General features: G+C 39.7%; 4 protein-coding genes across 4 annotated transcripts; 1 reads left to right on the forward strand and 3 right to left on the reverse strand.

Annotated features, from left to right (window-relative positions):
• Positions 1 to 577: 577 nt before the first annotated feature.
• Positions 578 to 5964, reverse strand: LOC118826097 (phospholipid phosphatase 6-like). The gene is made up of 2 exons (XM_036596985.1): positions 5422 to 5964; positions 578 to 1002 (listed from the first exon to the last, which is right to left on the reverse strand). The coding sequence occupies exons 1-2, from the start codon at positions 5780 to 5782 to the stop codon at positions 578 to 580; spliced, it is 786 nt and encodes a 261-aa protein (XP_036452878.1). The 5' UTR covers positions 5783 to 5964.
• Positions 5965 to 7226: 1262 nt separating this feature from the next.
• On the forward strand, positions 7227 to 20429 carry LOC118826540 (peroxiredoxin-6-like). Its single transcript, XM_036597531.1, is given in 6 exon segments — positions 7227 to 7318; positions 15410 to 15479; positions 15481 to 15567; positions 17106 to 17252; positions 18619 to 18765; positions 19908 to 20429. Coding segments are annotated over 6 exon segments (672 nt in total). The 3' UTR covers positions 20037 to 20429.
• Positions 20430 to 24512: 4083 nt separating this feature from the next.
• Positions 24513 to 50433, reverse strand: fggy (FGGY carbohydrate kinase domain containing). The gene is made up of 16 exons (XM_036597043.1): positions 50343 to 50433; positions 48643 to 48890; positions 47451 to 47562; positions 45916 to 46067; positions 45721 to 45809; positions 42847 to 42962; positions 41997 to 42125; positions 40850 to 40953; positions 40557 to 40664; positions 38831 to 38892; positions 38572 to 38722; positions 36686 to 36760; positions 36246 to 36366; positions 33591 to 33685; positions 29142 to 29203; positions 24513 to 24848 (listed from the first exon to the last, which is right to left on the reverse strand). Exons 2-16 carry the CDS (start codon positions 48838 to 48840, stop codon positions 24770 to 24772), a joined length of 1653 nt encoding a protein of 550 aa, XP_036452936.1. The 5' UTR covers positions 48841 to 48890; positions 50343 to 50433; the 3' UTR covers positions 24513 to 24769.
• Positions 50434 to 54168: 3735 nt separating this feature from the next.
• tada1 (transcriptional adaptor 1) lies at positions 54169 to 63426 on the reverse strand. The gene is given in 9 exon segments (XM_036597144.1): positions 54169 to 56580; positions 57468 to 57624; positions 58681 to 58832; positions 59464 to 59673; positions 59900 to 60000; positions 60552 to 60617; positions 61251 to 61290; positions 61292 to 61343; positions 63158 to 63426. Coding segments are annotated over 9 exon segments (1026 nt in total). The 5' UTR covers positions 63253 to 63426; the 3' UTR covers positions 54169 to 56427.
• Between the last annotated feature and the right edge of the window lie 8663 nt (positions 63427 to 72089).

Here is a 72089-nt window from a genome sequence, read left to right on the forward strand (position 1 = left end):
CTGCCGCCTGTCCCAGCCTGCGGTCGATCTCACGGTCCCTCTTCCCATCACTCGTGAACAAGACCCCGAGATACTCAAACTCCTCCACCTGGGGCAGGTCCTTTTCCCTTACCTGGAGTGGGCATGCCATCCTTTTGAAATTTTTGTTGTCCTTTTGTTGAAATATCAGAGGTTTTATTTTGAAGTATATTTTTCCATCAATTTGCTATTTATGAACACATTAAGTGCAGATTTAAATACAAAACCATACAAACATTTGCTCATAAAATGAAATTTGTTCTGTTCATAAAAGTGTCGGGAGCAGTGATTCAAAAAGAAAAGTCCAACATTTTTTGGGATTTCGACATTTGGGATCTTCTAGTACTATAGTGCCAGTGAGGACACACTTAAAGTGAAGGCACTGTTTTGCTTTAGGGCTCACATATCCATAAATATGACAAACTTCAGTCTCCTAATACCATATAATATATGTGCTAAGAAGCCTAAATTCACTTCAAAATCATATATCAATATGTTGTGCGTGGTGACAGTAACTAACAGTGCATGACATGCTGATTTGATTCAAAGTCTCAGTTCCTCAGTCATTCGGAGTGACCTGCCTCATCATCGTCTCAGTTTCTGAGTCTTTCAGAGTCACCTGGCTGCTCCCCAGCACGGTCAGCACGATGTCCTGCAGCCAGTCGATGGGCACCCAGCACCTTTCCACCAGCCTGTACTGGCAGTAGCCCATGGCCAGGGCCAGGGTCACCCCGCTGACGTTGTGCTGCCCGAGCAGGACCTGAGAGAGACCCATCAGAGCCGCCCAGACCAGCAGCAGAGCACGCACAGGAGCGTCCAGCAGCAGGCGAGCGTGCAGGAAACAGGCACACATGGCGGCCCGTGTAGCGTGGCCTGATGGGAAGGAGTAGCGAGGATGAGGAGGGAGGGTAGCAAACATCTCTGAGCTGTGATAACGGATGAAAGCCTTCACGACTCTTACCAGGATGTGGTCTAGTAATAATGCTAGAAAGAGAGAAAGAGAGAGAGAGAAAGGGTTTGGATAAGTTCATACATTCAGATATTGTTTGCTAATAGAAACTCACTCTGTAACCCAGAAAGATGAAAGTGGGCTGTGTCTCAGTTCTCTTACTCGTTCCATGCGTAGTGCATTAGTACACAGTGAATGTGTATTTGGGCACTGGCTATTGTGGAGGCTATTTTCAGCAGTGTTTCAAACACTTCTTCCTCACTGGCTATATATAAACATGTAAAAGAGAGACAGTTGGGAGACCGTTTTATGTTCTTTACTGTTTGTGGTAGGTGAGTTAGCTAAATTTGTCTGGCCCTTGTATACAGCTGAGTCCACTGACCAGATCTGGCCCACACACTGCAAGGCGAACAGTACCAATCTGGCCCAAGTCTGGCCTGACTTCATCGTTGGTTCACACCAATCATGCCAGAATTGGCCCACAAACATAGATATCTGTCCCTATTCAGTCCTCCATGCTTAACACCTACACGGGTCATATATGATGAAAGCCAGAATTGGCCCAGAATTGCCTGTTATCTGGGTACCTAGCTTGTAAACTGCTATGTTATGCATCTTTATATTGTGCTTGGTCATACTGTCATTTCTGAGCTGGCATACAGTCACACATTGCATTACATAGTCACATTTAATGTGATTATTTCACTTCCTAAGTAGCTTCTCTTCATTTAATTAACACCACTAGCATAACGCTAGAGCTGCTAAAGCGTTTCTGTTCTGTTAGCACCATGCTAACAGAGGCACATGTAGACATTTCATGACAGCTGTAGCTAAAACATGGCCAACTAATGCATGAAACCTGTTAGCCTACTGAATATTTCTGAAGAAGCCTTTTAGCCTGTTAGCCTCATAGTCTGCTGACCAGGATGGCCGTTTCTGTCATGTTTTGTTCATAAAAAATGGATAAAATGCAATATTTCTGAAATACTGCGTGTTGTAGATCAGTCTGTGAGGTAGCTATAGCTTTTAGGTAGGTGATTCCACAACTGGGGTACCATTTAGCTCTTATAACACTTAAATAAAAATGTATATATATTCAATTTCAGCACTGAATATAAGAACACTTGCATTTAACCACTCCAAAAAAAAGAAAAAAGATTACATTTCAAGCCAAGGCAAGTTTATTATACAGCATATCAACTTACATAAAATGAGATACATCAAATCAGAGAGATAAATGTAACTGCTTAGCTAAGTAGCTAGCAGGCTAATATGATAGCTATTTTTTTTTTTTACAATGAAACACTTTATACTGATTATTTCCCACTTGTAGCTCACTTGGAGAAATTCTGTAAATGCAGATTCTGATTATCTTTTCATATCATATTTGTGTTTCTAAGTAGAAGAGGAGATATTTTACTATAATTTTAAAGTGTTGAAAATTACCGTCTTGTTTTGTTGAAATATAAAAGCATTGGTACCACTTTAAAATAAGACTAGCCTTATAAAGCATTCACGAATGGTTTAAACTGAGTTTATTAATGGTTATTAATTAGGCCTTAAAGACCTTAAAATCATTAATAAGCAGTTCATAGGGCAGTGTGGGGAACAATGAACTAACACAGACTTTTTACATTGTTATAGAAGGTCAAGCAGCTCGTGCTTCTGGCCACATTACCACATCTCCTACTCACGGTCTGACGCAAAAACTCAGAGTGATTCGTCAGCGTTTCAAAGAGATCTGTGCCAAAGACTGTTTTCAGGGCATGTAAGTCATTTTTTTCAATGCACGTTTTTTTCTGATACTGAGCTGTTTGTGTAAATCACAAAACCCAGCCTTACATTATTTAATCATCATCTTGTTGCCGACAACACACCATCATTTTGAAATGTGACAAACTCAAAGCAAGTGCCAGCTAGGCTTAAGTACAGCCTCCGTACTGCGGGGTTAGTAACAACATGGTGTTACAACTAAGCTAACTTTAGTAAACAAAGACAAATAAAGTACATTTTCTCTTTTTGTTTCATATGTTTACACAGATTTTAAGATGTAAAAGAAAAAAAAACATCTGAAAAGAGGGATTTACTTCTACTTTATTAGTATCTTTCAGATGTCAGTATTTTGTTTTTACATAATTATATTAATGAAATTGACAGTAACAGCTGGTAAACCTGTAGTTATTCAGAAACAGTGTTCCATATTTTACTGATGTGTGATGTTTTTTATTTTCCCACACTGGACAAAAATAAACTGTCATTATTTGACACACAGTCTCATGTCAGTGTTCATATAAAATTTGATGTGTGTGTATCTATCAATTGATATGTCTGTCTGTGTTATAGATAAAACCCTGTATCTCCATTTTTTGTTGTTTTTCAGTTTTTGGCACATTTTGAAAATGCCTGTTGTCCTTTACATTGTGTGTAAATTTCATGATAAATGGACCAAAAGAAACGACCCAAAATTACTCTGAAAAAAATCTGGTTCCTTTGACTTACATTAAAAGTAAAGCATGTCTCTTCCTTCTCCTGTAAAGTTACGATTTTGGAGATACGAGGTTTTCTTCCGACAACAGCGATATACTGCAGTTTGGTTGGAAAATATATTTGTTTCTTACAACATAGAATTATATTGAATTAACTTTGCACTAATTCATCAGACTTTTCTATCAGGTGTTACAACGAACCCTCTGTCTGTTACAGTTATTGTAACACTGCACTTCCCGTCATTTTCGGTGGAATTGTACATGAACGGTAGGCATTAGAAACAATGTTTAAATGTTCATTTATAGCAGAGATGCATATGTTGCTTGTATAAAAATATAATTACTCCAGCTTAAATATTTTTAAAGTTATTCAACAAAAAAACAAAATGAGTTAGGCTGTGCCCCACCTGCCCTACATAAAAATGGCAACAATGACCTGCTGAATGCCTAAAAGTGAACCCTCTTTCATTTTTAAAGTGTTTATGTCTAACTGTCTAAGGGTTTATACCTAACTAATAACCATTGACAACCTAAGTTCAAACCATTCATACACGCTTTATAAAGGCAGTCTTATTTTAAATTGGTACCAAAGCATCAGCATTGGTACCAATTGACATTTTTGCCAAGTTTATGCCATTTTTTTTATAAAGAAACAAATGGGAAAATAAGAAGATTCAAACCTGCTGATACAGAATATAAAGCAAATTTAAATACAATTCATTCTGTAACTAACTATGTAATTAACTAGGTGATAATAACAATATTAATAACTCAATAAGGCAATTATAACAAAAGACTGCAAGAGTTAACACTGATTATAGTATCATATTCCAAAAGGTACAGTAATGAAATCTGGAGGCATTTTTAGGAGTCTGACACTGACTCTTCCCAGAGTAGTGACTCTACAATTCCCAAAGGTGACTGTGTATTTTGGGGTGAGCAGAGGAGGCATTTTTTCCATTGCCGTGTCCTCTGTTCTCCCTGCAGCTGCCTGGGGCTGCGCACGCACGGTGCTGTGATAAAAATGGACACTGGCCACCGGCCACAAGTCCACAGCTGAAGTTATCTAAATATTGCTGGTAATGGCCAAAGGCACTCTTGGACAGTTTAATGGAAACAGTTCATGTCAAAGTCTAGGCTTGAAAGGGTTCTTAACTGAGGAGCTTCATTCACTGAGTAGTGTATTCCTGGACTGGGTACAACTCATATATGCAAAACTGCCTCACTGTGTGCAAAGACAACCGGCATTGTCTACTGTACATCAGCACACCAACCAACGCTGCTTACATTTGACTTGCAAAGCATTACATATTTCAGACCTTTGTTCTAAATGATTACTGATGTCTAGAAACACTCAGGGAAATGTACTGTAACCAGACAATACATCAGAGAGAGAGAGAGAGAGAGAGAGAGAGAGAGAGAGAGACAGAAGGTCAAAACAAAAAAAAAGCTTCTCTTCCCAGATATATTTAAGTATAATGAGAAATAATATGCTTTGAAATTCTCAGAAAAGTCCAAATCCATTGAAACTGTATATAAGTAAGACAGACTGATAGATAGATAGATAGATAGATAGATAGATAGATAGATAGATAGATGGGCGGACGGATGGAGAGACATAGATTGATAAATACATAGAGAGATAGACGGATGGACGGATAGATGGACGGGTGGACAGACTGATAGATGGACAGACAGACAGATGAACAACATACAGATAGATAGATTCTAGATAGAAGGTTGGATGGATGGATGGATGGATGGATGGATAGATGGGCAGACGGATAGACAGACATATAGACAGATTGATAGATGGACAGACAGACGGATGTATGGACACACAGACAAAAACATAGATAGATAGACAGATAGATAGATAGATAGATAGATAGATAGATAGATAGACAGATAGACAGACATATGATGTCCTCAGTTTGTCCTGTACAGTGGGAATGGGACCAGTCTTACCCATCAGCAGGTTGATGATGAGCTCCTGCTCCTCGGCTGTCCGGCTGGTCAGTAACAGGTACACGGCGCTGCTGACCCACGGTGTCCGGTGAGCTGAGAGCTCCAGCAGCTTCACCAGCGGCCGGATGCCCCCCAGCAGCGAGTCCTCCGCGGCGCAGACCCCCAGGCGGCGGGACAGCCACAGATCCACAGCCATCAGAGAGCGCAGCGCCACGGCGGCGAAGGGCTGACTGAGGCGCCGGGAGCTCAGAGCTCCACCGGCCGGACACGAGCAGCTGGAGGCCCGCCTGCGCGAGGAGGAGCCCGGCTCACACCTGCTGCCGTTCGCCCAGCTGCTCCGTCTGGCTCCAGGAGACGGCATGAGGGACGGTGGAGGCAAAGCGAGACCGAGAGCGAAGTGTCCAGAGGGTTTGGGGTAATCCTGCTTCAAAACACAAACACAAAAGACCTTTGACGCGCTATGGTAACTTTCTGGCCTGCGCCATCCCCTCCACACCGGTCAGGAAAGTAGTGCTGCTCAGATGAAGAGAATGGAGGTGACTGGTTTCAGTCACGTGATCAGGGCACCTAAATGGACACACGAGCTCTAAAAAGTTGCACTGAACTTTAGCATTGCAGTGAGCTGGGCTTCAGTCAGAGGAGAGAGAGACAGATACACTATGAGTCCAGATGTATCCAGACACTCATTCTGATTAGTGAATTCTGCCACTCTAAAGGGAAACTCCACTGATTTTTCCAAATTTCTGAATATTTCAGTGGTTGAAATGTAAACAAAGGCATTCAGAGTGGTTTGTTGTGAAATTGTTCATTGTAGAGAAACTTACTGACTCAGATTTCTTTACAGTGGTAGTGATGGGAACCAGGGGGGGAATTTCCATGTTTTTGGGGGGGTAGCTTTTAGCAGCATTAACTTCAGTGATGGTTCCTGTTACCGTCACTGTGAACTGAGCATTTCACATCAAACCACGCTGAAGGTTCAACTGTGTACACACTAGTACAGTTTTTCATAAGAGAGAAAGCTTTATATCATACAGTTTCAGTGGAGAGAGGCTTTGACCAATAGATGATGCTCCAGAGCAGCTGCACATGAGCCTGAGGTTACTATGCCCAATGCCACGTGCTGGAACATTGCTATGAGGATTTGATTGCATCTAGAAGAGCATTAGTGAGGTCAGGTACTGATGTTGGATGATCAGTTCTGGACATTCCAACTCATCTCAGAGGTATTGGATGGAGCTCCATCACTCCAGTGAACGCAGCTCCACTGCTCCACAGCCCAGTGCTGGGGGCCTTTATACCCCTCTAGCTGACTCTTGGCATTGAGCGTGGTGACCTTAGGCTCATGTGCAGCTGCTCCAGAGCATCGCGTTCTATTGGTCACTGCCTTTCTATGGAGATTATACAAGCTGTGTGTGCGTTTGAACACCTGTAATTAATTAGTGTTAATTAGTGTCTTTCGGACACAGTGTACAATCCAAATCTGGACCAGCAACAAAATAAGCTGCAATCTGTCTGTCTATCTATCTGTCTGTCTATCAGTCTGTCTGTCTGTCTGTCTATCAGTCTGTCTGTCTGTCTGCCTATAATAATAATAATAATAATAACAATAATAATAACAATGAAGTTAAGCATTATTATTATTATTATTATTATTATTATTATTATTATTACTCTACTACATTCTATTTCTCTCTTTGTTGTAATTCGGACGCCACTGTTTTGATTGGACCGCGCATCCTCCACGTCAGGGGCGTGACGCGCCAATGAAGAGCTGCTGCGCGCGGCCCCAGCGCGTGCAGAGCGCCATGCCGGGCTTACTGCTGGGAGATGTGGTTCCCGACTTCGAGGCCGAGACGACCATCGGCCCCATCAGACTGCACGAGTTCCTGGGAGAGTCGTGAGTAGCTGCTTTACTCTGAGTGAGAGTCCGAGTCCAGTCCGCCGTCCGGACCCGCTCTGCGGCTCCTTCACAGCGCGCCTCTCGGGGTCCGCGGTGGTCTGCGGTGGCCTCTCGCTCTCTCTCTCTCTCCTCGCGCATCTCCGCGTGATGAGTCAGAAACCTTTAAATGACCGTGAGAGCTGAAGTTCACTGGGTAAATGTGTGAGTCGGTTTGTTGGCTCTTCGCTTCCTGCAGCTCAGCTGCTCTCGCTGCTTTGGCGCAATGCAAATTTAACCCCGTTCAGTTTAACTTATCTCCTCATAACCAGCACCCAGGAAATGCTGCATGGGCTTATACAGACCTGTCTGTCTGACTGTCTGTCTTTCTGTGTCTGTCTGTCCATCCATCTATCTATGTATGTATCAATCTATCTGTCCGCCCGTTCCCCTGTCTATCTATCTATCTATCTATCTATCTATCTATCTATCTGTGTATATATGTATCAGTCTATCTATCCTCCCATCCATCTGTCCACCCGTCCCTCCGTCTATATGTCTCTCTGTTTTTCAGTCTATCTGTGTGTCTGTCTGTTTTTCTGCCTATTTGTCTGTCTGCCCATTTGTCTGTCTGTCTATCTATCTATCTATCTATCTATCTGTCTGTCGATCTATCTGTCTCTCTCTGTCAGTCTATCTATCTATCTGTCTGTCTATCTATCTATCTATCTATCTATCTATCTATCTATCTATCTATCTCTCTCTGTCTGTCAGTCTATCTATCTATCTATCTGTCTGTCTGTCTGTCTGTCTGTCTTTCTGCCTGCTACTCAGACGTGTTTAGAGGGTCAGACATAATAAGTCTTTCACAGCTTTTCTCTCTTTTCTGAAGCTCACGTTCCTCTCTGTGAATGTTCTGAGCTCATACTCAACACGTGTCTGGACTCTGGATGGTTCTTTGAAGCTGTTTCTGCTGCGTTGTGATTTCTAACGATCTGGGTCATGAGGTCACGGAGGAAATCCAGACTCTGCTGTTTGTGTTGCTGGGCTACATAAACCTGCTGAGCAGGGAGAATAATGATGATGAGTGGATTTCACGTCTGCTGTGATATAAGCTTAGTTCAGGCCTCTCAGCGTGACTAATCCTGCGTGTAGTGTTGACTTACTGGCCCACACAGCCCACATTTAAAGGGTCCATATTATGGTTTTTTTCTGACATCTGAGTTTGATGTAGTACATACTGTTAAGGTTTTTAAATGATACGTTTCACTCCTCAGCTCAAACGCAGAAACTAAACTGAAAGAAGCAGCTTGCTTAAAAGTCCTTGTTTTTGTGATGTCACAAAAACACAGCATACTTACATCCATCCACCTATCCAGCCTACAGCATCTTAGCCCCGCCCATTCATACTGAAGTTATATGGGGTGTTTTAGCTCAAACTGATTTTTGAATGAGGCTCAATACAGGACAGCCAATCAGAACAGAGCTCATTTACATATATCAGTCTCACAGGCACAGTAACAAAAACAGCCAGTTAAAAAAGTGGAAATAGTCTTGTAGAAATGAATTATGGTACAAAAAGGCCTCAGAGGAGAAGAAAATTAAATGTGAGGAAAAATTAAATGTAAGGAAAAAATGAAGATATGGGTCCTTTAAAAAAGCCCATATTAAAAATGAACTTTTTTTTAGAGATTTTAATGTAGTATGTAAACACTGTTAAAGTTTCTGAACTGTTCACTCTCCAGTCCATATATGGTCAAGAACAGCCTGTTTTAAGCCTGTTTCAGCCTGGACCGCTTTTGAATGAGGAACAAGGCAGGGCAGCCAATCAGAACAGAGCTCATTTACGTACGCTTGTATTCAAAGGTTTGGAATCACTTTTCATATTTCTATTTTTGGTTATTATAGCTGCAGAAACAACTCAATAGTGCAGATATAATTGTTCTAAGCTGGATAATAAAAAGTCCTTTTAGATGTTTTAATCAGTATTTCCAGTGGGGCATTCATGGGTAAATGGTACTGTGGTAGAGTGGTTTGGTGTGAAATGGTTCGTTGTAGAGAAACTTAAGACTCAGATCTCTTTACAGTGGTGCTGATAGGAACCAGGGGTCACAATGACTACAACACAAATATAGACATTTTATTTACTATCAAAACCCACCAGTGAACATACACGTGGTTTAAAACGTATTTGTAGTTTATTTATGTAGCACCTTTCATACACGGCTGTCATTCATAGTGCTTTACAAATGAGAAAAAAGTGAAGGAGAATAGAAAAACATAAAATGAAGGAGAAAAGAAATTAAAAACATTATTAAAACAATAGATTTCAAAAGAGAAGAATCATTATCAAATAAATAAAATAATTAGGTTAATTAAAAATCAGATAAGAAATTACATTAGCATATTAAAGTGCTGTTACAGAGGAAAAGGGGCTAGAAACGCTAACAGTGTTTAAACTGAGCTGAAAGCTGCGTTTTGAGCCTGGATTTAGTGTCCAGTGTCGGGGCTCTTCTAATGCTGTCTGTCAACTGGGTCCATATAAGAGTAGCACAGTATCGAAACGCTGCTTCTCCATGTTTAGTCTTCCCCTTCGGCAGGACTGACTGACTAGCTCATATCGCTGCAGCAGATCAGATACATACACTGGCCCTACACCATTGAGGGATTTATAGACCAGTAACAGCATCTTATGGATTTAAAAAATATCTGTTTTAGGCAAAAACCTTCTTGAAACGATTGTAAAACAGTGTCTCAGATATCAGGCAGTGAATTCATAACCATTTCATGTAATAACTTACTGTGAGGGAGCTTTTAGAGGTGGACGTCTGGTTCCTATCACCACCACTGTGAACAACTCTGACTCTGCAAGTTTCTCTAGAACAAAGCATTTCACACCAAACCACTCTGAGTCCTATAAATAGATTACAGTGTATTATTTATCCATGAAATTCTTCTCATTGTTGCTATAAATAGTTAAAATATTGAATACAAATGTAAAAGCACTTCTTAACCATTTAACCATGCAGGAATTTTGAGAAATCAGGTTAAAGGTACAGAAACACACTGTATAATTGTAGAGGATAAAGAGAGATTGGAAAGTGGGCATAAATATTTATATATATATATGAAAGACATTTCAAATGTGTTGCAGTCCAAACAAAAATACACTCCAAACATTAAAATGTATTTCAGAATATATTGCCATATTAACCAAATATATTTCAAAGTGCATCTATTTTAAGATGTATGGAGAAATATTACATACAGAAATGTACCATAGAAAAATAAATGTATGTAAATTTAATTATCAAATACCTTTGAAAATATGTGACAATAGCCAGAATACTGTCTACTGCACTTTAGTGTTTAGAATATCTTTAGAAATGTATTTGTATTCCAGTATCTTTGAAACTCATTGTGTGTCTTAATACATCTGTACATGGTTAATGCAAAATACAATGCAAAACACAGATGTCAATACTGTTCATTCAGCTCATGTATATTTAGTTCTATCTGTAAACTTTGTTTAAACTACATACAATTAAAAGAAAATATATATATATATATATATATATATAATTTCTATTTTTTTTCTTTTTTTATCATTACAAATGATAAATAATATATATATAAAATAACAAATACAAATAAATGCATTTTAAAATATAACACATTCTTGGTCATTTTCATACATTGCAAAAATATATTTGAAATAAAAAAAAACATTTAAAATGCATTAATTCATTTAAAAAATATATTTAATAAATACATTTTTGCCCATTTTCATACACTGCAGAAATATATTTGATCAATAAGTTTGTAATATATATATATATATATATATATATATATATATATATATAAAATAATAATTTTATATATAATATAAATTTAAAATATTATATATTTATATATAATATAATTTTTTTTTTTTAATTTTTGGGTAAACCTTTGACATGCAGTTTGAGTGGCAGAATTATTGAGGACCTCAGAGACCATGAACATCAAGTTTGAAACCATGCAGTCAGTGAAAGAAGAGTCAGCAAATCATCACAGATCTTAATATCTCCAAAACAGTAAATGTTAATAACCTTTATTGGAAGTTACTGTAGCAAGATTTTATTCTAAAAAACTTTGGACCATTTCTATCGGTCCACTCATCAAGAAATTTTATACTTAAAAAGGCTTTTTGAAGCATAGCATTTCCAACACGATGATAAAAGTACAATAAATCACATCCTTTATCCATGAAAACCAGCTTTAATTGTGAAAAAAAATTCGTCGTGATACAGTTATGGAAAAGCTTGTGATCACTTAGAATAGTTATGTTTTACATTCAGAAAAATAAAGGTTTCTCAAAAGTTCTTGGCATAGACGAAGAAAACACGTTCTATATAGTACCAAAACATTTTCTATGACATAATACTAGCAGAACTTTCTTTGCTGGTATAGAGAACCATTTTGTAAAACCATATACAGCTTTAGTCATAGAGAAGAAGCATTTTACTATGCAAAGATTAATTTAAGCATTCAGATGGTTCTTTGAGTTATGATGGTTCCGGATATAACCATTGACTTCAATGAAGAACCCTTTTTAAGGGTGTGGAGGCTCTTTGAAAAGGTTCTTCATGCTCACATATCTCAGTTACAAACACAGTTAAAGAGGTTCCGAGACGGCATCACTCTAAAGACGTTTATTTTAAAGAGCTCAGTTTCCTCAGCGCCGCACTGCAGCGAAAGCATTGTAAGGTTGTAAGATCGGGACTTTCCCTTCAAAACCACAGCAGTCATTCAGTTCTGCTTACAGATCAAAAATCATAATATTTTTTCCTGTTTATACGGCAATGTGTTGAAAAGTGTGGAATGACTTGTCATATTAATAATTGTTATTTTATGCACTGATAGCTCATACAGTGTGAAATACCAGAAGTCAGACAACAGAAGGTGTTTTAAGATCCATCCATCCATCCATCATCTAAACCGCTTATCCTTCCGGGTCGCGGTGGTGTTTTAAGATGTTTTACTTAATATTTTATACTTTTGGGTACACCAAAAAGTTTTAAATGATAAAATAATATACTTTATTACATATTAATAGTAATGTATTGATAAGTTGGATAGGCAAATATTGAGGAAAAAAAATAGCATTAAATGTGGCCTGTATGATTATAACATATTTTATTTTTCTGTATTTTATGCTTCATTTTTCTTAGTTTGTTAAATTTGTAAAATAAATAGAAATCATGCACTAAAAATGGCAGTATGCATATGTAAATGTATATTTTGAGTATATTTGTATGATTATATATTAAATGTGTATTTCAGTGTGTTCTCTGTAGAGAATGTGTTCATGTATTTTCACTTAGAGAATCGAGAGAACATATAATTTGACTAAAATTACCCAAACTTTTGCATAAAACTGTACCTGAAAGACTCCAGCATGTGTATTTTAATGTTGCTGTACTTCTAGGGTTACTGAAAATGTTTGCATTGTAAAACGGATTTGTTCATTGTTCTTATTTGCTGTTGCTCACGTCAGAAAATTTGGTTAACAGGCTCTTGTGGTAATAATGCTGGGCAAGTAAACAACTGGGAATGTTCAGGGGTATTCAAATACAACATTTGAATGTCCAACAATGTTACTGGACAGACAAAGACAGAGTCTCTGTTAATCAGGCTGTCTGCAGATCCTTAGACACCTTATTTTTTTGTATTTTCTGAAAACACCATTTTCTAAATGAAAGGCCTTCAGTAAGAATCAGGCCATTTTAAGTTCTAATTAACCCCTTAAAAGGCCATACACTGCAGCAAGATATTTGATCAATAAGTTTGGAATATATATATATATATATATATATATATATATATATATTTTGCTCTCCATATGCATAAACCTGAGCTTTGAAATGCAGTTTGAGTGGCAGAATTCATGAGGACCTCAGAGACCGTGAACATCAAGTGTGAAACCATGCAGTCAGTGAAAGAAGAGTCAGCAAATCATCACAGATCTAATATCTCCAAAACAGTAAATGTTAAAATGTACAAGATTTTATTCTAAATAACTCTGGACCATTTCCATCGGTCCATTCATCAAGAAATTTTATACTTAAAAGGCCAGGACCCACCAGCAGGCCCAAAGTTTTATTACACAGTCTTATAACCTAAAAATACCTCAGGTAGTTTGCATGTAGAATAATAAGCCTTAGTATGTAATAAGCCTGGGATTTGAAGGGTTAATGTGGGTACAAGGTAGGTGTACATTAAAAAGTGTCAACAAAGGGTGTTTTTCCACTGCCAAAGGTCAGGAACCTTTGCCACCAGAAAAGTGGAACTGTGCCTTTTCCATTGGCCATCAGTTCAGGACTGAAAGTTCCAGTTTGATGGTTTTTGGTACCTGCTGAAGTATGGTCCCAATAGGACCTAATGGTACTCGAGTGTTCTCCTCGTGTCTTTGGTAACACTGCAGCTAAAGCCAATGATAATTTATCAAATCCTTGACGTTGAGGTGAGAATGAAGTCACCAAGCACTATTATATGACCGGTAATGTGCACCAGAACTTGACCTGGAATGGTAAATTACTATTTTATAAAGAGTTCGCTAGTTAAGAAGCTAATGCTGTTAGCACTTATATTAGCTTCCTGAGCAAGTGTTTTTGCTTATTAACAGTGATAAGTATATCGCTGTTGTCAGAAGAAAACCTCGTATCTTCAAAATGGTAACTTTACAGGAGAAGGAAAAAACATGCTTTACTTTGAATGTAAGTCAATGGAACCAGAATTTTTTCCAAATCATTTTGGGCCGTTTCTTCTGGTCCCTTCTTTATGAAGTTTACACACAATGTAAAGAGCAACAGGCATTTTCAAATCATGTCAAAAACTGAGAAAACGACAAAAATGGAGGTACAAGGTTTTCTTCCAACAGCACAGATAAGCTTTGCTTGATTCTACTAATGATTCTGTATAAATATTGTTTCATATCAAGCAAGGTAGCTAAGTAGCCAAATTAGACAATTTAGAGTGACATAAACTGAGCAAATTGACAGTTAACCCCTTAAACGGGCAGGGAACAAAGTTTTATTACACACTTCTATAACCTAAGAATAGCTCAACCAGTTTGCATTAAAGTCCCTGTAATTACTGAAGAATATGCCTCAGTGTGTAATAAGCCTGAGATTTTAAGGAGGCAGACAATACAGTAATACAATTAATATTTATCATTGTCAAAATAAAGTGCATCACAGTGAGCTTTTTTTCTTAAGTTTTCTCCCCAGTTTAGTCCAGTTCTACCCTCTAGCTGGGTCTTCCCCAATCACACGATGCTACGAGCGCTAGGAGGGTTAGAAGGCTAGTATGAGCTTTGGATCATGTGAAGTCTTACTAATTCTGTTATGTCAGCTAACAGACGCCTGTGTTAGCGAGTATCATACTGAGTGATGGGGGTAGAGGGAGGACCATCCCACCCACTGTGAGATCCACCCACTGGATGGCTGTGGCATTTGTGGACCAATTTGTGACCCTGCTCCTGGAGAATTACCTTCCTGCAGAGTTCAGTTCCAACCTGTATCCAATAAGCCGCCCCCCTTACTCAACTCATACATCTGCCAATCAGGGACTTGGGAAGACACTGATTAGCTGGAGCAGGTGTGGCAAAGTGTGGATGGAACCAGGCTCTGCAGGAAGGTAGTTCTCCAGGACCAGGGATGGAGACCCTTAGCTCAGCTAGACAATCATTTCTTTATATTGTTGTATATGTTGTGATATTTGAAGTGGCATTAAAACGCATTTCATTTAACTTCGTTTCCTGCAGACAACTTGTTAAGGTAAGGCCTTCCGCTTAGTCCAGCTCTGTGCATAGAGAATAAAACATACATCTCCAGTAATCACAGGCAAATTTTTCATAATGTTGTTTTACATACATCATATTCACAGCGGTTTGTCCCAATCCCAGTTCACTTTCTCTCTCCTCCATCGCCTGGTGAATCCCAAATTTAGCTTGCAAACCTATGAATTTAGCTTCACGTTCCTCCTTAAATTGAGAATTTAACAGACCACTTTTAAAAGCGCACTGCATTGATCTGTTAAGGCCTTTCTAATCTTTCTTTCCCATAGATGGGGCATCCTATTCTCACACCCCCGGGACTACACCCCGGTCTGCACCACAGAGCTGGGCCGAGCAGCCACGTTTAAGCCCGGAGTTCGCTAAGCGTAATGTGAAGATGATCGCTCTGTCCATCGACAGCATCGAGGAGCACCACGGCTGGAGCAAGGTTTGCCTTAAGAAATACTTAGACCAAAAATTCTAAAGTAGCAGTTAGAGATGCACTGATCACGAATTTATGGTTGATTCAGATTTCTTTACAGTCAAATTAGCCGATGGCCAACTTTAATTAGCCTTTTTTTTACATAAATAAATAGTGGATGTTAACTTTGTATGGGCTAAGTGAACACAGGAAATACACTAGTACCAGTACCTTCTGTTTGCCAAGGTCAAATAACAGTAATCTTTTACATAACTGCCATTTTAAACATTTAAACTATTTAAATAACATAAAATCAAATAAAGTGCTACAGGGAAGCTAAGAGGAAACTGATTATGTAGCAGAGCATTATGCTACAACATTTTGGTTCAGGTGTAGCAGCAGCATTAAAATACAGTGTGGGTGTGCTTACCTGGCTCACATTATTTACATCAGGAAAGTCCAACATAGATCAAAATAAAATGGTCAAAATAAAACTAATACATTGGCCCGATTGACGATTACTTGTCCGGACCAACATTGGCCCATTCTGATCGTCCAACCCCATTAGTGGTTTTCAGTCCAGGCCTCAGTGACTTCCAGACAGTCCTTATCTTTGTACTGTTCAAGCTCCAAACACACCAGAAACAGATAAGCTGGTTGGATGGATGGATGGATGGATAGATAGAACTTTATTGATCCTGAATAGGAAATTGCAGTGATAAAGTAGCAAAACATATAAATTGAACATAAACTTAAATATCACTGCTGTCGGAACAAAATGGTATCTCCAAAATGGTAACTTTACAGGAGAATGAAAAAACATACTTTACTTTTAATGTAAGTCAATGGAACCAGACTTTTTGTCCAAGCAATTTTGGGCCATTTCCTTTGGTCCATTCATCATGAAATTTACAGACAATGTAAAAGGCAACAGGTACTTTTGAATGAGATCAAAAACGGAAAAATGACAAAAATGGAGATACGAGGTTTTGTTCTTACAGCAGCGATATATTAGGCAGTAGTAAAGATATGTCTAAAAATAGACAGAAATAAAAAAAAATATTAGACATAATCAAAGCCTGTGTAAAGAATTCCCGACTCAGGTGTTGTAGGAACAAATTCCGGATTTACCAGGAGTCAGAAATCCTTGACGTATAGCAAATTAAGCTAGCAGTTAGCATGCTAGAGCTAAGGCTGGCCCTACCAGGGACACTGAAAAAAGTTGAAAAGTTGTTTACATGATTTAAATGTGCAAATCGGTTCCACACAATTGGAAACATATTTCATTCCTGTTGAGCCAAAGTGCAGATTTGAATCATGTAAATTTAACACAACCTTTAAACCTTTTCAGTATATGTGATTATGCTCATCTTATGAATGGCTTAATACGTTAATGAGTTGAATCCAAGGGTCAAAGAAGAGAACCTGCTAAGCTGTGCAAGACACTGACCCTCTAGAATCAGACCTGATGCTAGCTGACTTGGTAGCTTTCATTCATTATTAACCAGGCAAACTGCTCTTTTAGCCGTGATTTAGCGAGGATGCTAACCGCTAATGTTTTGTAGGACATCCTGGCCTACAATAATGACGAAACTGTCACAGAGTTCCCCTTTCCCATCATAGCAGACGATAAGCGGGAGCTGGCTGTGGAGCTGGGTATGCTGGACCCTGACGAAAAAGACCAGAGTGGTATGCCACTGACTGCCCGATGTGTGAGTACGACTGAACTCTTTCTATGGCCCAGTCCCATTTCACCCCTCACCCCTACCACTTAGCCCATAGCCATCTGTTTTATGCGTTCACATCTACGGTTAGGGTGTCCCAATTCTTGTTGAGATAGAGGGGTAGGGCGAAGTGTTGGGGCTACATGACCCTCCAAACTGAGGCTTTTCAGAGACTCCAAACAGAGAAAAAAGAAAAACCGGCAAGATGGCTGCGTGAGCGACCATAGAAACCCACAAATGTGAGAATTTTCTCTGTTTAAAATTATGATAGGGGCTCCCGAGTAGCACAACCGTCTAAGCGTTGGCCCTGTCATCAGGAGATCGCGAGCTCAATCCCTGGTGATGCTACAGCCATCCGTAGCCGGGAGTCCGAGAGAGCACAATTGGCCTCGCTCTCTCTGGGTGGGTAGGATGGCCCCTCCTTCTCCCCCATCAATTAGCGCGATGCTAGTCAGCGCAGGTGTCTGTTAGCTGACGTAGCAGATCTGGCAGTTGGCGCTTTCCTCCGAGCGCGTTCGACTGTCCAGTGACGTTGCGTGAGCGGCAGTTCGAAAAGAAGCGGTGGTTGGCTTCACAGGTCTCGGAGGAAGCCTGTGTTAGCCTTCACCCTCCTAGCGTTCATGGCATCGTGTGACTGGAGTCCTAACTAGCGGGTGGAATTGGAGACGACTAAACTGGGGAGAAAATCAGGTAAAAATATTATGATAATCATTATATTTTCTTAGTTTAATGTCGTTTTAATGTATTATGGCCGTTTTCTTCATAACAAGCAGAAAAAACGCTAATAGCATGCTAATGTCTCGGTAGCTAGCTAGCTAATTTTCCTGTTCCACCTTAAATAGTCCAGCAGTTCTGAAGCCTGAAGTGCCAGAATGTAACTGCTGCACCATTTAAGGTGGAACAGGAAAATTCAAACAAGAAGCTGGTGGATATCTGACTTCAGCTTCACATCACTGAAGAATTAGTGGTGGGCGATAATAAATAATTGTCCCCCTCTTTGAAGGCGTATGATGCCCTAAATCTAACTAAAGCCCAGCAGTGAGGAGCTGAACTTTACCCTCCTCTGCTGTCACTGAAGACGGGCTGGGTCGCCTACAGAGCAGCGCTAGTAGCTGTTAATAAAGCCATTATTATTATTATTATTATTTTTATTTGAGGGTCCCATTTCATAGCGCAAGATTTCAACCACTACCCCTTGTAACTCAGTTCCAAGGGGTTAGGGTGACACTTGAAAGCAAGGAGTAGGGGTAAAAAGAAGAAATGGGACTGGGCCTAACTTCTCTTCTCTGATTCCACTAATAACAAGCATTTCTCTGTACTACTGGAGATTATCCTCCCTCTCCTGTGGTTTAAGGTGTTTATAATCGGTCCTGACAAGAAGTTGAAGCTGTCGCTCCTCTACCCGGCTACAACGGGCCGCAACTTTGATGAGATTCTACGGGTGATCGATTCCTTGCAGTTAACAGCGCAGAAACGGGTAGCGACGCCTGTAGACTGGAAGGTGAGAGTCACGACTTTTATTAGGCCATCCGTTTGAAAGCCACTAAGCAGCACAGCTTTGCCGCTATCTAAAAAGTGACTAACCACAACTGAAAGCTAGAGGGGACCTGTTAGTGTTGCCAACCACAGCAGCACAGGAGATTTGGTGGGTGGCTTTACTGCTACAACTAGATAGCCATTCTCACGGACTGAATTTGTAATTTGTGTTTGAATCTCATGGCTCTTCTTTAAGGGTTGACAATCAGTTAAAGGAATAGTTTGGCAACAATTAAATGTATACAGTTTCCCTCTTACCCCAGATGTAGTCAGTCAGCTGTGGCATTCTTGGTGCCCAAATTTTGCATCTTTAGTTTAGAGATGGAGCTACGAGGCTAATGTTGCTAAAGAAACACTAGAAGTCAGTAGTCACCCAAAGCTTTTCCATAAGAACATCCCCAAAACTTCTCTAAAACTGCTTGAATTGCATCCAGGTCTTGATTAAGGTCGTACAGGCTTTTCAGTGTGGTTTAGAACACAGTTTGACTTATTGCGAACTACAAAAATGAACAAAACGTCATTGTGTAGCTGAAAACTGTGGGCCACACTTGCTGAAATCTGACTCACAATTCCTGTTGTTTTTTTAATTTATTATATCGAACTGAAGACGTATGTTTTATAAATAGAAAGCAGATGAAATCAGTAATGTAATCTAGCCTGCATGATGCACACAAATGAGGAGTCAGAACTGGCCGTTTGCTGCGTTCAGCTACATAAAGGTTTTATCCATTTTTTAGTTTACAGTAAGTTATACTGTGTCCTAAACCACATCGGCAAGTGTCTGTGATCTTAATAAAGACCTGGGTGTGGTTTCAGAGGAGTTTTGAGGATGTATGTACAGAAAGGATTTGGGTGACTATTGACTTCTAGTGTTTGTTAGCAATATTAGCCTCAAAGCTCCAGTGAAGGGAAAATTGGAAACCAAACAAGTTCTGGTTGGAATATTGTGTACATACATGTTTGTGCCAAACCATTCCTTTCAAGATGAATTCAGTACCATAATGATAACCAGCTAGAACTGGGAATCTTTTGGGCTTAATCGTTTCTTTAATCTAAACCAAAAATACTAAAACATTAAACAAGACTTTTTCTTTATTGTCCAAAAAGCCTGGGGATCGTGTCATGGTACCACCTACTATCCCTGAGGAAGAAGCTAAGTGTATGTTTTCAGCTGGAGTGTACACTAAAGAGCTCCCGTCTGGGAAGAAGTATCTGCGCTACACGCCGCAACCATGAACACTCCAGCAGAGCACACGCTAACTAACAACCCCCCCCACCAGAGGACCAAAAGACCCGGAGAAGAGAGGAAAACTGAGATGATGCCCTGGATAAGCATAAGGACAAAAGGGTAAACTACAAAGCTTCAAAGGATTCATGGCTTAGCATGTGCTAGCCTTAAGTTCAGTTTACAGCAACCTCCTGTGTTTCTGAGCTCATCTAAACTGAACCAGCTGGTTTGCTAACCCATGAATTTTGACTGTCAAGCCATGCAAAGTTCTTGTCAATCATGAATGACCTACTAAAAAGGTTCCTGCTAAGGGAAACCATGTTGTTGTTGACTTTCAGTGGCTTAGGCAGGTTATTTGTGACCAAACCACCAAAACAGGAAATAAACACACGTACGCTGCTGTTGTGGCTCCTTTAAGTTGTGTTCAGTATTTCACCACCTCAGTCACTGTTCTATCTTCTTCTTTGATTCTACATCAGGGCTGAAAGAGGAATAGTTTGTGTTACATTTTCTAAGCTTTAAGAGGGGAAATTTAACATGGAGCTTGTGAACTGCCGGTAGATGAGTTGGACCAATCAGAAGCAACTAAACGCCCACATAATGTACACCAGATATCCAGAGGGGAACCCTCAGGGCCTTCTAATGATTTTTGAAAACTAAAAATGCATTTTCTGTAATTCTGTAATTTCATTTGCATTCAACAGAATCATGCTTGTATTTAAACTCTGCAAGTATTATTGTGGTAATCTTGTTTCATAGATAAATTTAGGATGGAAACAAAAGGGTTAAATTCTTGTAATGTAGAGTGGAAAGCTGGTCAATCAGGAATTCTTTTTCTCCGTAGTATGTGGGTAGATATAGCTAAGCATGCTCTCTGATTGGTTAGGACTTCAGGAGCTAAAGAGAAGGCCCGACGTGTTACATTAACTATCAGCATAAGTACAAAGTGAGAGAGGAACCATGTTTTGATTTACAGTGAATGGGACCGATTTTGTGAGATATCCCACTCTAGACCTTCTGGAAGTTCGAGATATGTTACTGACTGTGAATACGAGCGGTAGCCTAATCAGTGGGTTGTTAGAAATGGAAAACAGTGGCGGCAGCTCTATAATAGAGCTCTCTACTTAAAGAGTCACTGTGAAACTGCTACAAGGTAAACTACACCGATCAGGCATAACATTATGACCACCTCCTTGTTTCTACACTCATTGTCCATTTTATCAGCTCCACTTACTATATAGGTGCACTATGTAGTTCTACAGTTACAGACTGTAGTCCCCCTTTTACCCTGTTCTTCAGTGGTCAGGACTCCCATGGACCCTCACAGAGCAGGTACTATTTGGGTGGTTTTTGGGTTTTGCCTGCATTATCACAGCTCTATATTATTTTAGCTGAAGGGGGGATTCTTATGGACACTCGAATATCAAAATTAATTGAAATGCACATTCTGAGAAGAATTCAAAGCAAATTGAAATCATTCAGTTCAATGCATACATGACTTCCATAGTGACATGCAGAATATGTGCCAAAATGAAACCAAACCTATTACATTGTTTTCACATCGCTTGACCCCTTTACTGGAAAACAAAGCATGAGGATTTGCATTTTAAAAACGAAAATGCTGTATTGGTGTCAGAATTGAATACAACCTGCCTTCATGTGTAATACAGCCAAACTGTATTGCTTACCATCATGCAGTACTTTAAACAACATTAAGTCTCTCTGGATCTTTTACTTTTCATTTTGGAAATGTTTGTTTTCTGCATGTTACAGTTTAATTGCAGTCTCATCTATGCTTTATTTTTCACTGTTTTGGTTGCATTTAATTGAGGGAAATACATAGGAAGAACAATAAACAGGTCAAGTGACGTGAAAACGGTGTAGTAGAAGTTTTGCTTTTCATTTTGACATGTATTCTGTCACCTGTGGAAAATAAATGTTATGTGTGCTTTGTATTTCACTGTTTTCACTGTTGCGACTGTTTCAATGAGGAAATTCAGGTGAAAGTACTGCACGGTGCCTTTATTACATTTCAAGGTGGATTGTATTCAATTCTAACATGAATTCAGCATTTAGTTTTTAATTTTAGTTTTTTATGTTGGCATGTATTGTTATTCTGTATGTCACTATGGAAAAGTAACGTTATGTGTATGTTGCATTTCACGGTTTTCCATTGTGGTGAGTTCAATTTCACACAAATTCCTCTCCATATCTCGCCTTCTTGGCTGAAAAATTGGAACCTTAATTGACAGCAAATAACTGCTTGAAATCACAGTTACAATACTAAATAGCAATACAGGCTTGAAAAACCACTTCGATTTTTCCCTAAAATCGTTCAGCCCCGTACAACACACGCCTTAAAGATCATCCTAAAATTGCTCAATAGCTTAGAACTAAAATACATTATTAAATAAAGGAGAGAGTAAAATAAGGATCTGTGAGGATCCCACTTTGGAATGTTTAACCTCACCTTGGAGCACCATCTGTTCCAGACCCCCATGCAGAATGGAGGTGAATGTCCATGTTGTTCTGTCATTGCTCACTGATTGCATTACCATGTTTTGCTGCCTGTTTTAACATCAGTGGGCAGAGCTAAGAGGGCTCCTGTTTGAAGCTGGCTGCTTCCTCAGCTGTTGGGGATTTGGGATTCTAATCAGTTACACGGAAGAGATTTACGGACTGCTGGACAGCTTTGATCCTACCGGTGTTAGATACCTACCAGGCACGCATGCACGCACGCACACCTCTGTTTGTGTATCTGATAGAGCTGCATATTACATCCTTCGCTGATCGTTATCACAATATTGGCTGATATCACAAAAGGCTCTCCTGTGCAAATGAGCCTCTAAATAAATCACAAAATGTTCATTGTGTGCTCTGAGCATCATGAACAACATCCGACAGGAAGGATTCACTGATCCATCACCTGTAAATAATCTTACAGGTCATTTGTTTCAGTCAAAATAATGTAATCTAATTTTTAACCATGTTTCATCACCATGTGAAGGCATACTGTAATCAAAACATGTACAATTATAAATGCAATATGGTATTTTACACTAGGGGACCTTCAGGGCCTTCTAGGTCTTCAGAGGAGGCCCAGCTGTTCATGGAAAGTAAAAAATGATGATCTGTAATTTTTGGTTCATTTTTATTTATCAGAATCATCAAACGTGTTGTATTTAAACTCTCGAGTATTGTGACACTCTTTCTTTCATTTTTAAGTTTTAGTTAGAAACAAAGGGTTTAAAATCCTGAAATTTTCTCAGTCGTATCTACACACCTAAAATGATGGTTCCTCAAGGGCTCTTTAGTAAAGAAAATGGTTCTGTGCAGAACCATGAGCACTCGGAATAACCCTTTGCATGATTAATGCATTCTTTAGATTGATGGAGAATGTGCTGTAGATGGTTCTATGGTTCTATAACCTTTTTGAAAAGGGCTCTATATAGCACCAAAAAGGGTTCTTCTATTGTAAAAAGCCTGACATTGTACACACTCAAAAATGATGGTTCTTCAAGGGTTCCGTGATTAAAGCGTTCAGATTGGTTTTTGAAAAGGGTTCTTCTATTGGTACGATGTCAGGCTTGTTACAATAGAAGAAGCCTTTTTGGTGCTAAATATTTTCAAAAAGGTTCTATATAGCACCAAAAGGTTCTGTTTTTCATCAATCTGAAATGCGGTGCAAAGAACGCTTTAACCATGCAAAGGGTTCTTTGAGTATTCATTGTTCTATATAGAACCATTTTCTTTACTAAAGCACCCTTGAAGAATCATCATTTATAAGTGTGTAACAATATAAGAACCCTTATTGGTGCTATATGGAACCCTTTTCAAAAAGGTTCTATATAGAACCATCTACAGCACATTCTCCATCAACCTGAAGAACCCTTTCATGATGCAAAGACCCCTTTAATCATGCAAAGGGTTCTTTGAATGTTCATGGTTCTACAAAGAACCATTTTCTTTACTAAAGAACCTTTGAAGAACCATTATTTTCAATAGATGTGTGTAGACAGATACAGCCAGGTGAGCTCTGCCATTGGTTAGGACTTCAGGAGCTGAACTGAAGGCCTTTCTTGTTAGATTAACTACCAACATAAACCAAACAGGTTCCTATTCACAACAAGTGGCACCAATTTTGTGAGAGGCCTTCGTTTTAGGCCTTCTGGAAGTTCTTGATGTGTCACTGACTGTGTAAATGATGCTACTCTGACCAGATTTCAGCTATAGTGTTTAATTTAGAACGGGCAAAAATGCTAATATGGACTAGGGTTAGCTTAGTGCTAACCCACAATGAGATATCCTATAGGAGCGCTAGCAGAAATTAGCATTATCATTTTCTCATTTTTTTTTTTAATTTACAGCCCAAACATAAGGCTTAGCTCTTATAGTCGTGATTCGCCACTGGTCTCTTATGCAGATCATGCAGCTCCAGTCTGTTCACACTGATGAGAACTGAGGTAGCAGTAAATGCACATACATGTGGGTCATGTATTATTTTCATTTTCATTTCATTGTTCATTTCATTTCCATTTCAAAAAGGGAAACATCATCATAAAAACCAAGTGCTGTTCTGTTGAGCGTCATCAGGCAGGAAACCAGGTCCATCTAAAGCAACACCTCTCGGAGTTGGCGGCCACAGAGGAAACTGTAGAGGTGCTTTACAGAAACTCGCCAAGGCCAAACTGCACCCTGTCACTTCCTGAGAGCGCCACAGAGGAGACAGCTGTGCCAGCTGTCAATCACGCATAAGGGCTGCATACTCTCTCTGGTGGACATACAGCCGGAGAAACACTGCGTACTTCTTCCTGTAGAAGCTGAGGAGAATAACAGGGTTGGATCGGCCCCACTGATTCAGCAGTTAATCTGGATAGTGTTCTTTAGCATTTATCGTCATAACAAACCTCGCATCTCTGAAATGGTAACTTTACAAGAGAGAAAAAATCTTAATATTAATATAACCATTTTAGACCCACTTCTGTTGGTCCATTCATTATGAAATGTTCACAGTGTAACGGTCAGGGGTGCAACATGCGCTCTTTTACTGCCCAGTTGTGGCTCCATAGCAGAATTAGATTTTTAGGTATAAATAAAACAATCCTCCTTTGCAGTGAAATAAGCTCTGCAGATCGTTTAACACAGTTTAACAATAAATGGTCTCAAATGCTGGAGTTAATGTGTAACTGCTAATTCACGCTTTAACTTTAAAGATCGGCACACAGACTGCTGGTCACCATAGCAACGTAGACAATCCCAACCTAGCTAGTAGCTAACGAAAAGACAAAGAGAAAGATTTAAGACGAACATCGATAATTTGGAGACGAATTAACTTATTTGCATTTATAGTCACTCCAGCTGGTTTCCTGATATGTTTAATCTGCAATGAGAAACTGTCAAACACTAAAAAGTCAAGAAGCTAAAATCAGCTTCTCGTTCTAATTTTGCTGTTCCACCTTAAATGGTGTAGCAGTTACATTCTGGCACCTCAGGCACCATTTAAGGTGGAACGGGAAAATTCGAACAGGAAGCTGGCGAATAAGAAGCGACTTCAGCCTCGGAAAAAAAAAATGAATGAACGTTGAGAGACATTTTACAAGAAACTGTTCCACTTTTGAGGAAAAGTTTCCTGCTCGAGATGCGAGAAAAGTGGCTATAGCTGAGCTAAAGCTTAAAGCAGAGCAAAGTAATTCTGCGTTTTCATTTAGATTGTAGCCTATACTAGCACATCAGCACATACTGACACATATTTACAACCAAGATGGTAAAATGGGCATAAAATGTTGTGGCTCCAACATTTGTCAGATATATGACAGATGAAGATATCGTGCAATTATCAGTTGAGACGTCATTTTCCAGCTATTTGGTTGAAATGGTTGTAAAGTAGAGCTGAACTGAAAGAAAAACTGGAGCTGACCCCCCCCAACCCAACCCAGGGAGACATCCTGCCGACACTCTAAAGGAGGGGTCTCAAACCTCTGGGCTGAGACAGCTTCATGCAGCCTTTCTCACATTTCCAATTATGTCCTATGCAAAGGTTTAATCCCCTTCAATCAAAGTTTTTGTTTATTTTCTAAGTGAATATAAGTAAAACACATCATTTACAGGGAACACAGTTAATTATGGAATTTTCTGCCAATTTTAGTGCATAACAAATTTACTGAGAATGTAGAATTAACCGCTCGTTCTTCACTCGCAGTAACTCCACATGCGTTCAGCAGGAACGCCAAAGCTATTACAATCAATAGTCAAATAATTCTACTGTCAAATAAAGTTTACTTAATTTAAAAAATATATATGTTAAAATATGTATTAAGCTCCTACTGTTACTACTAAAAGTAACTCACTCTTAAAAAAGATGGCTCGTCAAGGGTTCTTTAGTAGAGAAAATGGTTCTATAAAGAGCCATGAACACTCAAAGAACCTTTTGCATGATGAAAGGATTCTTTGCATCGTGAAAGAGTTCTTCAGAATGTGTTGAGACGGTAGATGGTTCTATATAGAGCCTTTTTGAAAAGTACCAAAAAGGGTTCTTCTATTGTTACAATGGCAACCATCTACAGCACATTCTCAGAACCCTTTCATGATGCAAAGAACCCTTTAATCATGCAAAGGGTTCTTTGAATGTTCATGGTTCTTTATAGAACCAATGTGTTTACCACAGAACCCTTGAAGAACCATGTTTTGTAAGAGGGCAGAAGGGGAAAGATCATAAAGGAACTCTAAGTTGACTTGACAAAGCTCTTGCTGTGGAATCTTAGACGGTTGCTAAGGGGTTTGTAGGCTGTTGCTATCTTATCGTAAGTGGTTGCTAAGGTATTTGTAGGCCGTTGCTATGGTATCCCCTGTGATGCTAAGGTGCTGCTACGGTGCTGCTATGTTATCCAAAGTGGTTGCTAAGATGTTGATGGGCCATTGCTGTGGTATCCCAGGTGGTTGCTAAGGCGTTGCTAGATAACAAAGGACATTATTAGTACATCATCATTGTTATTATAAGAAGTACACTCGTAAAAGATGGTGCTTCAAGGGTTCTTTAGTAAAGAAAATGGTTCTATATAGAACCATGAACACTTTGCATGATTGAAGGGTTCCTTGCATCTATGAAAGTGTTCTTTGGAAAATGTGCATATACGAGAATGTGCTATAGACGATTCTATGTAGAACATTTTCAAAAGGGTTCTATATAGCTACAGTGTCAAGCTTGTGACATTAGAAGAACCCTTTTAAAATAGGTTCTATACAGAACCATCTACAGCACATTCTCCATCAATCTGAAGAACGCTTTTGTGATGCAAGGAACCCTCTAATCATGCAAAGGGTTCTTTGAGTGTTCATGGTTGTACATAGAACCATTTTCTTTACTAAAGGACCCTTGAAGCACCATCCTGTTTAAGAGTCTGCTAGTAGTAGCAGTTGTTGTGGTTTGTGGTGACAGAAGAATTGCTAATAAACTCTAAGATGCGCTTAAATAAAGTTCATACTTTTTTCAACCAGCCCCCCCTTGGAGAAGACCACCCGGTCAATGACCCCGAGTTAATTTGAGTTTGAGACCCCTAAATCAAAGCACATTGGGATCTGAAAATGTACCAAAGCTCAAGTCAAAGTCAGCTTCAGTTTGATAATGATAACGATTTCTCTGAAGTCAGTTTGGAACAGATGTAAAGATGCTATCGTTCTCAGCAGAGCTTCCTGCTGCCTAACCAGTCTGTCGAGACACTTACAGACCACATGCATCCTGCCTACAGTAATTTCAACGACCAAACACAATTCATCTGCGCTGCATATTCTACTAAATTCTGGACAGGGCACTTTCCAGACGCCCTGAATCAGGCCGCAGGAGCCGACACTGTCTGCAGTGTTCATAGACCAATAACAGCACTGCATCGTTTGGCAGCGTCATCGAGATGTTAAAGCAGAGGCTTCCAAACTTTTTCAACTCATGACCCACACAACTGACCACAGGAGCTTCCACAGCCCACATGAATATTTAACTGATCTGATCATTTTAAATACGAGCAAATATAACAATGTAGCCAGTCCAATTTCACTTGACTGTATAATCATGCAGCATAATAAACAACAAAAAATCTGAAAAGGTATCCATGATGGATGAATTACATACGATCAAAAAGAGAAACACTTTATGAACTTATGTTATGTGTAAACTTATCTAGTTTTTTTGCCAGATAAATCTCTGAGCTGGACCTAAATACTTCAACATTTTTTAAGTTTTAGCTTTGCAATAAATTATTTTACAACATTAATATTTGTCATATTTAAGATTCTTGGTTTGATTAAGTATCTATAAGACTGTTGACGGCCCCCTAGCAATACCACCACAACTCATTTTAAGTCTCTAACCACCTTCAGACAGCCTGGAACTGTTTTAGTTTAAGTTTTCCTCCTTTTTATTTAATTGTATTATTATTTTTTTTTCTTCCCAATAATTTTATTTCATTTCATTTTATCTCAATTTTATTACTGTTTTAACTCATTTTTATTACTTTTTATAACTCATCACAGTTTTAAATTTTAGTTTGCCTATTTATACTTTTATGCTGAAATCTTGATTGGTTTATTACCTTTGTTTTGATTTTATCTTAAATCCCAACTCTTAATTATTTTTCTGTTTATCTTGTTTGAATTTACTGTTAATTTGTTTATGTAGTTCTGTTCATTTTAGTTTAACCTAATTAAATTCCATTTTAATTTCTTTTTCAATACTTTTATGTTGTAAATGCTCAGCTGCATTGAAAATGAGGGTTCAATGTATTTCCAGGTGAAAATAAAGGTTGATTGATTTAATCAATTTATTTAAATGAAAATGAGAGATTCACTCGCTCAAATAGCCAATTTGATACGATCCAGAACACCAGAATGCCACCACATGAAGTGGTGGAGAAATCTGATTAAATTATCAACAGCTAAAAGTCTCACTAGCAATGCTAAGGTTTAACCTGCACTGATACGTGTGAGCAGATAAATACAGATAATGCACATTAGAACCTGTGCTGGATCGAGAGCTCGGACAGACTGTGTGGTTTTTGCAAACGGATTGTTAAAAAATGAAAAACATACATGTCTTTCTCAGATCCAGGTAACACCAGTCTTACCTCTCCAGCTCCAGGTTGGGTTGGATGACTTTTCCGACTTTTCCCATTTTCTCCATAGCTTCCTGAAAGCAAGAGATCAGTGCATTTAAACGAGATTGTGGTGAAAAGACGAGAAGACATCTGGGGCCGGATTCACAAAAGTGTCTCAAGAAAGAAATTCTTTCTAAATGTGTTACTTTTCTTATCTCCATACTTAAAGCTGCACTATTCAAGACATACGTCTTTACATCTTAACGTTACCTGCACAGGCTCAAAAAGAAGGTCCAGTTCGATGTTTGGGTCTCAAATGCAAAACCATTATTACACTGATGAAGATATGATGACAATAGTAGATGATTCACTCTCATCCTCAGATGACACGTCATTCACCAAGACTGGACTGAGTTCTCTTTGAATTCTCTTTAAACACACTCTCAAGTTCATCCCCTCGGGGAAGGGGTCCGAAGCACAACCCACATTACAAGTACTTCTGTACTTTGCGTGCAATTACAGATCCAAATCCCCAGAACTTACATAGTGCGGCTTTAAGAAAATGAATTATTCTTAAAAAAACTAAGAATTTTCTTCATTTCTTACATTTTCTGATAAGAAAAAATGTTACTTTTAAAAAATAATTGTTTGTAGTTTGTTTAATCCTTCCACCACCTCATGCTTATCTTAGACTAGGCTTGTCAAACTGGGGACCTTTTGGGCTAAAGCGCTGCGGAGATTAGCATTTACCCTCATCTCACACTCTGAATTCAGTTCGTGAAGGCCTTGCTAATTCGCTGCTGAGCTGAATCAGGTGCGTTTAATGAGGCAGTGTACTGAAGTCTGCAGTGTTTTGGCCTGTGAGGACTGGAGCCTGACACGTGTGTCTGTGACTATAAGCTTTAACAGGGTAAATCTCTAAAACTGTAACTTAATAAATGTATTTTTTTATTATAAATGAAAATAACTAATGAATTTCATAAAACTGTCACCAAATGTTTGGATTTTAATTGGCCGATTTCCATCGACCATCACGACTTCCAGTTCTTGTTAGATTTTCTTTAATGTTTGGTTTCATGTTGTTTTTCTTCCATTTTGCTGTTCTTGGGCAGATTAATCTGAATAACGGAAAATAATAATATAACGGAATAACGGACATAAAGGTTCATTCAAAATTCAAAATGTATTTCATGTCATTAATGTGAAGAAGCTGTGAAATGTAACATAATACTGAAAGTCTATGTGACAGACACCCTATATGACACATAAGAAGACAATAGTAAAGCGTGAATCCGGCCCCTCGAGTCACGAACGTCTCACTGCTCTTTATGCTTTTTTCCATCAGCAGGAAAGATCAGAAGCTTCAGCATAATTTGCACCTTTCTTGACCTGCATGGCAATTCAGGACACTGACTCAGTGTGGGGGCTTTTGAAGTGGGTTAAAGTAATGCAGTATCTTCAACAATACTGCACTTCTCTGCAAATTAACCCCAAAGTGTACTTGTGGCCACTGACTTCACCGCTTTGATGCTCTGCTAGAGGAAACCCTCAGTCATTGCATACCACTTGCTTCTGATTATATAGTCAGTGTAGACACTTTCTCACGCTGTGCATCACTCATCTTTGTTCATACTGAGCATTTTTTACACTAAACAGTACATGAACTCGAGCTGAACAACTTGGGGAAAAATGTCTAATTGCGATTTTTCTGATCGATATTGCGACTGCGATTTAAATTATGATTATTTTATGTAAATTGAAGCCCAGGCCTGTTATGTTGGCCAAAAAGACCAGAACATCCACTTTTTCTGGCTTGAGACTTGAACACTGAACATGCCAGACTGTTAGTTGTGGTTTGGGTGTCACAGCACATTGTTGTTTGTTTGCTTCTGATTGGTCGATTGGTCAGGCAGTTTACAAGCTCTGATATTAAGGTTAATGTTCCCCAATTAAGACAACACTGTTAATAAAAATGGCTATAATTAAAACTGCAGCTCTTTTAAATCGAAAATTGCAATTTAAAAACGATTAATCTTTCAGCCCTAACCTGCACATGTTTATAGTAATTATTTGGCAAAAAAAAATCAAAGTATAAATAGACTTACTTATGTGGTTCCTGACACTGTATGGTCCAGCCTTGGGATGATGACTAACATTACTGAGTGTTACTATTTTACTAGTAGAGATGCACCGATACCACTTTTCCTCTTCTGATACCGATACCTGATTCTTTAGCATCGGTCGATACTGAATCCCAATACTGATGCTATCTCTATCTAATCGAACTCGACTTAAAATTCCGGATATTTACACAATTATATTTTTAAATATTTTATTTTGGTAGAATCTGTGTTCTGCATCACAAATAAAACATACTCAGCTTGGCTAGATGGCATTTACTTGTTGGATTATATTTATTAGATGCTTAAGAAAAAGTTTTTGCGTTTATTTACTGTATATATTTAGTATTTACAAATATATAATTAGTAAAAAGAACCACGTTTAACAACTTAGGTAAATGTAAAATATCTTTGTTGTTCAAAACAGTTGAAAACAGAACTGAACAGTAAACAGATAAACCTGTGGTGTTCACACATCAGCACACAGCAGCTTCTCTGGCTCAAAAACGGAGCTTAATGTTGTCTCACATCCAGGCATTTGTCTCACCTGCGTCCACCATCAATATCGATACTGTGTTTAAGTGCCAGTATGGTGCAACTCTAATTACTAGTGACGATATTAAGCAAACTATCGTTCTCTTTCACATGGCACATTTTTTTATAACTCTGCCTTTATTTAACCATTCAGTCATTTCAAACTATGGTTAGTTCAAAAATGGATACAATTAAAAAGACTGCACTCGATTATAGGCTATACAGACAGAACATCACCAACTAACTCTGAACCCCACTTGGAAAGATTGTAACATGCCTTCAGCCAGACTGGGCTAAGAATGCTGGGCTACATGTACATGAAACTCTAAAGTACATCAGATCTTGCTCTCCAGTAGAAAGTAAAAATGGACAAGCTTGTCCAAAAGAAATGCACCGGTTTGTTGATTTTGCCAGTTAATTAATTTTTAATAACACCCAGTTTAGCATACTGGGCTGGACGATGTATCCAGAGCTCGCAAACTGGTAGAATTACCACCTTTGACAATGATCTGTTTCAGCACAGAGTGCATGTAATACTGAACATCCAGTGGTTCTTTGCATTTGCTTGGAAACCGAAATGCTGCCAAACTGGTAAATGAATTTTTCAACCCCTCTTTCTTTAGAACCAGGAGCAGCAGCTTCACGATTAAGTAGTTATTATTAAGACAGTGTTTATTGCAAAAGTTCTGCAGACTGTCTAAATTTACATTATCCTCCGAGCTTAGAATGACCTAGTACATGGGGTCAGCAACATGCGGCTCTTTTATAGCCCTGTTGCGGCTCCACAGCAAAATTAGGTTTGAAGGTAAAAATAAAATAATCCTCCGTTGCAGTAAAATAAAGCTCTGCTAATCGTTCAACACAGTTTTAATAATAAATGCTCTTAAACACTGGAGTTAATGAATAACTGCTAATTCACCCTTTAACCCTGAAGGTTGGCGCACAGACTACTGGTCACCACAGCAACACGGCCAATCTCGCCCAGCCAACAAAAAGACAAAGAGATATTTAAGATGAACGTTGATAATTTGGAGACTAATTATTCGCATTTATAATCACTCCAGCTGGTTTCCTGATACGTTTAATCTGCAACTAGAAACTGTCCAACACTAAAAAGCCGCAAAGCTGAAGTTTCTCACTCACCAGCTTTATGTTCGAATTTTCACCTTCTACCTTAAATGGTGCGACTGTTAGCTACATAGTTAGCTACGTTCTGGCACTTCAAGTGACATTTAAGGTGAAACGTGAAAATTCAAACAAGAAGCTGGCGAATGAGAAGTGACTTCAGCCTTGTAGAAAGTCGAACGTTGAGAGACAGTTTACAAGAAACTATCCTACTTCTGTGGAAAAGTTTCCTGCTAGAGATGTGAGAAAAGCCGCTATAGCTGAACTAAAGCTTAAAGCAGAGCGAAGTAAGTCTGCATTGTCATTATATTACATTTTTTTGCCGATACTAGTACGTCATCACATACTGAGGCATATTTACAGCCAAGATGGTGAAACGTTACTTCACATGAAATGTTGTGGCTCCCAAGGTGATTTGGTTTTTCATGAAACTTGACAAAATGGCTCTTCTTAAAATTTGGGTTGCCGACCCCTGATATAGTAGCTGTATAGCTAATAACAGATGTAGCAGCTATCAGCTACAGAAGCAAAATCTTCAGAATCCAAACATACCTTGGCTGATCGGGTAAGAGGAAAGTTATGTACCTTTTGGACTAATTATTCCTCTAAGTGGGTTTGTATGTGAGTTTTCCTACAGCAAATACAGAAAGGACTGTCGACGTAACAGCCTGGAATAAATCAGCCTTCCGCTTAAAGCTACCTGAATGGAGCTGTAGTCGCAGGAGGCGCAGGCGCCCAGCACAGCAGCCCCCACCAACACAGCCTCTCTCTCTGCAGGCAAAACCACCGGCAACCCTGCAGCAGCATTACAGAGGAGAAAAAGAGGAAGTGAGAGAGAAAAGTAAGTGCAGTGAGGGGAAAGTTAAGGAGGACGAAGTGTGAAAGAGGAGCGTGTCAGAGAAAGGTCACTGTGTAAAGTGGGCAATGTGTTAATGTGTCAGCACTGACATAAAACCCAGCCTCAGCTCTTCTGACAGGGAACGGTACTTTCATCAACAAGACGAGTGAACAATGTGCTCTGGTCTTTTGTTTCCAAGCTGAATTAGGTGGAATCTTTATGCTTCAATACTATATTACTTCAATACATTTCAGGTTTTAAAACAAGGTGAACATTTAAAAGTTAGTCTGAGCAAAAGAAGTTCAGATCCAAAACTTCTTTAACAGTGGACACTTTGACCACTGTTGAACTTTAATGCTCCTTAGGTTAAAGTGTTTCTCTTACAATGAAGTCAGTGAGTTTGTGTTTATTGACAGGATCATGAACTCTGAAGTGTGCAAAGAGGCCTGCAAAGAAACTGACGAAACCTTAACCATCTGAAAACAATCTGACACCTTCATTGGTGTGTGTGTGTGTGTGTGTGTGTGTGTGTGTGTATGCGCGTTTCGCTGTAAGTACGCTGGCGCAATGTGGCTGCCGCATTACATCAGTTTTCCGTTAGTTTTGTATAGTTTGTGTTTGTTTTGATGTTTGCCTGAGTAGTTTGCCATCATATCCACCGAGATAGCGGCCAAGAGTGACTTTCCAGCTGTGGCTCAGAGGCTTATTGGACTGGCTGTTCGGGTGACTCTACATCTCAGCTATAATGCAGCCTGGACCGGCCGCTTGAGTGATGCTGCATCGCAGCTACGGGGCTCTCTGGACTGGGAACCTGATCGATGTGACATCGCAGTCTGGGCTGGCTGCTTGGTTGACGCTGCACTGCAGCTGTGGGGCTGCCTGGACCGATAGTGCTTGGCTGCATGAGCAGCGCTACGCCGCAGCTACGAGGCCTCTCAGGCCGGCCACTTGAGTATCGCTGCACTGCAGCTATGAAGCTGCCTGGACTGGACTGGTGGTGTTCGGCTGCAGGAAAATGCTACCCCTTCGTGGTGAAGGACATCTTCGGCCTTTGAGACTTCCCAGGCCGGCCTTCTGTGTGATGTGCCGTAGTTGCAGTGTGAGACTTTCCCTGCCGCTAAAGACTCTTTCTGGGGTAGCTAAGTGACTCTATACTGTGGTCAGTCAAATTCCGTCTGCTAGCTGTGGGAACCGTGGAGTGTGTGTGTGTGTGTGTGTGTTCTGTGTTATGTATTGTTGATTATGTACTGATTGTAAAGCATCCTTGAGCATGGGAAAGGTGCTATATAAATAAAAGTGATGATGATGATGATGATGAATCTTAAAAGGTTAAGATTTAAACAAAAAATGAGAGTGGTTTGGTGTGAAAGGCTCTGTTCTAGAGTAACTTACTGTGTCAGAAATGTTCACAATGGTGGTGATAGGAACCAGACGTCTGAAGAGTTTAATGCCTCTAAAAGCTCCACCACAAAACGTTTTTACATGAAACCGTTATGAACATGCTGCCTGATGTCTGAGACATTGAGTGCATTTACTGCACTCAATAATCTGATAACTGCAGAAAATTATTGCATGCACTTGAGTAATCAGATAATGGGAAACCCCAGGTCTACATGAGTCAGACTTCTGCTTTGCAACTGGCCAATAAACTCACAGCAGAAGACATGACGTAAATGTAGTGTAAAACTCAAACTTCATGCTGCTGTTTTTTTTTGTTTTTTTAAACATCGCTCCACTTTACCTGAAAATATGAACATACATCATCTAGAAGATGAAGAATATTCAAATCCTTTATGTCGTGTTTGGTTTCAGTGCCGCTCCAACAGTGTTTTGCTGCGTCTCGCGACACCCACTGTCTGTTCTCGCGCATGCAGAGACTGAGAAATCCGAAAGAAATCAGAGTAAGAGTTTCAGAGAAGTCTGATTACTGAGTTGTCTTTGAATATGGTGTTTACATGACCATTTCAATAATCGGATAACTGCAGAAATCCGATTATGATCGGATTATTGAGTGCATGTATACACACTCATTGTTTTACGATAGTCTTCAGATAAGTTTTGACGTTAAAGCTACTATTTTTTAAAATCCATTCATGGTGAAGAGACAAAATAGTCTCAAAATAAAATACTTTTTTTCAGATTTATCGCTATTTTACTATCATCAATTACATATAAAAACTCAGAAGACACATATAGGTTCACTGGTGGTTTTGAATAGTGAATAAAAAAAGCTATTTTTGTGTTGTAGACATTGTGACTCCTGGTTCCTATCAGCACCACTGTAGAGAAATCTGAGTCTCTACAATCAACCATTTCACACCAAACCACTCTGAACGACTCTGTTTACATCTCAGCGACTGAAATATGCAGAAATTTAGAAAAATCGGTGGACTTCCCCTTTAACACATTTTTAAGAATGGCACAAACGTCCAAACACTTTTTTTAAGGGCCCAAAAAAACAGAGTGAAGTTGTAATGGCAGTCTTTACTTAGTGATGCTGTGCGGCTCTGGTCTTACCTGTGACGTTAGCGTGCATCTGCACAAACAGGGGGTTCTTACTCAGCCCCCCACACAGGAACAGGGTGGTGATGTCATGTCCTGCCTCTCGCATCGCATCCAGAACGTGTCTGGTCCCGAGCTAAGACAGCCATCCCAACAAACACAAAACAAAAAATAGCACACACTCAAAACAAATACACCTGTGTGAACATACTGATTTCTTTAGACCACATGTGTCAGGCTCCAGTCCTCGTGGGCCAAAACACTGCAGACTTCAGCACTGTGCCTCATTAAACACACCTCATTCAGCTCATCAGCAAACAGCAAGGCCTGCATGAACTGAATCCAGAGTGTTAGATGAGGGTAAACGCTAATCTCTGCAGCACTTTGGCCCAAACGGTCCACAGTTTGACGTGGCCTGATTAAGACGTTGAACATATTGCAAATACTGGACTCACAGCGACAGCTTGCAGTGTAGCCAGATAAAGAAGTGCCAAATCGTCCAGTGTTTGAGACAAGGACAGCCCGACAACCTGCATGGAGTAAGAAGTCACAACAGTCATTCCTCTGCCAAAGCACAATGTCCAAAATCTGTTTCTTCAGTTTTGTATAGGAGCTACGTGGCTAATGTAGCTAACAAGCAATGGAGGTTTATACAAATACAGTTAGCACTGTGTAAATCCTCACACACTCGCCTCAAACCATGTCGAGTTGTTAAGTAATCTCAAATAGACTTACACTACACGGACAAAAGTATGTGGACACCTGACTAGCTTGCTGGACATCCTATTTTAAAACCATGGGCATTAATATAGTCCTGTAAGACTATAAATGCCTCTACTCTTCTGGGAAGCTTTCCACATTATTATTATTATTTTTTTTTATTAACAACAAATAATAGTACAAGAGACAAAAAAAAACTGATAACAGACAGACAGTACATAAGGCAAACAAATAAAGCGAGACAAGCCAAACAAAAAGAAGTATAATAATAATAATAATAATAATAATAATAATGACAGACAGGCAGTATATGAAGTAAATAAAGTGGTAAATATATATATATAATATACACATATACACATACACCCATTCAACATCGTTGTACAAAAAAATACAGTAGTCTATTGCATCAATAATAACTACAGATTATTTCGGAGTGCATCAGTGGGAATTTGTGCCCATTCAGGCAGAAGAGCATTTGTGAGGTCAGACACTGACGTTGGACGAGAGGGCCTGGCTCACAATTGACGTTCCAGTTCATCCCAAAGGTGTTCAGTGGGGTTGACGTCACTGGAGACCCCAGACCATAATGCCTCCACCACCTTTACTGTTAGCACTGATAGCGTTCTCCTGGCATCCACCAAACCCAGATTCGACGATCAGACTGCTAGATACTGAAGTGTGATTCAAGAACACGTTTCCACTGCTCCAGAGTCCAGTGACGGTGTGCTTCACACCACTCCAGCCGACGCTTGGCACTGCGCATAGTGATCTTAGGTTTGTGTGCAGCTGCTCAGCCATGAAAACCAATTTCATGAAGTTCCCGACAAACAGTTCTTGAGCTGATGTTGCTTCCAGAGGCAGACTGGAACTCTGTAGTGAGTGATGCAACAGAGGATAGACGATTTTTACATGCTACACAGTTCAGCACTCGGTGGCCCCGCTCTGTGAGTTTGTGTGGTCTACCATGCTGTGGCTGAGCTGTTGTTGCTCCTAGACACTTCCAACTCATGATAACAGCACTGACAGTTGACTGGGGCAGATCTAGCAAGGCAGAGATGTGGTGGCTTCGGTTTGACCCATGCTACTGCCAGTGTTTGTCTATAGAGATTACGTGGCTATGTGCCTGGTTTTATACACCTAGTAGGATGTAGCTGATGTACAAAGATACCGAATAAGGACTTAACCCTCTTTCAGATGTCACCTTATAAAAGCTGGACAATGTTTTTAGTAAGTGGACACAGCAGGCTCTACATCATCATCTGCATTTATAGAGCCTGTTTCACTGATTTCTCCCCACTTCACTGCTGTTGTATTCAGTTTTCCCTCAGTGACATAGCAGGCTGGGAGTGTTGGACTGAGGGCTGTCAATCATGCACGCTCAATCTGACAAGCTATTTTTAAGCCATGTTTTATTGTATTTCTGTCTTGTTTATTTAATCCATTTTAATGGATGTTTAACATAACCCTCAGTTTAAGTATCATACAAACATTTTAATATATTACACTGCTTTTACTGGGACTTCAAAGGCAAACACACAGACACCAACATGCATATTCAACAACAACATTCTCGAGCATCATCATACTTCTGTATAATTTAATCCAGTGTGACACTCACCATGCCCTTCAGGCTCTGGTCGGCTAGAGGAGAACGGTTACCATGGAAATCAGGCCACACATGCAGGCCAGTGGTCAGCAGGTCCAGGTGCTTTTTGTCTTTGCTCAGTTCGTCCAGGTAGCGATTTAAGAAAGAGTGAACATGCTGCCCGCTGAAAAATTACCCATTAATTACCTTCGAACTCTTTTCACGCTTGGGAGTCATATTTGTCACAAAATTAGATTCTGTGGGCTGAATAAATTTAAAAAACATAACAAACCTTTTCTCTGCCTCTTCTTTTAATAGGGGGAAGGCAGCATGTCCCTTCACCACATGATCAATCTGGGGAAAAAAAAACATAAATAAAATACGTAACGTCTCTGTCGAAACAAACCTTTGCATTGAACTCTTTTTACTTTTTTTACATAATTTGAAACACGTTACTACCTTATAATGGAAAATAAAGCAAAAATATTTTACATTATCTTCCATTATAAGTTGATAAGGTTTCTTCCTTCTCTTGTAAAGTTACTATTCCATACCATTTTTCCCCAACTGTTTATGCAATGGTTCAATTATCCTTAGCTGGATGCATCATGCTTTCTGTTAGCTTTCAGTCCATCCACAGAGCACAGAGTATGTTTGAAATGAAAGTTTAGAATAGTGATACCATAAGCTTTACTTTTCATAGGTGTCTCTATAAATATGCAACTTATATACCTATATACACCTATTAGGCATAACATTGCGACCACCTCCTTGTTTCTACGCTCATTGTCCATTTTATCAGCTCCACTTACTATATAGGTGCACTTTGTAGTTCTACAGTTACAGACTGTAGTCCATCTGTTTCTCTGATACTTTGTTAGCCCCCTCTTACCCTGTTCTTCAGTGGTCAGGACCCCCATGGACCCTCACAGAGCAGGTACTATTTGGGTGGAGGATCATTCTCAGCACTGCAGTAACACTGACGTGGTGGTGGTGTGTTAGTGTGTGTTGCGCTGGTCTGAGTGGATCAGACACAGCAGTGCTGCTGGACTTTTTAAACACCTCAGTGTCACTGCTGGACTGAGAATAGTCCACCAACCAAAAATATCCAGCACTGCTGTGTCTGATCCACTCGTACCAGCACAACACAAACTGTAGAACTACAAAGTGCACCTATAGAGTGTGGAAACAAGGAGGTGGTCATAATGTTATGCCTGATCGGTATATTATATATATATATATATATATATATATATATATATATATATATATATATATATATATATATATATATATAAATGTTACTGCTGTATAACTGACATTACCAGTTGATGTTATTGCTTTATAGCCAGACATTTACAGAAGGGTGACAAATTAAAGGAAATGCCTCCACAAGTGGGCGAGTGCATGTACAGTGTAAACCAAGAGAACATTACAGGCCTGAATGCTTGACCTCTACAGTGAGAGGGTCTGGTGGTTCTGTGATTCTATTGGGGGAGCATTTTATTGTCATGGTTTGGGTCCACGTCCCCCCTCAGATCAATAAAGTTATTCTGACTCATGTGACGAAACATTTCTCTCTTGATGGGAGTGGTGTCTCAGGACGAGAGCGCCCCCTACAAAGCATGAGGGTCCCTGAACGATGAGAAGGACATGATGCAAATCATACACTATGGCCTTCACTGTCACCAGACCTCAGTCCTACTGAACACCTATGGGAATGGCATTCCTCCAGTACAGTTATACAGACTTGCAGAATCAAAATGGCCAATTGAAGCAGCTTTGGTGGCTGATAGTGACCCAACATGTGGACACTTTATTGGTTTTCTCTTCAATTTCTCCCCCATCTGTATATTTCAGTGTATATTGATGTAAATGTGCATTTAAAACTGGTAGCATTTTCCAAATAGACTTGATACCATCTTAACATTAGTGCCTGATGATAATCATCTATTTCAAAACTTTTGGGAATCTCACCCCCATCTAAACCCGAGTACACTGGACTAAGCTAAACTGACCAGTCCTCCAGTAGCGCTCTGTCCGCCTTCATTGAGCCAAAGGCCTGGAACCATGGCAGACAGATAAGGCCCCCACACACCTGGAACAAACAGAGGCTTCTGGCTCACCTGCAGCACAGAGACATACAGAGCACTGAGTAACCTCACACACAGTCATCCTCCCTAAACTATATTAACTATATATTAGTATAACTGACATTAGCATAATAAAAACCCTCGTTCACATAAACATAACGCAGGGAGTGAAAGGTCTGCGAAGGTGTAATAAAGGGCAGTAAAGAGAAGGAGCTCACGGCCATGTGACAAGAGGACGTCCCACAGATAAGAGCCACGCGAGATGTGACCGGCTGGTTTTCACAAGGTAGGTGGTGCCCACTCACATCTGCACCAATGACACCTAGAAAGGAAACGGCAAGACACAAAAACTATAGTGCATCACAAAATATTGTCTTAATAATGTCTTTTACGTAATGCTAGCCCACCTCTACTATCTTTCAGCACCAGCAATGGTAAATGTTAAACAGTCTTTTGACCCTCCGGGGTCCCCCATGGAGAACATGTCTTATGATTTATATTAGTTATTTCTCACTCATAGCTCATTTAAACAAGGGTGAAAGTTCTGTCGACAGTGCAGATTCTACACTTTCAATCCATACAAGATTTGTGCTTATAAGTCATAACTTGAATTTTAAGTTATTCTTATGCATACAGTCTTGTTTTTTTGTGAAAAGAAAATAACCTATATACTGCATTTTTTGATTTTTGCATATTTTGTATGGCGCAAAAGTCAGAAACAAGCGATGTACAGCTGTTGAGAAGCCCTTCATGAGAAAAGAAGAAAAACGTGCAGTGGATCACCAAACCTGGACATCTGGGATGTAAAGTGAGGTTTCATCGACTGATAAATCTAAATCTGTGTTTGGGATTACTTGGATTGTGAGAAAAGGAAATAGACAAAAAAGAAGAAACTAAAAAAAGGAGCTGCTGATATTCTCAGAACAACAGACTGACCAGCCCAGAGTCCAGACCTCAACATCACTGAAAGTGCTTGGGATTACTTGGATTGTCAGAAGCAGAAAAAACAACCAAATCCTACGACTGAATATTGGAGGTGTGGAAAAAAGCCCTGCAGATTTCTTGGAAAACTGACAGTAAGTCTCCTGAAAAGAATGGAAGCTGTAAAAGGGCAGAAAGTGGACACACTATATAATGAAAAATGTATTATTACTGTACATTTTTAAGTGGAGCTGATAAAATGGACAATGAGCGTAGAAACAAGGAGGTGGTCATAATGTTATGCCTGACCGGTGTAAAGTCTGTAATGTCTTGCAACATTGAAAACAGTTGAAAACAGAAACGGTGGCCCTCTAGTGGCTCATATGTAGCCCAACACTCTGCCGCTCCCTGTAAAGACAGCTACCGTCTAACTGGGGAACTCACCCAACCCTCCGGCGTGGGCATCAATAAGAGACGCTCCCACAGCTGTTCCTGGATTCAGACCCAAATCTGCAGCTGCTTCTCGTGTGAGGCCTCCTCCGACAGGGCTGCCTGGACAGCAAGTCTGCTCTCCTGCAGAAAAACATAAAGAAGCGAATGAAACAATGCTGAAGTGACTAACAAAAAGGCCCAATCCTATTTCACCCCTCGCCCCTACCATTCAGCCCTACCCCTCTATTTTGTGCGTTCTTGCCTTGGGGAAGGGTGTCCCGATTTTTGTTGAGATAGAGGGGCAGGACTAAGTCTTAAGGCTACACGGCCCTCCAAACGGAGGTTTTTCAGAGGCTCACTCCAAAAGGAGAGATATGAGAAAAAACAGCAATATAGCTGCACAAGAGACCAAAGAAACCACAAATGTGGGTATTTTCTCTGTTAAAAAATTAAGTTTAAAATTATAATAACCATTGTATTTTCTTAGTTTAATGTCATTTCAATGTTTTATGGCCATTTTCTTCATAACAAGCAGAAAAAATCACTAGTAGTATGCTGATGTCTCGGTAGCTAGCTTAGCTATATTTCCCTGTTCCACCTTAAATGGTCCAGCAGTTCTGACGCCTGAGGCGCCAGAATGTAACTGCTGCTCCATTTAAGGTGAACCAGGAAAATTCATTCAAGAAGCTGGCAAATATCTGACTTCAGCTTCATATCACTGAAGAATTAAAGTTGGGCATATATAATTCTATAATCCCCCCTCTTTGAAGGAATATGATGCCCTATGAAGGTTAAGACCTTTTTAAGCTAAGATGGGTCACCAAGAAAAGCCAGAACAAGACATATGAAATTAAACTCTTACCAATTTTGGAATGATTGTTCTCAAGCAAGTCCTCAAGACCAATGGTGGTCCAGAAATTGCTGTTCCACCCCTCTGGGGGGGAGTAGGTCCACTTACAAACCAGAGTGCACAAAGACCTAAGACATAGGAGAGCAGCATTACAATAGAAGTACACTAATAAAGGTCTGGTTGTCAATGTTTTATTTGCCAAAACTGGTAAAACAGAGTCTTAGACCAACGCTGCTCCCTTGTGGACAATACATTGCAGTGCAAGTCAAGATTTCAGATCTACTCTGTCCACTACAACAAACTGCTGGACTCAATAATGTATTCTAAAGCATAAATCCACAAAAACGTATGTGAGGTATTTGACAGGTATTTGGTTTGGGTCAGCTTGGTCATCATTAGGGTCACCTTTTTCACATGTACTTATTCTAAAGCAGCCTAACACCGGATGTGTTTACATGCAAAGATTTTTGCTGAATACATTCGGATTATAGATTAAGACTGAGGTGTTCATATCGCTCTACTCAACAATCTGATGGAAAATCTCCGTTTACATGCTCACTATAAGTAATCCGATCAAAATTACACGCATGCGTAGAGAACCACTTAGTGTAGAGGTTACCATGACAACGAGCATCACGTGAGTCCAGTCGGAGTGAGATGAGCAGCAGTGAGCAGTGATTGTGTTTTTAATTGCTTTAAAATGATGTCAGACTCAGGAAAACGTCCTTCACATGTCCTTATTAAAGAAGGCCGAGTGGAAGACGTCGTGTTCTGAGACACATAAGCTGGACGTCCGTCCCACCGCCGTCTTTTAAAGATCAGAGCATAAACTTTGTCTCCTCTGCAGACCAGTTTCTGCTCCGCCATGTTGAACCTTATAAACTCTCACTATGACGCCACGCACATGCATAACAGTCTTAAGCTTTCCGATAGGGAATGTAATCAGATACAGGCGTTTACATGGATATTATTCTTCTATTGAACGTATTATTTACAGGATTACTCACCTCGTTCAATCGGATAGGAACTGTATTCTGAATGGCCTCAATAGGACTAGTCTACTCCGACTGAGGTGTTTACATGGCCATATTCTATTCCGATTGAGCTATTAGTTAGTTTATTAATGGATTATTAGGCTGCACATAAACGTGGATATACTGTCTAATTTCCCTAACAAGTTCTCCTGCTTACTGAGGGATGGAACTGTTGTAAAGCAGGACAAATACTAGAGCTGCAGAGTTGTTTGTTAATCATGGTCACAAAATTGCAATGCTAATATTGCGGAAGGCTGCAGTAAACAAATCAGCCTTGAACGAAGTTTAATTTTTTCCTGCATGCTCTGACCAATGACAGACGTTCCAGATGGGTTTCTGTGGGTGAGCCTGCACATCAAAGGTTCAGCAGTGTGTTCTGATGTATTTCTAGGCATGTTACAATTACAATATATTTGCAATACGGTTCTTTTGTTCATATTGTGCAGTTAGCATTGGCAAAAATATGACATGATAATACATAAGTTACACATAATCCGGTCACAAGGCTGGTTCCTGCCCAAGAAGCAGTCAAGATGTGACTGTAGTGTAGACTTTCGGTTTAACAAAAATATTGCATTAACTGTTTTGAGATTACAGCCTATTTTTACATAATCCGTCCCTTTTCACATGCTCAAAAGTAACTGGACAGTTGACTGATAAGCAGTTTCATGGCCAGGTGTCCTGTTCTCTCGTTATTTCATGATAAATTAAGAAGGCCTAATTCATGAAAGGGCTGGAGTTGATTCTGAGTGTTGAATATGCATAATGGACCTCACTGTAGAGTAGCAAAGTGAGTATTCAGAAAATCAATTAAAAGTCTGTTTACAAGATTGAGGACCCCATCTCAGCAGTACATGTTTAAACCTGAATATCGCTGCTGTCTGATCAAAACTTCGTCTTTCCAAAATGATAACTTTACAGGAGAAGGAAAAAACTGTCTTTACTTTTAATGTAAGTCAATGGAACCCGACTTTTTACCAAGTCATTTTGGGCCGTTTCTTTTGGTCCATTCTTCATGAAATTTACAAACACTGTAAAGAGCAACAGGCAAAATCAAATTATGTCAAAAACTGAAAAATGGAGATACAAGGTTTTCTTCCGACAGCAGCAATACACACACGAAGAAATGCGTCAGTTGGATGCTGGACCCACCAGTGACTCCCTGGACCACCTCCTAACCACATATGGCAGTACAGTGAATGAGCAGGAAAAGGCGGAGAAAAAGTAAAAAGCACTTCAGATTCACTTCTTTAAGGGCTCATCTGTAGAATAACCCGCTGGAGAACTTCCTCATAATCTTCATATGAAAAATGATCAATATATACACAGAGATTCTGCAGGGTAACTTCACTGAAGTTACTTGCTAATTTGTGGTTTGTTGGCAAAAGCTACAGTTTGCATGTGTCTGTATGAGTAGGAGACTAGTGGTCTACCCATAGTGGTCTACCCATAGTTCTTTGTTCTGTTTTTGCAAAATGGGATGCAACAGCTCATTTTTATAGGTTGATCATTATTCGATATGCAGCTTCTAACTGTCTCATGGTAAACGAGCTCGTGCTAATGCTATATATTTGCATAATGATGCTCCTGCTTGGAGGATAATGTAGCTCCAAGTTTAGCGTAACTGTATGAATATTTATATATAATAAAAGATTTTACATTGTTTCTCAACATAATTTGAAGCAAATATATAATGATTTATATAATGGTATGTATTTGCAGAAACAGTTTCGGTGACCATTTACTTCCAGTGTCTGTTAGCATCGTTAGCCTAGCAGTAAATATGATTTTTTTCACCAAACTACTCCTTTCATGTATTCCGCGGAGTTGCCTGGTTAAGAGGAAAGCTCACCTGGCTAGAGAGCCTGTAGCTTTCCAAGACAGGAAGTCTGGGAGGTCTAAGAAGTGCGCAGCTTCCTTCCAGCAGCTTTCCCTGAGATTCTGATCGAGTAACATGCAAAGAAAATCAGAAAACTTTGCGGACACTGTTAAACGAAGCGAAGTGATCCAAAAGACGCAGCGTGTGGCTCCTGTTGAGTGAACTGACCTCTTTCAGCCACAGTAGTTTGGGCGGCTGCATTTCGGGAGACATCACTCCGCCGACGCTGGTCAGGACGCTGTGCCCGGTGGCTGTGATGCGAGAGGCCTGATCCAGCGCTCTGTGATCCATCCACATCACCACGTTCCTCTCTTTAACACCTGAGGGAACAGAGACAGATGATTACATCCTCATTCAGGACTCACATAAGCATCACAATCTCTAAATCAGGGCTGCCCTAATCCTGGTCCTGGAGATCTACCACCCTGTAGAGTTTAGCTCCTACCCTATTTTAGCACCCCTGATGCAGGTAATGAAGGCCTTCAGAGGCACCTGAATGTTAGAGCCAAGTGTGCTGGTTCTGAACTCTTTAGGATGGTAGATCTCCAGGTCCACGACTTGAGCCCCGCTTATGAACACTATGACGTTTTTAAGAAACCACAAGATGATTCAGGAACACGGTTTTCATGTTGTTTGAGATACGCACCCAAACTTTTGCATATGACTGCATGTATGGGTGTTTCTGCAACTACAGGCACTTTTTGACAGCCGACATTTTTAAAAAATGGACTAATAAAAATGTATTGTAAGTATAAATTTAAAATTACAGTTTAAAATCTGAACTGAATCTGTCTTTACTGCGACACTGAATCTGAGCTGTCATGGTAAAAAAATTTACTGAGTATAAACAGCAAATCGCATGTCCTGTTACATTAGCTTTGGCAGACAATTTGTAATTTATTTCAATTTTACATGAACATGAAACTGTTTTAATAGTCGAATTTAAAGTACAGTAACTCTAAGCTGCACATTAATGTACATGCAGAACATACTGAATATGAAAACATGATATTTACTTGTCTATTCTGTGAATTCCAGGACTCCTAGATTAGGTTTCTCACACTTTTCTCTATACGCTCTTTAGAAAACGTATGCTTTCAGTTTTCATATATATATGAATATGAAAAAATATATTTCTGGTCATTTGGTCAGTGTCGCAGTGAGGACATACAAATGAGACAGACATATTTATAAAAAATATTTTATTTATTTATTTATTTATATCATACAATCGTGATTGAAAATATGTCATTTTTTAATTCAGAACTTTTTTTATGCTTTTGAAGATTAGATACACGTGGAACACAAATAATACTGCAGCACATTATATTTTATGGTTGTTTTGGATATTTCATTATATATCTGTACTTCTTCTATTTATGCATCTGTATAATAGCTTAAACTTGTGCTCTTGTTTTGCTCTTTACTGAACTTTGTGCTGCTGTAATAGACAACTTTCCCTCTGGGATTAATAAAGTGATCAACTGATCGATCTGTCTATCTATCTGTCTGTGTATCTATCTATCTATCTGTCTCTCTGTCTGTCTGTCTGTGTTTTGCCCCAAAATGTGCTTCATATGCTTCATTTTAACATGTTAAAAATGTTTTATGACACTAATAAAAAAAATGTATGCTTCAAACTAAAAATTCCACTGAGGGACCTGTAGCTGAAGACACACCCACACACGCCCTGAGCTGCTCACCATCTTTATTAACGGCCACAGGCTGGAAGCTCTGATCCAAAACCACCAGTGAACAAGTAGCGTCGAAACCAATTCCTCGCACACGATCCTTCTCAACTCCCTCAGTCACTTTCTGAAACAACCACAGAGACCATTACAAGCAACCTTTCAGGAGAGGAACCTGAAAAACTATCAGCAGACATGAAAACTCATGAGCAGTGGAAAAGGAGTGGGAAAAAAACACTTCCTCTGTTTTCTGGTAATAAAAGAGTTTGATGTAATGGGTAAATATTGCTAAATGTTCAAAAAAGGTAGCATTTGTCCAGTCCACATATAGACACTAAACTGGACAAACAGCCTGTTTTGAATTAATTGTTTTTGAGATGTCATGAAAAACAAATCATTCACGTATTTCCATCTATTCAGCCACCGGGAGTTTAGCCCCGCCCAGTCATACTGAAGTTATAAGGAGGGTTTCAGCCAAAACTGCTTTCTGAATGAGGTATAATGCAGGGCAGCCAATCAGAACAGGTTGTCTCAGCTTCATTAAAATATCTTAAAAGTATAATTCCTGGAACAACAAATCGTCCCTTATGAATCTATAATGATATTATAGGAATTTCCACAGGATTTCGGTCAAATTCTACAGGAAACTTAGACAATTACTACGGTCTATTAAGGGAAATAACACAGGCATTATAGATTAGTGTAAGAAAGTACTACATAAATATTATAGCAAGTGAAAATATAAAGGCGTATGCAAAAGTTTTAGCACCCCCAGACATATGACATATGAGCGTCACTGTCAAATGACATATTTTGTTGATTTACAAAGTAAAAATAAGTTACACGTCCTCTACAGAGAACACACTTCTGCCCATTGATACTTTTTATGTTTATTTTTTCTTTTTTTCCTAATATGTTAAACTTGGCAAACAAATGAAAATTGTGGAGATCTGAAATTTGAAAATATATGCCACATTTACGCGTGTTCTCTGTAGAGGATGTTTTATTTACACAAAATATGTCATTTGACCAGGGGCGCTCATGTGTCATATATCTAGGGTTGCCCAAACTTTTGCATACGACTATGTATTATCATAAAAGTATTACACAGCGCTACAGAAATCTTTTTTGATAGTATTGCTGTAGATGTGTTTTGTAAGGACGGCTCCACTGAGTACACAGTTCTCTCCATGCTCAGCTATTTTACCTTCACTGTGCTGCAGCACTTCCTCCAGATGTCTGCCGAGGACTGTTCGTAATGGTCGGGCTCAGGCGTCCACACTGTAATGGACTCCTCCGCCGTGGCTTTAACGCAACCATCGCGGGTCACCAGGGCCGCCCGCACGCTGCAACTGCCCACGTCCACTCCCACGTAATAACAGTCTACAGATGGAGGGCCTGGCATTTAACTGCCTGGTTATCAGACAGACTGAGAAGTTAATCTAGCAGCGCCTCCTGGAAGATGAAGAACAGTAATGAAGAGTAGATGAAGAGTAGTTTGGTATAAAACAGCAAGGAGAAAACAGTTATGCCCAAAAATTTCCCCATAGTTAGAAGTTACCCTGGTAAAGCGGTACTGGGGAAAATATGTTCATAATTTCAAACAAAACAAATACTGTTTCACATGATTTTGTCACCATCATAACTCTACCTTCATTCATCACCCGTTCATTTCTACAGCTGGAGTGGGCTAGTCTGGGTTTTTATTTACAGCTTGTGCATTTAAAAATGGTAAACCAACGGTTAAAAATGGTCCACTGCATACTTTGTTTCCCTTTTCCTCAATGGTCAGGACCACCACAGGACCCCTACAGAGCAGGTACTATGTGGGTGGTGGATCAGTCTCAGCACTGCAGTAACACTGACGTGGTGGTGGTGTGTTAGTCTGTGTTGCGCTGGTCTGAGTGGATCAGACACAGCAGTGCTGCTGGAGTTTTTAAGCACCTCAGTGTCACTGCTGGACTGAGAATAGTCCACCAACCAAAAATATCCAGCCAACAGCATCCTGTGACCACTGATGAAGGACTAGAGGATGACCAACACAAACTGTGCAGCAAAAAGTGAGCTATCATCTCTGACTGAGCACTGCCATGTCTGATCCACTCGTACCAGCGCAACACACACTAACACACCACCAACATATCAGTGTTACTGCAGTGCTGAGAATGATCCACCACCCAAATAGTACCTGCTCTGTGGGGTCCTGACCATTGGAGAACAGGGTGAAACAACATGTGCAGAGAAGCAGATGGACTACAGTCTGTAACTGTAGAACTACACAGTGCTACTATATGGTCAGTGGAGCTGATCAAATGGATGAGTGTAGAAACAGGGTGGGGGTCTGTTTTCTCCTTTTTCCTGATTCTAAAAAATGGTGGTCTCTGATTTTTGACAATTGCACTCAGAAAAGTACAAACCAAACAAATCTGTAGCTAAGCACGCGTAGCTTGAGGGAATATAAGTGGTCACTGCCCTCTGTCTCCAAAAACAGCTGACTGGACCGACTCCGCAGCTTATTATTCAGCTCTTCATATGCAGTCAGAGTGAGAGTACCAGAGCCGGGAGATACCAAACTGCGCACTGTGGGGGTCTGTCCGGCAGCACTAGCGGACAACCCCAACCTACGGGCTCAAACTGACGATTTACTGTTTGCTATTAACTCATCTTCGTCACATTCGGACCCGATGCAGTGCAAAATATGTCATAAATCTGAGAAAACGGTCGTTTAAAGATCTCAGATAAAGCGCCACCCCTCTCAGCTCAGTGAGCCGGTCTCTCTCTCTCTCTGAGAGGATTTCTCAGCAGCGCTGAACGGCGACACAGCTGAACACAGTACGCTGTACAAGTGTTTACCGGAAAGCGAGCGCTAAACACCAACACGGAGATAATTCAGTGAAACATATTTACCACGAATGAAGGAGTCGAGTTAGAATCTGTACAAGTGTCCACACAGTGAGCTGGGAGTGTGTACTCTGAACTACGGCGAGCCGGAAGGACCAAACTAACGCGAAAAACACAACCACAGCACACCTTCCTCCCTCGACTTCAGCCTGGTCGGATTCGGCGTTAGTAAAGGTGGCTTTCTGGTCTTATAAACGACTTATAACTATTTTACACATAAACGCAGAAAATCAACCCCACCAGCTCAGTCTTTACTCATAATCAGTATAAAAACTGATATAAGCTTCTTTTGGCAGTTGGAAAATGAGTTATTGTGAAGTATTCAATACCACCACACCCATATTTGGCTTTTTTGTTATTAAATAGTATTAGTGATTGCGCATTGCAAAGCAACACCCTAACAACCACCGGGGCTACCATAGCAACCGCATAGCGACACCCTAGCAACCATTTGGGATACAATAGCAACCACGTAGCAACCAACTTGGCCACCACAGCAACTGCATAGCAACACCCATGCAACCACCTGGGCTACCACATCAATTGCATAGCGCCATCCTAGCAAACATCTGAGATACCTTAGTGACCACGTAGTAACACCCTAGTAACCATCTGGGATACAATAGCAACCACGAAGCAACATCCTAGCAACCACCTTGGCCACCATAGCAACCGCATAACAGACACCCTAGCAACCACATGGGCTACAATAGCAACTGCATTGCAACACCCTAGCAAACATGTGGGACACCCTAGCAACCAACTGGAATACCATAGCAACCACCTAACAACATCTTAGCAAGCTTAAGCAATCACCCAGGAAATGCACTTATATAGTTCAAACTTTGCACCTCCTTGTTTGTAGAATTAAGGAATTACTGTGTTTATATTCTTATTGTAGTTTTCCTCTTTTTATCTACCAGTAATCAAACTGCTGCAGCTCTTCATTGTATATTACAATTACTAAAAAAAAAATTAAATAAAAAAACGAAACCACCTTCATATTTATGGATGTGAAAGCACAAAAAAGTGATGATTGCTCTGTAGTGACATGTCTTTCAGGACCAGGCTTGACTTTAGGCTTAAAGGCCTCATATGATGGAAAAAAAAACTTAAATAAATGAATAAATGTTTTTGATGTAGTATGCAGACCCTGTTAAAGTGTTAATATACCGCTCACTCCTCAGTCCATTCGGTCCATAGAGGTCAATTACAAAAACAGCCCATTTTGAAAATAGTTTCTGTGATGTCACAAAACCCAGTGGACTTGCATTCACCAACCCAGGGGCCCAGGAAGTTTCAGCACCCCCGGATTTCAAGATTGTTTGACCGCAACTGCTAAAAAGGTATTTTAAAATAATAATCAGAGAGTAGTGAAGATTTGTGAGCTCGTTTCAGGGTGAAGTTTGCATTTTCATTTTGTTTTATGTACATATTTCCAAACCTGCTGTAGCCATTGACTCTGAAAGTTACTAGGCTAGTTCTGTCATTTACATACATGCGCCTTCATGTTTTCTCCACACAAGTCCAACCGTAAGTTTAGTTACCAGGCAAATATCTGCACCTACTGAAAGAGAACTTGCTGCTGAAATGAACTAAAGTCAAACTTCAGGGTTACATTAACAGAGGAAACAGGAGGCTGTACCACATACGGTTTTATAGTTACATGAATTTACTAAATGTCAACTTATAAAAACAATAACTGAGCCATGCTAATAACTAGTAAACAGAACAGTATTAACCGTTACAACGCTGGTAATCAGGTCATCACCAGAACCAAGTGAGGGAAAGATAAAACTTATTAAATTCTTACCCCACGTTTATTAAAGGGGCACTGAGACCTAAAACTAGTTTAATGTTATGCATCATGTGACCCTCAGCCTCATCGGTTTGACAGAATTCACATCATACATCTAGTGGGAATCCCTGTGGTGTCAGCCAATCATGACTGCTAGCCACTGATCTACAGGCTATAATATACATGGTGTCCCAAAAAAACTGACATCATTTCGTTGTCTAATAACAGCCAGTTCTCCCTCAAATGATCTCAAATTTGAACAAAATGTGTAAAAACTGACCAAGTTTAATTTGTAATGTTTTTTTTTCAGGTTGAAGAATGGAGTTCACTAGAAATGAAAAGGCATTGTGTGTGTTAGAATATGATCAAACACGGTCAAACAAGAGTGTCCAGTGCGCGCTTTCGAGATAATTCAATAAAAATGCACCAACTGGAAAGCAGATTTGGACATGGCACAAAAAATTCAGAGAGGAAGGCTGTCTGTGCAGCGCAAAGGGGTCTGGACGACCACCAGTATCGGGAGATACTACATTTGTGAAATCGGTTATAAAATCTACATCCCTCTGAATTTCTGTTCGAATTTTGATAAATAAATCTCGTGTTGTTCAACATGAAGTCTGTTTAATTTCGTTTGCCAGGACATGTAGTTACTCAGATATTCACATCTCAAATTATGTAAATTTTTTTGGGACACCCTGTACAACCAAGCTAACTTTAGTGTAACTCTTACCTCCCAGGTGAGGACAGTGGGCCACTGTCGGCCCACCGATGGCAAAGCTGGCAGCCCACTGGCTTTGTGCTCAGTGTTTTCCAGGCAGCCCACCGGTGGTTAAGCGCTTTAATCACTCATCTTCCACTCACAGTCAAATTTACTTATTTTTCCTTCGTTTTTCTTTCGTTATCATTTGTAAATTAGTTTTGTATAATTTTAACAGCAATATCATAAATACAGTATTATAGCTGTAACCAGTCAAGCACAGTACAAAACAACATGACCCAGTCTTTTTTTTTCTCTCTCTCAAATGTTTGTCTTAGTTTATTTTCCAAAATAAAAGTCTAAATGCGCTGAAAATCTGTTTAAGGAGATCAACAACGAGTTCGACCTTGTGAGCTCAGTAATCTGGAAGGTCCGAGAGTAGACCAGCAGCGTCATACAGTCAGCAGGGTGCCGACCTTATGAAGCTGTCGGACTGATGTATACTTGCTATCTGGGCTCGGCCATCAAACAAAACCACACAGAAACCAGTGATTCTACACTCATTAAAAGTAAAGGTCCTTTCACCTGTGCTTACTTCTATGCGTCTATGTTGTCCTTCTGTTGTCAACTGTATTGTCTTACATTTGTGTGTCTTTTTATGTTTTATCTGTATTGTTCCTCCTGAGGTGAGAACAACTTCATTCTCCCCTGGGGTCTCCCCTGACCCCCAGACCACCATCCTCTTCGTCCCCTTCCTCTTTGCTTCCTCCCCCAACCCCTCAGTATCTCTGCTTAAAGCATGTCAGACCATGTGTTCATTAGACTGGTGACAGACATGATTCTCTGTATGCACATTAATACAACTCAGAATCTGAAGATCCGGTCTCTTGACTCTTCCTGCTGAATCCTTTATTAATCAGAAAGTCAGAAAAATCTGAAAATCAAAAAAATAAATAAGAATAAACAAACAAACAAACAAACAAACAAAAAAAACAACAAAAAACAGACAACTATTAATGCTGCTGTGGACAAACAGCTGGTCAGTTTTCTCTATTGTGCTGTGTTTAATGGCTTTAAAGTTAATGTATTTTGTACAGAAGGGTTTATTGTATAGTGTTTGCATAGTTTTGTCTGTTGCTGTTCTATGTTTAAATGTAGAACTGAGTCCTGGAGAAACTACATTTTGTTCTTCTCTCTCAACACATTTGTGATGAGCAGAGACGACAACGCTGACTTTGAAACTACTCAAACCTTCAGTTAGGTTTCTTTTAGACAGACCACATTTTTTCAGCATAGGACACCCAACACCTATTTCACCTAGGACAGGGAAACGGTCGTTAAATAAACGTTTATTTCACATTATTTCAGTTGTCAAAAACTTCAGTTTATTATCAAAAGCCTAAAAAAAAAAATAACAATTTTCAGCCATTATTGTTCTTCTGATTTTGTAAAAGCCTTTTCTAAACTGCCTTTTCAATCACATTGTAGAGAGTCCAGTCTAGTCTTCAAGAACACATTCATTTATACACGGTTACTTACAGTGAGTGCGTTTACATGCACTTAATAATCCGATAATTGCAGAAAATCAGATTTTGTCAGCAATCCGATCAACATGTTTACATACACTTCAGTAACCAGATAAGGGAGAAACTTGAGTCAAACAGTTATCAAATTTCTGCTTTGAAACCGGCCAATAAACCCACAGAAGACGCGACGTAAACGTAATAAACTCAAACCTCATGCCTCAGCTTTTTTTTTAAACATCACGCCACTTTAACTGAAAATACAAACATACATCATCAAGAAGATGAAGAATATTTAAATCCTTAATTTCATCGAGAATGTAGTTGGTTTCTGCCTCGCTCCAAAAGTGTTTTGCTGCGTCTCGCTGCTTGCTTATTTCAGGTACAGCAGTCTGTTCCGCACATGCGCAGATTGAGAAATGCGAAAGAAATCAGAGTAAGGGTTCACATGCACTGAGAAATCTGATTACTGAGCTAAAATCCAGCTTAACCAGATTTCTTAATCAGATTTCCAGACTTTAGTCCGATTTAAGAAATCTGAGTTTGCTGTTTACATGACCTTTTGAATAATAACTGCAGAAATCTGATTATGATCGGATTATTGACAGCATGTAAACACGCTCAATGATTAAGGGCTTCTGGTTAACTAAAGGAGTTCTGGCACGTTCAACACGCTGAACATGTCCGACCAAGTGGCCAGTTTTTACCATTTATCATCAATTTGTAAAGCAGTTAGAACCTTTAAGATTCAAAGCCAGGTATGCAGGAACCTTCACTGGATGTGATTATCGTTGTTTTTCCATTTATCATTGTTGGCATTTATTGTTTGAGAGGAAAAAGAACATTACTTGGTACAGAAATATTTACAAAAGTGCAAAATATCTACACAAACCGAGTTCCTGCTGATCAGATTATATGACTGGGGCCTCTTCTGTTGACTGAAGTCACCAGGAGGCAGCTCTGCGAGTCCACTAGCCATGTAAAACCATAACTGACCCCTGTGTCAGAACAGGAGCAAGAAAGATCACAGAGGAACAGAGATTTTAATACCTCATCAGTTCACTCAAACGGTTTATAGAAAGCAAATTTCATTGACAGCCAGCCCTTCTAAATAGCGAATATGGCTACTTTAAAGCTGCACTATGTAAGCTTTGGGGATTTGGAGACCTCTCTGGTGGAAATGTGTAATGTTGTGTGCAGAAGAACATGCTCAATGTCAAGCAGGGGCTAGAGGGGTATGAAGCCCCCCCCCCCAGCATTGGGCTGAGGAGCCATGGAAATGCATTCTCTGGAGTAATGGAGCTCCATCCAGTACCTTTGGGATGAGTTGGAGTGTCCAGAACTGATCATCCAACATCAGCACCTGACCTCACTAATGTTCTTGTGGCTAAATGCAATCAAATCCTCACAGCAATGTTACAATATCTTCTGTAAAGCCTTCCCATATGAGAATTGATTTCGGAGGAAATGGTAGATGAACAGGTGTCTATAAGCTTCTGGACATATACTGTATTAGTACAAGCTACTGTTTAATTAAATTAAAGTTAAGACAGAAGAGTCAATGCAATCTGAATTTCAATAAACCATTTAAGTGGCCCCTATTCACTAGTTTTAAGTGTCAAAATCCTTCCAACAAAACTGTTCTTTACCTAAATTAATGGTCCTTTTTTCTTAAACCCAGGCCAATTAAATCTCGTTTTAAGTAGAACTACTGTATATCCAGAAGAGTGTGGGAGAAGAATAAAAAAACAATACAAAAAACCAATAATCCTGGCATATCTGCCATAATCCCAGGGCTATACTGGGCCAGATTATGCTCCAATTCCATCGCCCTGTATCCAAAGGCAGGTAAACAGTCCTTGGTCACAAAGGCAAATAGTGCTGTGTCCACTCGCCACAAACAAACTGTGCTTGTATATCCACCATCAGCTCTACCAGTAATGTGACACACATGTAGATCTGATATGCAGCACCTGTCCACCAACAATGGTTCATGTTCGTGTTGCTTTTGGCTGTCAGAGTCATCCAAAGATGGACTATAAACCACCCCTGAATCTGTAAACGCAGCCTCTCTCAGCTGATGAGCAGGCCCTCCTTGGCGGCCAGCCGCTGTCTGTGGATGTGGTCCTGCTCCAGCTCCTCGTGACTGGGGTGCCAGAGCCTGGCGATGATTCGCTCGATGTTCAGAGCGTAAACGGTGTGAGAGGGCATCACCCTGCGGTGCACCTGTGAACAAAACAGCAACGAGAGCCAAGATTTGAAGCAGCAGTTTGTCAAAATCAAAAGTTACAATTTTTATGGTTACTTAACAGTCCCGTTTCATGGAAAAATTCCCATCACTTTTATTTTAAATAAGGTAGTTTAAAGTAATATGTAAACAGTCCCCAGACCCCCTGACTAAGACGCAAAACCACCCCAGACTAAACAGCTAAAACAGCCTGTTCTGAAATAATTGTTTCTATTATGTCATGAAATCCAACGTGTTTACACACATCTACATATTCAGCCTACAGCAGCTAAGCTCTGCCCACTCCTGCTCAAGGTCTGAGGAGTGTTTTAGCTCTGCGTGTTTTTTGAATAAGGGCACAATGCAGCTTATAGAGCTCATTTAGAGCTCTTAAAGGCACAGTAACAAAAACAACGTCTTTCATTTTAATCCAAGCAATAAAAGAAGGTCATATAAAAATAAATTGACCATTTTTTAAAGCATAAAAACAACACAAATATTATACAGAGACTTCAAGAAAAAATGTCCAACTTTGAAATTTTACTGAGCCTTTAGGGTTCATAAAGCTTTGCAGTTTTTGCGAAAAGCATTTAGAAATCACAATAAACACTAAACAACTGATGAAAATCATGCTTACCAAATGCAAATGACTACAGAAAGCAAACGTGTATGTGAATGGGATAAATTAGGAAGACTAAACTGAAAGAAGTACAATTGATGGGAAAGATGCTGACTTAAGTTAGCTAAAAGCTACACCATGAACAGGACTGCTGGGTTTACTGCCTTCATTTAAGATATATTTCACATATAACTTCTGCACTGTAATAACCTTCAGTTCAGTTCAGTTAGAAGAGGTAAATCTGAGCTACTGAAGTTCAGATCTCACCTGAAGAGCTTCCAGTAGGTCGTACATGCCAATAGGAGGCAGAGGGGCAGGAACAGTGTCACCAGAACAGGCCAACAGGAGAGCAGCCTGCTGTTCCGCATCGTCTGGAGACACATGGGTAGGTGGGCCGGCGGGCAAGGAGGCACTGGGAGGAGGGCTGGAGGCACAGGAATACAAAACTGTAAGGACACTGTGTAATTACCATTCTCTGAGGATGTGGAAGAGTCTCCTTGGCTGCAGTTTCCCCATATCTAGGCCTTTGGTGCTCCCACATGGTTACAGTCCAGGCGACAAGCCCCGCTCCAAAAAAAAATATATAATAATAAATAAATAAAAAAAATAAAAAAGTAAAAAAAATGAAAACTCAAAGTTCTACGTTCTGGACTGTTGCTGTGGTCAGTGTGCAGCTGTGTTTACTTTTTTGCTGCTCCACTGCTTTCAGAAACAGAACAGGCTGCCAGCTATTCAGAACTAGAATCAATATACATTCATAAGACAATTTGTTCTCATTTTCAAACCTTTTTCCGTGACTGCGATTACTTTTAGTTTTGTCGTTTGGTACACGACTACGAAAGTCTACTGCGCTGCAAAATCTGCTGACCATAGTTTTTTTGTTGAGCGACGCTTGTCGCCCAGACTATTAATTGGCCTTTAGTGTTCTCCTCCAAGCGTGTTGAGGGCTTCACCCTCCTTGTGCTGGTACTATCATGAGACTGGGGGAGCTTACGGGTGGAACTGGGTAAGACTAAACTGGGCCAATTAAATCCCTTTTAAGTAGGACGACTGTATATCCAGAAGAGTGTGGGAGTAGAATAAAAAAAACACAATACAAAAACAACAAACCTGGCACATCTGCCATAATCCCAGGGCTATACTGGGCCAGATTATTGCCCTGTACACAAAGGCAGGTATACAGTTCTTGGTCACAATGGCAAATAGCGCTGTGTCACTCACCACAAAAACTGAAAAAAGCCTCAAGTACAAGGGGTATGAAAACTAATGCATATTCAAGAGAGTGTTTTGCACATTAAACCAAGCTGTCAGTTTGTACCACTTACATAAACATTTCTGATACCGCCTGCCTGTGTGACGTAAAGTCATGTGTGAAGCTTCAGTTTCAAAACTTTAAATCAGATCATAGCAACTGTTTATTTTGCTCGAATGGTTTGAACAACGCTGGTTACTTGTTTATACAGATGGTAAAATAACTCACCACTCTGTGACAGTCTGGTAGGCTGCCAGGCTGTTTTTGAGGTAGGGCTGGGGTGTGACATCACTGCCAAAGGCGTACTGGAAGTGTCCGTCTCTCAACCGGTAGGCTTTTCTCCGTGACACCACAGCAGTTATGACGTCTTTTAAGTGGACCTGCACAGGAGGAAGATGGAGAACACTGAGGGTGGCTGAGTTGATACAGGAAAAAGAGATCAATATGTAAAAATATATCAAATAATAAAAATGACTCAAATCAGGCAAGTATAAAACAGTAAATAAACAGTAGAAAATATGAAACAATAATTAAAGCATAACTAAAATGTAAAAGTTAATAAAATAAGATAAAATGAGGTCAAAAAAGGAAACTAAAATTAATCAAAATTACAATAATATAATCTAATATAATAATAAAATAAGAACATGAATAATAAATAAACAGGAAAAAATATCAAATAACTAAAATAATGAAAATAAGACACCAGTAAAAATCAAGTAAAACAGTTGCAGGCAGAGTGGAGGTGGTTAGAAAGTAAAGATGTTTAAAATGACTGAGTGAAACCAGCATAAAAACACATACACTCCACACCTCATAGCCACCGTGCACCCACCACGCACACAGGGATGGGTTCCAAAGTTTGGTTCCTAAAAGGCACCATTTGAAAACTCCTCATGAAACGCTTTTGCGAGAGAATCAACAAGTTTCCCCGACTTTTGTCAAAAGCTTTCTGATTTTATTTTTTATTTCCAGGTCCAAAATCAGAGGCGCATCCCGTCACACACTCACCTCTAAAGCGCAGACCACAGTGCTCACTGCTTCCTCAGTAACATTGTCCAGGCCCATCTCGAAGGCGGTCACCATCATGCGCGCTTCTAGCTGGCCGCGCGTGGGCAGTAACAGCGTGTGAGCGCTGAGCCTCATCTCCTCCTCATCCTGAGTCTCACGCGGACTAAACGGCTGTGCTCCGCTCAATGGGTTCTGGGGCTGGAAGCGATGCTGCAGCGAGAGGAAAGACAGACTGAGAATATACGGACAGACTAGTATAACAATCATCAGCGTTCTTCGCTCCTAGTTCTACAAAACTGCAGGTTATTGTTTTCCCTGCACTTTGCTCCCGAGGACACCTCTGACGCGAACGCGCCATGACACGCACTGACAGGCTGCAGGAAACAGCACATGGATCTTGTTCTCAAACTAAAGTCAAAAAGACAAAATGACTTACATCAAATTTCTGACGAACAGAGGAAAATTTCTTTTTGCCTTTGTTTGGTTTCCCAGGCTTTGAGGCAGAGCTGCCCGTCCACTGCAGTGAGCCAGGGCCCTCTGGGGGAGAAAACCATCTGGAGGTTAGTTAGTATTTCACACTAAGCAGCTAAGAACTTGTGCTCGTTAACATTTTAGATGAGATAATCCTTTATCAGTCCAACACTGGGGATATTCACAGTGCTGCAGCAGCAAAGGGAGAGCAAAGCACTCAAGAAAAAGAAATATCATGAAGAGGATTAACGATCAAGATATTAACCTTATTAATCACTTAATAAGATTACAGTTTGATACTGATTACTGTATAGACAACACACACACATATATTATATATATATATATATATATATATACTAAATATCATAATACAAACTATCCTTCACAACATTGAGAATATAAACACTCTAAATAAAAGAGCAAAAGATCTTTAGACTATAATGATATTTTACAGGTTTATTTAACCATCATCATCCAAATCTGAAGGTCAAGTATTTACAGCACAGTAATGCCAAAGGACTTGAGATCCTGAGCAAACAATACATGTTTCTTCAGCTTCTGCAGGCTGCAAGAGCAAGTGGTGAGTTTAGTCTGCTGTAAATTCTGAATCTTACCTGGTGTGGATACAATAATCTGACAGCGTGTAAGAATGGCCAACAGGAAGTCATTGTGAACGTGAACTGTCAAGGTAAAAAACAAAATGTTAAATCATTTGGAAAAGAATTGATTTTCTTAGTAAGAATAAAATTAACATCTTTTACTGCCCACTTGTCAAACACAAGGCCTGAAGGCCAAGTCCGGCCCGTGGCCCAATCCTATTCGGCTGGCAGAACTACTTTAATTTTCTGTTCATATTAGCCTATTTCACCATGAGCTGCACTACAGCTCCCATCACCACCACTGTAGAGTTTTCCACATGACTGTATATTATATGGGTTGACTTGGCTCAGATAAATACGGATTTTATTCCAAAAGTAGTTTGTCCTTGTCCAAAATTGGTGATCTTATAAAACTGTGAAAATGAGGGACAAACAATTCAAAAACCTAAACGGCCTCAAATACAATAAAACATTTCTGAACATTCAACTTCTAAAAATTTCTTATGACGCTGAAGTTATTTCAACAGCTTTGGAGACTTTGACTGTTCAAAACGGTGCGTTTACTCCAACAATTTCAAAGATTAATCACTAATTTAGTCCAAAACTAGACAGCCTTCGTAAGCACAGCGTGGTGTAAACCAGATGCACAACAAGGAAGCCAAGTATGTTCAGCTCAAAGGAGGCCAGGAAACAAATCTAGACCACAGAACTCACCATTATCTTGTCCCAAAAGGCGCCGGGCTTCAATGTCGAAACTCTTCTTTGCTGATTTTCTGCTTGAACCACAGTTTCAGATTAGCCCAGTAACTGAAAACCAGAATCACAACTGTAACTTTTACAGTAGCAAGTTAACATGCTTCATTAGCTGCATCTCAAACTGGTATTCCCAAAGCTCCTGTACGAAGTGACTAAGCGTCTCTAAAGACACCTCACAGGACGTTACCTTATAAACTGGTTATATACGCCGCCAAATGCCTGAGACAAAGTACTGCTGGGCACAGAGGAGCATGAAGGTGCAGTATTTACCACTGTTTTACCATAAGAAACATTACGCCAACTGGAACAAACTGCCAGAAGATCTTAGACGAGCCCCAAATGTAATGATGTTTAAATCCAGTTCTTTTTCAGTCTGTGCCCATGACTGTGAAACCAGCATAAAAACACATACACTCCACACCTCCTAGCCACACAGAACCATGCGCCCACCACGCACACAGGGATGGGTTCCAAAGTTTGGTTCCTAAAAGGCACCATTTGAAAACTCCTCATGAAACGGTTTTGCGAGAGAATCAACAAGTTTCCCCGACTTTTGTCAAAAGTTTTCTGATTTTATTCTTTATTTCCAGGTCCAAAATCAGAGGCGCATCCCGTCGCACACTCACCTCTAAAGCGCAGACCACAGTGCTCACTGCTTCCTCAGTAACATTGTCCAGACCCATCTCGAAGGCGGTCACCATCATGCGCGCTTCTAGCTGGCCGCGCGTGAGCTCGAAGACTTGTGCTCTAATCTTACTGCGCTTTAATAAGCTAATCTTAATGACACTCAAGCCCTTTGTTTTAATTCCCTTTCATGCTTTTATTCTATTTTATGTACTCTGTACTTCATCTTAATTATGTCTTTAACGATTTTTATCTTTTGTTTTCCACTATTAAGCACTTTGCATATATATTTTCTTTTAAAGATTTAGTATCTCATAATTATGAGATTTAAAATCTCATAATTGTGACTTAAATCTCTTAAAAATGACTTAGTAACACAACTATATAAAAGAGTGACAATTATGATTTGCCTTCTCATAAATCATAATCATGACTTTCTTATAATTGCAACTTACAATCGCATGACTTAGTATCTCATAATTATGACTTAATATCTAAAAATTATGACAAAGTCTAATAATTATGACTTGTTAAGTCATACTTATGAGACGATGTCCTAATGACTTCCCTTCTCATTATTATGACTTAATATCTCATAATTTATTTATGAAAAGCAAACTGAATCCCCTTTGTGTATAAATAAACTGGACTTGCCTTGAAAAGTCACCATGTTTTTGGCACTAAAACGTGTTTTTCTCTAAAACAGACCATGTTGGTTCCCACTGATCCTCTTATTCCCACTCTAAACACTGTACAGTAAAAATGAGTTCAATATTAAACGGTGTTTGAAAGGTATAAACGTGCAGAGCCCGTAAGGTGACACGGTGATTGTTTTTTTAATAATGTGTGGCCACGAATTAACATACTGAACACACTGTTGTGAGAAACTTCACTCGTGGCCTCAATATGTAAATCAGTAGCCTCAATGTAGTGGCTTTTCCTCAGCAACTCTGGAGGGTCGCGTTTCACAGTGAATGCATGTTTTAGCTTTACAAAAGCATCAAAATCCCCAAAGAGCCTCATTTCAGAGTATTAACCCGGCTGAAACGCGGCTGCAGCCCATTTAAGGTGGAACGGAAAATCGGAAAGAAGGTGGTAAACAGGATTAGCTTAGCCTGAGAAAGCTAACTCCGCTCTCCTCGAACCTCCGCTCATTTACACGGCTAACACTCATTTCTGGACGGACACTAAAAAGGAGATACACTCAGTATTTCACACCCCGCGCGATTACAGCCGCTTACTGTTTGATGTTGTCGCCGATGGCGTCGGTCAGGTTCTTCTTGGCCAGTTCCAGTTCGCTGGAGTGGGCCGCCATCGCGCCGTCGGCCCCGACCATCCGCGCTCAGGGCGGGGGGCTCAGGGAGGACCTGCGAGGCCCGCCGCTCCTCAGACTAATACCACCACCAGACTTTAGCATTTATCGCTCACAAAAGCTGCTGGACACCCACCGACACTCCGACACACCGAGGGACCCTGACAGTGTGGACACTTTCGCCTTTCTTATTCATCGGCGATGGGCAACACTGCCCCCTGCTGTGCGGGAGTGGAACATGCGAGGCCCGTTTCTGGAGAAATTGTTCTCGAGAAAAATATACGGCCGTTCAGCAAGTCATAATAATGAGAAAGATTTACATGATTCCGACTTAATAGCTCATAATTATGACATATATCTCATAATTATGATTTAACATCTCAAAATTATTACGATGTTTCATAGTTATCACTTAGTATCTCATAATAATGTCACTATCTCATAAGTATGACTTAAAATGTCATAATTATGGCATCTCATATGTATGACCTAATGTATCATAAAAATGAGATTCAATCTCAAAATTATCTCAAAATTATGACTTAGTATATAATAGTTATGACTTATCATCTCGTAATTATGACTTACTTTCTGTACCTACGACTTCTTTGCTCATAATTAGACTTACATTCTCATAAATTATGACTTGTTTTCTCTTAACTATGACTTACTTTCTGAGAACATTTTCTCATCATTACGAAATAGTATGTAATTATTATGAGATATTAAGTCATAATTTTGGAACACTCTCATTATAGTGACTTATTATTGCTGTATATTGGCTGTATATTTTCCTCTAGTGGCAAAAAACAGGCGCTAGGTACTATGGGTTCATTACAGTCAATAAAGTGAAGAGAGAGTCTGAATCTCAAATGCCTCCCTATTCTCTACATAGTGCACTGTGTACGCCTTTAAACTATGGCTTTTACATCCAAATAGTGCATTAAATGTTAGACAGGGAGTCGTGCAGCTTATGTCTGATTATAAACAGCCTTTTTTAGCAGACATATAATGCACTATTTGGGTGAAGAAGCACTTGCTTCATGACCTACATAGTGCACTACATAGGGAGTGGGGAGCCATTTGAGATTTACACAGGTACGTTTGTCTGAAGAGCAGAACAAGACTTAAGAAACTGTCCTTAGATACTACAGTTCTGTATTATTTTGGAAGAAACTGAATACTTGAGCTCTTACACAAGTTCATTTCAACAAACCCACTGGTTCAATGAAAATGAAACTAAAGAGTCAAACTTCAGACACTGCACATGTCTTGGCTGATATAATATAATTCAGTTAAAGAGGAAAATAGTGCAGATGTGATTTTTGGGGGGAAATTGTCACTTTAAGCCCCTCAGGAATTCGTCTTTTGGTCATTAATGAAATTAACCACTACGTTCATGCACCTCCTGCCACAAGAAGATTGTACTTTTCTCAACTTTGCCAGTAGAGGGCAAACTGAGTTTGTGAAACTTTAAAACATGTTCGTACTGAGTTTTAATGCTGTATTCAGATCACAAATAAGTGGTTAATTAAAAAAAAAAAAAACTTATAAATATTAATTAAATGTAATTGTATGTGTGTGTGCATCTATGATGATGTTCACTTTGTTCTGTTTTAAAAACAATCTTAATCTTAATCTTTACGGAAAACACCCAAAATATTAAAGGGCCCATATAATCGAAAACCCGATTTTATTCACTGTTTGAAATAAAGGAGCTGTGGTATATAAACACTGTTAAAGTTTCATGTGTCAGTGTCTTTCTCCAGTCCATTCAGTCCATATATGGAAAATAAGCTGCTGAAAATAAGCAGCCTGTTTTCCGTTCATTGTTTTTGTGATATCACAAAACCAGCATATGTACATTTATCCACTTATTTCCACTCATTCAGCAGTTAGGCCTCACTCATCACTCGTCGCTCAGGTTTTAAGGAGTTCTTCAACCTGGACTATTTTTTGAATGAGGCACAAAGAGGGCAGCCAATCAGATCAAAGCTTGTGTACATATATATTAATATCTCAGGTTATAGATCTTATTGCATATTTTTGTATATTTCTAGTTGTATATATGCCTGCAGATGTTTTTTTTTTTGTATAAATTCTGGTTTTTATATTGTATCACCCTTATTATTATAACTGTCCTGTGTTGTTACTGATACTGGCTGCTAAATTTCCTTCAGGATCAATAAAGTATCTATCTATCTATCTATCTATCTATCTATCTATCTATCTATCTATCTATCTATCTATCTTAATAACAAAATGGCCTGTTTAATTCAAAGAGAGGTTCGTGATTAATTATGGCATTATCAAATATATCAGATATATAAATCTGCAATTACCTCAAGTTTTGATACATATATATATATATATATATATATATATATATATATATATATATGTATCAAAACTTGAGGTAATTGCAGATTTATATATCTGATATATTTGATAATGCCCATCATATATATCTGATATATTTGATAATGCCCATCATGTTCATAACTAGCGTTAGGACACTAAGGGCCTCAATAGTTCTGGAAGGGTTTCTGAGATTCAGTGTGGAAACAGTAATGGTAATGTAAAACTATCACCTGATTTAGTATAAGTTTCAACATGTATTTTCAGCTTTACATGCAGCAAATGATTTTTATGCCTGCTGTGGCACGATGTACATCTCAGCAGATTTTAAATTAATAGATATGTCGTCTTCATTGGGAGAAGTTGTGACTGTGGTGAGCAAACACATGCTTTATACTCGAGGGTGGTGTTGGTTGGTGAAATGAAGTTTCGTTTATATTTTTTGTGAATCCAGCCTTGCTGGTGCTTGTATCAGGAATGAAGACTGCATTGGTGCCAGCAATAGGATATATATAGACTGATGTATTAGTTCTTTGCAGTGTCTCAAACAGCACTGAGCCTACAGCGCATTAAGGAAAGGACACAGAAATCTGGCAGCAGCTTCTGTTCATCGGCCTGTCCGTTCCATCTTTACTGGGCGAAGAAAAGGCTTTAAGACTGCAAACGAAAGGCAGATGCTAGCCGGCATTGCAAAAATGATTAATATGACAACAAGGTCTTGATTTATTCTTGGCCAAGTACTTTTTGTTTAACAAATAACACCCTGCTGCTGGGATTTAACCATACAAACACAGAGGGGGCTTAAAGGATTATTGTAGAAGGATTTGATTCAGAGTTTAATAAGTTATGCAGACTTTTAGTTTTACCTCACAGAATGAATGGACTTAACCAAAGAATGAGGAATGAGGGAGGCACCAAGGCTAAAATCAGTCAAAGCTGCCATGACTTTAGCCTGGGTTTAATAAGTTATGCAGACTTTTAGTTTTACCTCACAGAATGAATGGACTTAACCAAAGAATGAGGAATGAGGGAGGCACCAAGGCTAAAATCAGTCAAAGCTGCCATGACTTTAGCCTGGGTTTGTATTCGATCCAAGCTTTCACTAGCACATCATGAGAGCAGTATGAGTGTAGAGACACACATTGGACTGCAGGTAGAAGCTTCCAATATATTAATATATAAATTGAGTATGAGTATTCATTTTTCAGGAGATCTTTCTGAGGAAGTTAGACATAAGATTATATGTTTGCATAAGGACGGAGACAATCAATGGAAAATAAGTCAAAAACAGAAGTTTCCAAAACTAGATTTCAGAAAATGATGAAAAATACAGAGAAAATGGGACTCTAACAACCACCTGCAAGAACTGGTAGACACCAAAGCTGTTCCCACCAGCTTTCATCAACTCCAACCCAGCCTCTTAAAATCCAACTACATTTGGAGGTGGTTTGAAATGCGATTCCAACAGGATTCAGTCTGGACGCTCTGGCTGCTCAAATCAGATTTCAAAGGCTTTGTTCACACAGCAGGTAAAAGTGGCCCAAATCTGATCTTTTTCTTCATATATGACACAGGCTACGTTCACACAGCAGTTCACATTACCATTTAAATGTGATCTGTATGTGACATCATTCTGAACAGATCAGCTCCTAAACTGACCCACATGAGCAAAAGAACAATGCTTCACGTTGCTTCACATGGCTTTACATGGCGCGCCTGTCTAGAGGTAAACGATCATGACTTCCAACAAACGCCAGTCGCTCCCGGAGATTTCAGTTTGATCTTCGCCAGCATCACAGGAGCCACCATGAAGCTTCATTGACCGACAGCTCGGCTCATCACCCAGAATGTGTTCGAGCTCACTGAAAAAAGTGCACGTTATTCAGACACGGTCATTTCTTTGGTTCGCGTTCAGTCATTTATTTCGAAATCTCTTTGAACACTGAGGGTTAGCCTAAGAGTCTCAGTAGTGCAAAATTATGATGAATGTTGAGTTGGATTGACATAAAAGTTATCTGGCTGTTCAGACTGAGTCTCATATTTATCAGATTGGATATGTATCGGATTTCAGTACCACATATGAAAGCGTCTCAAATCGGAATTATAAAATGTCAGATTCAGTGTGTTTTGCTGTTCACACTGACACACAGACACACATCTGTGTCACATATGAAGAAAAAGATCGGATTTGGGCCACTTTTACCTGCTGTGTAAACGTAGCCCCAGACGTGTTATCTATGTGGCAGTGTGAACAGCAAAACACACTGAATCTGACTTTTTCAGTTCTGATTTGAGACGCTTTCGTGTGTGGTATTGATATCCGATACGTATCCAAGAAGCAGCAATGCGACTGAGTCTGATCAGAATTCATACAACTTTTACGTCAATCCAATTCCACATTTGTCATAATTTCGCCGTGCTGAGACCTCGTAAACATTTAGGCTAATGTTTATGTACCAAAAGATTAGAAGAGACTATTCAAAAATGCCTTCTGTGTTCGAAGAGATTTCGAAAAGAAATGGCCGATTGTGGGTGTAGGATAACGAGGCTGCAGCGTCAAAGAACAGTTAAAAGTCTGAAAGCAAAGTTTCATGATGGCTCCTGTGATGCTGACGAAGATGAAGATGAACCAGCCGGGAGCGACTGGTGTTCGTTGGCAGTTGAGATTGTTTACCTCTGGATGAGCAGCGTAAAGCAACGTGTTGCATTGTTCTTTTGCTCATGCATCAGTTTAGGAGCTAATCTGTTCAGACTGATGTCGCATACAGGTCACATTTAAAAGATACTGCGAACAGCCAAACAAAACAATCGGATTTGGTGAGAAAATCAGATTTGGGCCACTTTTGCCGGCTGTGTGAACGTAGCCAAGGCGTTTTTTGCTTCACTCGCAATGTGACAAACAATGTCCATGTTAAATCCAGAGTGACAGAAGTGCTGGGATTCAAGAGGAGCGCCGAAGATTCATGCTTACGCCAGAGAACTTTGAACAGATTGAAGGGCGAGATGATGCATCTCCATCTTTCCTGTATGCCACGTTACTGACATTACCATGGCAACCCATGCAGATAGGCTGGTGATGTCTGGACAAACAAATCTGATCTGATCACTTGCAAAAAACAGTGTGACAAAGTCGTCTCAAAAGATCTGATTTGAGAAATAGTCCGATTTGCCTGCAGTCTGAAAGCAGCCAATGTCTCCCCCTTCTGGGAGACTCTATTTGGACCTGTATGGCTCAGTGCAGCACCTGCTCTTTCCTGGTCCCGCCTCTCCATCATTACACACATCTGCAGTTTATGGACTCATTTACACTCATATATAAAGCCCTTTGTTTGGCCTCGTGCTTTATGAGCTCTGTGTTTCATTGAGATCTGAGCTGGTTTCTTTGTGTTTGCCCCTCACCTTGTTTCCTAGTTTTGGCATCATGGATTTGCCTATTATGTACTGCCTGCTGTTTTCTGGACCCCTGATTCTGATGACTAAGAGTTTTGGATTGCCCCAAATAAAGCTAATCTGCACACAGCGTCCTGCCTATGAACCCGGCAAAGGGTAGAGAAAGTGAACACTAAAAAATATCGATACTATTATATTTTGTTGTTGAGGATTTCAGTTAAATATGTCTTTTTTCCTGATGCTGAAAAACTTGTATATAATGGCCATTGTACTGGAAAGTAAAAAATAATAGGGGGTGAGGGTCTGACTTTACACTGTACTGTAACTGTTTTACAATTTGAGCTTCATTTCAGAGCAGTGAGCTCATACACTCATGACTAATATTCACCTAATACATAATTGTAACTGTACTACAGCCATAGACTCTGACAGGCAGTTGGAGAAAAGCATTACAGCTCCAACTGTTTGTTTCTCAACCGTTACTGTCGTCCTGCAGTCCAAATCCTGCTTTAAAACTCTGCAGACCACAGGGACACACACACATACACACACACACACACACACACACACACACACACATACACACACACACACACACACACACACACTGTATTCTCTGATGAAACAAACCCACGCAGAGTTCAGGCATGACTCACTCTGAACCCTTAACAAAGAACAAACATCAGAGAAACCCTGAAGGCTGAACAACAAGCATTGTGTTCATTCGATGAGCTTATTAAGAATTATTAAAAAGATTTATTCGAATTATTAAACGGATTACTGACTATGGAAAAGTTTTGTTTATGCGGTTTGATCTTAGATTGTAAATATAAGACAGATGCTCCATACGGAATTTTTCAGAATGGAATGTTTTTCTTTGGTTAAAAATGGTTAATTTCATTACAAAGTTTTAGGCTAAATTCAGATTTCCCCTTCACATCAAATGTAGCTGATCAGACTAGACATATTTGGTGTCTGAAGTTTGCTTCTGAAGCTACGAGGCTAATGTAGCTAACAGGGAATGGAAGCTTCTGGTCAACATTTAGCATTGTGCTAACTGCTGTGTAAACCATCATCCTTGTCGATTTGCTCTGTAATCACTAATAGACTTGCGTACGTTGTTTCTGATGCTATTTGACACACCGCTATCTAAAAACATGGACTAAAGTACATCACATACACTAAGAAAAGTAGTAGCCACAAGTAGCCTGAATTTCGTCCATACATTTGTCCATGTTTGTAGGTAACAGTGTGTTATAGAGTCTCAGAAACCACATTATCATGTCTGTAAGAGATTACTGAACAACTTAACCACAGTTTGAGGCAACTGTGTGATGATTTAAGCATGCAGTTATAGCACAAAGCTAAGCTAATGGCTATAACCTCCCATTACTTGTTAGCTACATTAGCCTTGTAGCTCCAGTGAAAAACTAGACACAACATGTCTTGGCTGATCGACTACATTTGGGGTAAAAATTAGATTTTTGATCAAATCTTCTCTGTAAGTGAACTAAAAAGCTTTATGTCAGGGGTGCCCAGACCTTTTTGTCTTGGAGGACAACAGTGCAAAGTATTATTCTTTATTCTTTATTGTGTTTATTGTAGTTTTATTTGTACCTTAGTTAAATACTTGCTAACAGTCTGTGTGCCTGTCTCTCTAATATGTCATACATGTGCGCACTCACCAAGATAAATTCCTTGTATGTGTAACAAACTTGGCGAAATAAAGTGATTCTGATTCTGATTAGTGGTGGGCCATGGGCTAAAAAAGACATGGAAGAAAGAATGGAAATTGTTAGGCTAATCACCAATAAAATCAGCATGTGTTGTATTTTGGATGCTGGTGTGCTGGTCGAGCAGCGTGGCCACGTTGAGTGACGAGCTAAACCAGCACCAGATCAGCATAAACCATCTTAGACCAGCTCTGAATGCATGCTGGTCTGCATTGTTTTTCAGAGATACACCATGCTGCTTCACCCAAAAGCATTTGGTGCTGATCTACATGTTTACATTAGACTACATATTTAAGATTAATAGATATATTGTGGCGTTGGCATAGAACAAAACACGAGATATTTTGCTTTAAAGGCGAATGTTCTTTTATTGAACAGGCAACAAGGGAGAACCCAATCCTGGTCCTGGAGATCTACTACCCTGTAGATTAAGCCATCAAGATGAAAAGACATAGACTGTTATTATTGAATTTCATTTTTATGAAATGAATTAATTCATTTTTGCATTAATTCAGAGCGGGTATTGGTTGGATTCATTCAGAGTGGGCACTGGTTGGATGAATTTCAAGTAGGCGTTGGGAGGATTCATTCTGAACAAGTTTTGGTTGGATTTATTAAGAGTGGGGATTGGTTGCATTCACTTAAAATGGATATTGGTTGCATTCATTGAGAATAGGCACTAAATTAAAGAAACTTTCACTCCATACCACATTTGTGTTTGTAAGTAGAAGAGGGGTATTTTATTATGATTTGAATATGATGGATTTATTTTTGGACATACAGCTTTGTTTTGTAGAAAGAAAATCCTTCCTTCACATTCTTCCAGTAATTGTGCTGGAAGGAGATGAAGACTAATTAAGGCCTAGTCTTGAAGAGGACTCCAGTCTTACTCTCATTTAGACTCGGGCTTGACTCTGTCTCATTTTCATTTGGACTTGGTGTTGACTTATTAGGCATTCTATGCTCATCTAAGCTTGCTGATGCTGGTTTATTCTGGGCTAGTGCTGGTCTGGTGATGTTTTAGTTGCTTACCCACCATGGTCATGCTGGTTGACCATCATACCAGCATCCAATACACAACATATGTTGAAAATAGTAGTCTAAACTGCGATCAAACATGCTATAAGAACTTTCCATTTCATTGTCTTAAGAAGCTCTTGGGCTGCTTTCGTAGTATGTTTTGGGTCATTATCCATCTGTACTGTGAAGCACTATCAGTTTTGCCTATAGGTTTTGCAGCATTTGACTGAACCTCAGCAGAAAGTATAGCTCTGTACACTTCCGAATTCATCCTGCTGCTTCTGTTAGCAGTTACATCACCATTAAACACCAATGACCCAGTTCTATTGGCAGCCTTACATGCCCATGCCATGACACTAC

This window comes from Colossoma macropomum, unplaced genomic scaffold (assembly GCF_904425465.1).
Source record: "Colossoma macropomum unplaced genomic scaffold, Colossoma_macropomum, whole genome shotgun sequence".
Lineage (NCBI taxonomy): Eukaryota > Metazoa > Chordata > Actinopteri > Characiformes > Serrasalmidae > Colossoma > Colossoma macropomum.

Coding starts and splice junctions, on each gene's coding strand:
- LOC118826097 (XM_036596985.1), bottom strand. CDS start 5,782: ATGCCGTCTCCTGGAGCCAGACGGAGCAGCTGGGCGAACGGCAGCAGG. Junction 1,003..5,421: donor CATCATCAACCTGCTGATGG/GTAAGACTGGTC, acceptor CTCTCTTTCTAG/CATTATTACTAGACCACATC.
- fggy (XM_036597043.1), bottom strand. CDS start 48,840: ATGCCAGGCCCTCCATCTGTAGACTGTTATTACGTGGGAGTGGACGTG. Junction 42,963..45,720: donor GCTACAGGCTCTCTAGCCAG/GTGAGCTTTCCT, acceptor CCTATGTCTTAG/GTCTTTGTGCACTCTGGTTT. Junction 24,849..29,141: donor CCCAACCTGGAGCTGGAGAG/GTAAGACTGGTG, acceptor TATTCTCCTCAG/CTTCTACAGGAAGAAGTACG.